General features: G+C 52.6%; 1 protein-coding gene across 2 annotated transcripts; it reads right to left on the reverse strand.

The window, feature by feature from the left end:
• Positions 1-799: 799 nt before the first annotated feature.
• Positions 800-46,889, reverse strand: ENTPD2 (ectonucleoside triphosphate diphosphohydrolase 2). Of its 2 annotated transcripts, none has more exons than XR_010593616.1 (9): positions 46,467-46,701; positions 19,347-19,464; positions 14,374-14,524; positions 12,787-12,946; positions 10,706-10,933; positions 9,375-9,644; positions 8,876-8,995; positions 6,158-6,483; positions 800-4,291 (listed from the first exon to the last, which is right to left on the reverse strand). XR_010593616.1 is itself a non-coding variant. In XM_005291435.5 (9 exons), the coding sequence occupies exons 1-9, from the start codon at positions 46,575-46,577 to the stop codon at positions 4,088-4,090; spliced, it is 1,497 nt and encodes a 498-aa protein (XP_005291492.2). In that variant the 5' UTR covers positions 46,578-46,889; the 3' UTR covers positions 800-4,087. The 2 variants fall into 2 exon arrangements, 1 of the variants encoding a protein (XP_005291492.2); XM_005291435.5 differs by having other exon boundaries at positions 6,349-6,483; positions 46,467-46,889.
• Between the last annotated feature and the right edge of the window lie 22,308 nt (positions 46,890-69,197).

Consider the following 69,197-nt stretch of genomic DNA (forward strand, 5'->3'; position numbering starts at 1 on the left):
TACCTGATGCTTCAGAGGAAGGCAAAAAATCCCCAGCATGTATCTGACCATTGTGCATGGGGAGGGCTGGGAGAGAAATTCCTTCCTGATCTCTGAAGGCAGCTGGTTGAAGACCTGAAGCATGAGATTGGGTTATAGTCATCATCTTAATCATAGAATATCAGGGTTGGGACCTCAGGAGGTCATCTAGTCCAACTCCCTGCTCAAAGCAGGACCAATACCCAGACAGATTTTTGCCCCAGATCCCTAAATGGCCCCTTCAAGGATTGAACTCACAACTCTAGGTTTAGCAGGCTAATGCTCAAACCACTGAGCTATCCTGCCAAGGGGCAAGTGTTCTGAGCATGGCGAGGGCAATGCAGAGCTTCCTGTTCTCTCCATGGCCAAGAAGGGAGGGTCCCATGCCCAAGTCCCACTCTGCCAGATGGGCAGCCACTTAGTTCTTCACAACTCCTCCCCCGCCCCTGGAGCTGCAAAGCCCTTTGTCCTCCCATGGCAAGGGCATCAGCCACCTCCATCCAATGCCCACTCTGTACCCCCTGGCTCACAGCTCCTTTCCCTGGCCCTGACGCACACGTCTGCCGTGGGCTCTCCAGGCGTTTGGTACCTTTGTGATGGATCATCTGTAACCCATGAAGACAATTTGCCCACGTCCTCTTAAGTAACAGTTAAGCACTTACCTGCCCCTCGTTGGCTCAGTGGCGCTTTCCAGAAGGAAGAGGATCTCTTGACAACTTTCTGGTCGACACTTGTTTGAAGGCAGCCCGGGTTTTAAAAAAAACAAACCAGACACACAACGTAACATTTCCATCTTGTTTTAATAAAGGTTTCATGAGCAAAAGGGTGGTAGAGGGCTTATTCCTTCACCCTCCCACTTCCCTGGTCCTTCTCGCGTGAACAGAGAGTGACAATACCCAAAGTCCAAAGGTGCAAACAATTTGATGTTTATTGGGGTGAACTTCCAGCAAGCTTAAATCCAAGTTCCTTTTTCCTTATTTTCAAATCCCAACTTACTTCCTCTTTGCTCCTAATTGATATAGTAATATTCTCAGCGATACGTGAGGATGTGACCGCACGCTTCCCAGCCTACGGCTGCCCCTGCTTCTTAGCCGAAGGCCTTAGCCTAAGAACAGGGCCTCAGACTGTCACAGTGAGAAAAGGCCCTTACGCAGGCAGACAATGATTTTGATTCTTTTATACCTTTATAACTAGCTAAGTGATAAACATATACCTACAGGCCTGAATATCTATATCCTAACAAAGGGAGGCGAACTGATGGAGTCAGGAAGGGGCAAGTAATCGCCCCACATTGGCTATCAGCCTCCCATTCTCCACTTCTCTTTGCTCAGCCAGCCCCGCTGTGTGGGTTTGTGCCGCAGAAGGGGGCCGTCTTCAAAGGAGGAGTAAAAGCACCCACAGCGTCCCCCCTCCTTTATAAAAGTAATCTACAGGAGTGAGCTGGACCAAGACTAAAACCCGCCAAGGAACACAGCCAGGCTGTCTGAGGAGCAGAGTCAAAGCTGGCTCTGTTCGTTAGGGGACAGTCATTGACGGGGACTCGCCCTCTCAACGGCTGGCCAGAGCCCCTGAGGAAAATGAACAGGTTTGTTAAAAAACACTCACTGTCCGTAAAAACAGGGTGTCCCTAGCAGGTATCCCATCGGGTCTGAACGGCACATTGGAAAAATCCACCCCGGGGTTTCAAGTAAAGAACTCTCTTGTCCTGAAGCTACGCCCAGAACAACGGCTGTCCAGTTGTCAAATCACAAGCCAGCTGCCTCCCTTCGTCTCACTGGATTGCTGAAAGGTGACAGCTAATGAGCTCACCGTTGGACAGCGCCATCTCCTCACCGGAAATGGGGCTGCGCCGGCGTGAGCCACAGAAGGACTCAAAATCAACCAGTGACTGAAAAGGTCTGAGGCAGAAAACTTGTTTCAGGAGTTCGCTGTAAAGTTGATTGAACTGGCCCTGGGCTGCCCAGCAGAATAAAGCTGTTTGAGAGCAAGCACCCACCTTTAGAGCAACCAAAGCCTAAATGCATCCTGGGATGTGGGTACCAAAAGGTGACGACTTCTTGGGCAAAAGATACAGAAGCGGAAAGTGAATTTTCGTAAAGCAGCAGGTGTCATTGCTTTAATCTGTGTGTAAACTAAAGCACCAGAGGAACTCGCAGGAATCCTGGCATTGGGCTGCAGTTTATCTCATTTTTGTTACATCTATTCGGGAATATTGGGAGAAACTTGAAATAACATTAAACGGTTTCACGCAGAGAGTGAGGTTCAGTGTGTGGTCTGAGCGTTCAGTATTCATAGATTTAGGGAGGAGATGGTTAGCTCTGGGTTATAAGTAGCCGGGAAGGCCATTTTGATTTAAATTGATTTTTGGTAACTAGGTGTCTAAACTTCCAACCAATAATAGCAGAATTATTGCTGGGTGTTTTGGAATATATCTTTCATTGTTGCTTAAATTGATTGGCATCTAACTGGACTGGCATCCCCACCATCTTAGTACTGAAATCACCTGCTTAGTGCACAGACTGAGGATATACACTTCTTAGTGGGATTATAGTTTGTGATAAATTCACCACTGTGTGATTATATTTAGTGTAAGTTCTTACTCTGCTGTGAGCGGCTCTTTCCATCCTGATAAATTTCAAGACGGTGACATTCTCTTCAAATTTTCAAATATTGACCTGGATTTTCTCAGCAGCAATTTCCTATTTTCTCTTCCAATTCTCTTTTTGATTGATAAAATAGATACCTTTCCAAAGAAGTCCCAGCTCTGGGCTTTGGCTGAGAACCCCGACGGAGGTGACACTGTCAGCTGAGCTCCCCAAAGGCACAACTATCAGTGTTCTACTGTCTCCACCCCACTACAGGTGTCTCGGGGTAGCTGCCCTTTAACAAAGTTTATTTCCCCTTTCATCTAAAATCCTCCCCTGGGTTTACATTGTTACGTTGTTTTTTGAGCATTAAAACACACAAATCCCTATTTGATCTTATCTGGAACTAAAGACAGACCCTCCCTGTCCCCAGGCTGATTAGGCTGGGGGTAGAAGGTTTGGGTCTCAACATGCCCTGGCCCGGTGTGTCTTAGCGGGCAGCTCAGAGAAGGTCTCAGGTCTCAGTGCTGTGCGAGGGAGCCCTGAGAATTTTCTCCATCACGCCAGGGGGCTGGTTTACGATGCTCCCTAAGGTACACAGGGGCCCCCTGTTGAATTACACACCTACTCAGGCTCTACCCCCACCCTTCATCTTGAAACTTCCCCCTGGGCAGGAAGGATTGGCTAGGAGCGGCGCCAATTGTAAACAAACAAAAGAGGCAAGGCAGAGTTGTGGTGCTAAGAGTGGAAGCCCCCCGGATTGTCAGAGCCTGTCGTGGGCAGCACTGCTCCGCAGAGATGGAGGGGCTTCCCAGGAGAGAGCCAAATACCACTGAGATCAATGGCCAAACTCCCAGAGACTTCCTGGAGGCTGTGATTTGGCCCTTGCTCAGGGAAGATAGTGCAGGTCCATGGATAACACCCAGGACCCCAAGTCACAAAATCCCTGGAAGGGACAGGACAGGGCTCCAGGCAGGGGGGCTGGAGGGAACAGCCTTCCACAGACGCTTAGGTAAGTAACCCTCTCCACCCTGAACCCCACCCCCTTGGATGTGAGTATAAAAACCTCCCTTCCTTTGCACTGAGCCAGTCGCCTGCTGGCTGCTGCTGTCCGTTTACTATGTGTCTGGTCTCCGTCCGGTGGCAGGCAAAGGAGGATGCCCCGGATCTGTCTGTCCAGGCTCTGATGCTGCTCCAGGGTGCACCAAAGGGGATGCACTAGGAAACCATTTACATTTGCTCCTCATGCAGCTCCCTGGGTGTCAGTTCTCCTCTTCTGTCCGCTTCTCCAGCTTCCAATCAGGGAGGAAAGAAAGGCAACAGGACTGGTTTCCCTCTGGGCTACAAACAGGCAGCGGGGAGGGACAGGGCCTCCAGGAAACGCTCACATCTGAAGTATGTTGGATGCTGGGCCGCCTGCCAGGATCAGTGGAGCTCACGTCAGCTCCAGGGAGCCACGTCGCTCGGCCTCTCCTGCCCCCGTCCTACATGGTGCGGTGCTGCTTGCCAGACCGGAGCAGGCAGAACGCTGTCCCCAGTGCCATCAGGATTACCGCCACGAAGAGGACGACGAGGACGACCCAGGAGCTGTAGTTCGCGCCCTTTTGGAAGCCCACTTCCTCAGCCGGGATCATGTTGGTGAGGTTCAGCATGTAGCCCAGGGCCCAGCCGATGGAAGTGTCCCCAGCCTGTGAAAACACCAAGACAAAGCAGCTCAGAGTCTTGTTAGTAACGATGCCTCATGAGGGTACGTCTACACTGCAGTCAGACACCTGCGGTGGGCCCCTGCCAGCTGACTCGGGGTAAGGGGCTCGGGCCAAGGGGTTGTTTCATTGAGGTGTAGACGTTCCGGCCTGAGCTCTGGGACCTTCCCACCTCGCTCCAGCCTGAGCCCAAACATCTACACCGCAGTTAGCTTCTTAGCCAGGGATCTGTGAGCCAGCTGGCACAGGCCAGCCGCGGGTGTCTAACTGTAGTGTGGACGTACCCTCAGAGGCTAGGAGTAGGAGCTGCAGTAGCAAAGGGAATCTCCCATTACCTTGTCTGTTTCCCCCGCTTCTACCGTGACCCTCTCCTGGTCTCTCTCATCATCATCATCATCAATTCTTAGCCCTCGCTCATCCTGAGATCTCGAAAGGCTTCACAACGGTGGGCAAAGACCAGCTGCGTTGTCAAGGTGGGGCAACGGGAGGCCCAGAGGAGCTGTGACTCCCAGCAAGCCAGTGAGATGACTAGAACCCAGGCGCCCCCGTCCTTTGCTCCATTCCCAGGACCCTGCTACCTTTAGGCAACAGAACGAAGCAGTTCTGGAGCCCAGTGCACAGCCCTGCACTCGGTTACTACCATCCTGGCAGTGCCTGAGGACTAACGGGAATGCGTGGAACAGAGCCGCTGGTGCTGCTCCTGGGCGGGGCTCCTCCTTGCGCCCTGCTCCCCATGCAGTGCTGCCGGTTTTCTTCGCCCCTGCGGTCTGTTTACAGAGGAACTGGGCTCAGCCAGATCCCGATCTTTTTTACACCAGCGTAAATCCAGTGTAACTCCACTGATCTCAGTAGAGCCACTCCTGATTTACACCAGAGTAACTGAGATCGGAATCTGGGCCGAGTTTACATTCTCCCTAGTCAGGAGTTATTTTCTCCCTGGGAAAGGGCTGCGTGAAGTTCAGCCCAATGTGGCCTGTTCCCCCCAAGGCTAAGGAGGTGTTTAAGAAGGTATGAATGGCCAGACTGGGTCAGACCATGGTCCATGTAGCCCAGTGTCCTGTCTCCAACAGTGGCCAGTCACCGAGCTTCAGGGGGAGTGAACAGAACAGAGCAGTTCTTGAGAGATCCACCCCTGTCACCTAGCCCCAGGTTCTGGCAGAGGTTAGGGTCACCCTAAGCATGGGGCTATATCCCTGACCATCCTGGATAACAGCCATTGATAGGCCTGTCCTCCGTGAACTGATCTAGTTCTTTTTGGAACCCAGTTATACTTTTGGCCATCACAACATTCCCTGGCAGTGAGTTCCACAGGTTAACTGTGTGTCGTGTGATAAAGTCCTTCCTCTTGTTCGTATTAAACCTGCTGCCTGTTAATTTCATCCGGCGACCCCTGGTTTTTGTATTGTGGGAAAGGGTAAATAACACTTCTCTAGTCATTTTCTCCTCACCATTCACGATTTTAAAGACCTCTATCATATCCCGCCTTAGTCATCTCTTCAAAAACGAACAGCCCTAATCCTTTTAATCTCTCCTCAGACGGAAGCTGTTCCACACCCCTGATTATCTTTGCTGCCCTTCTCTGAACCTTTTCCAATTCTCCTGTGTCCTTTCTGAGATGGGGCGATCAGAACCGCACACAGTATTCATGGATTTATGAGGTGGCGTGGTGATATTTACTGTCTTATTTTCTATCTCTTTCCTAACCACCACGAACATTCCATCAGCCTTTCTGCTGCTCGGAAGTTTTCCGAGAACCATCCACAATGGCCCATTGGCCGTTTCTCCTCCTCTGAGGCATCTTCTCCAGCTCACAGAGTGAGCAAAAGCAAAAACCAAAAGCAACCGTCTGACCTGGGCACCCGTCAGGATCCCTGTCCCTGCGAAAAGCCTTTAGTCGAGTTCATTTCCTGCCGGGATCCTGGCAAAACCCATCAGACTAGGGCGTCCCCATGTCCTATGTTGGCAAACAATGACAGACACGGACAGATGTTGCATGGCAGAGCCCGGCTAATGGCAGGACCCCATCTGGGCCGAATACCAACCTTTTTCTGGAAGGCGATGTTGGGGAAAGAGCTCTGATCGAAGCGATAGCCCTTGGTGATCAGCAGATAAACAAAGTTGGCAACCGCACAGTAATCTGGCAACCACTTCTCCTGCTCTGGGGCTTTTAGCCGCAGCTGGGCACCATGGGCAGGGAAGAAAGAGAGGACAGAAAGAAAAGAGATGAGTCCTCCCTGCTCTGGCCCATCAGAATCCGGTTATAGACCCTTCGCAGGGAGGGGGACGGGGAGGCGCAGGGAAGCTGCAATTACACCCTTCTCCCACCAGGGGGTGCTGCAGCCTCAGGGCAGCGGGCTCATGGGCAGGAGCAGACAGCCGGGGAGTGGGAGGGGGCAGAGGCTGCTCTCCTCACAGCACCCTGCCCATGGGGCCAGGTGAGGAGGCACAGGCAGGGCCGGTGCTACCATTAAGGCGAACTAGGCGGTTGCCTAGGGTGCCAAGATTTGGGGGCGCCAAAAAGCGGTGCCCCCAATTTCCCCCCTGCGGCAGCTCCCCACCCCCCCGGCCCGGGGAGCCACGCGGCAGCTCCCCACCCCACCTCACCTCTACTCCGCCTCCTCCCCGAGTATGCCGCCCCCGCTCTAATTCTCCTCCCCTCCCAGGCTTGCGGCGCCAAACAGCTGATTGGCACCGCAAGCCTGGGAGGCGGGAGAAGTGGAGCAGCAACGGCGTGCTTGGGGAGGGGGTGTAGCAGAGGTGAGCTGGGGTGGGGAGCTGCCGCACGTCTCCGTGGGCCGGGGGGGTGGGGAGCTGCCGGGGGAGGGGGTGCCTCAGGGTGGGTGCGGGGAGCTGCCGCGGGGGGGCGCCTCAGGGCAGGGGGGGAGCTGCCATGGGGGGGGCGCCTAAGGGCGGGGGGGGGCGGGGAGCTGCCGCAGGGCTGGGGGGGGGCGCAAGGTGGGTGCGAAACTTCCTTGCACCGGCTCTGGGCACAGGATATGTGGGGTGGGGCGGACGGACAGAGCGGGGCACACAGAGTGCTGGGGGGGGTCACACAGATGGGTTCAAAAGGGCTACTCGGGGGGGACAGACTGGGGCAGGGACACAGGAGCTAGTGGGTGACAATATTGAGCCAGGGGCTGCATGGGCGTGGGGGTGCAGGGTCACATGGGGACTAGGGTTGCCAACTCTAATCACACAAACCCAAACACCATTGTCCCGCCCCCTGCCCCACCTCTTCCCCACAGCCATGCCCCTGCCCCGCCTCTTCTCTGATGCCCCACCCCCCCACCTCCTCCTCTCCCTCCCTCCATCACTCACTCTCCCCCACCCTCACTCACTTTCACCGGGCTGGGGCAGGGGGTTGGAGTGCGGGAGTGGGTGCAGGCTCTGGGTTTGGGGTATGGGGCCGAGGGGTTCAGAGTGTGGGAGGGGGTTCCGGGCTGACCCTGGGGGAAGGGGTTGGGGTGCAGAAGGAGGTGTGGGCTCTGGGAGGGAGTTTGGGCGCGGGAGGGGGTGTGGGGTGTCGGCTCTGGGAGGGAGTTTGGGTGCTGGCTCTGGGCTGGGGCAGGGCGTTGGGGTGTGGGAGGGGGTGCGGGCTCTGGGCTGGGGCAGGGGATGGGGGTGAGGGGGTTGGCATTTACCTCAGGCAGCTCTCGAAAGCAACCAGCACATCTGTCTAGCAGTGGCTCCTAGGTGGTGGGGCCAGGGGTCTTCGTGCACTGCCCCAGCCCACAGGCACCGCCCCTGCAGCTTCCATTGGCTGCAGTTCCCTGGCCAATGAGAGCTGCGGAGTCAGCGCTCGAGGGAGCCTGCCTTCACCCTGCTGCACTGCCGGACTTTTAGCATCTAAAATCTCCCAGTTTGGCATCAGTCGCCTCCGGGAGATAGGGCCTGATTCCAGGAGACTCCTGGCAAAACTGGGAGGGTTGGCAACCCTAGTGGGGACAGGCGGTAGTGGGGGTGCAGGGACACATGGGGATGGGAGGAGTGGGGGAGGCTGAGTGTGGGTGCAGGGTCACATGGGGACATGAGGGGCGTGGGGGTGCATGGACACAAAGGGATGGGAGGAGTGGAGGGGTCTGAGTGGGAGTGAAAGGACACATGGGCTCCTCCCCCATCTGACCTGGGGCTGCCAGGTGAGGAGGAGGCACCGAGCCAGCCTGGCCACAATGCGGCAGGGGGAGGAGGTGGAGCAGCGCAATCTGGAACCGCTGCCTCTCTGCTCAGCCATCAGCCAGCTGCCCACGTCCACCCATGCCCGTGTGGTGCTGCTGCTGCTCCCTGGCCCGCCACTTCGGGTGAACCCCAACAGGCAGGGGATGGAGCTGGCCACCGGGGACCCAGTCTGTGGTGGGCCACACATTGAGCCACGGTGGGCACCAGGTTGGGATCTGGGGGAGGCAGGGGGGAGAGGGAGAGAGAGATGGAAGGGACTTGCCCCCAGAGGAATTCTGAGATCTGTCCCGTATTTTCGAAATTCCCACTATTGCAGTAGGGCTGCCAACATCGTGACATCCCAGCCCAGTCCTGGCAGCCATTAGACTAGCCCTCTGCTGCCAGGGCACTCACCTCGGGCCATTCGGCACTGCAGATGGCGTCAGCAGCAGTGTTAAGGTCAGCTGGCGAGGCCACACGTCTCTTCATCACTGTCTGGATAAAATCCACCGTGTAGAAAAAGGCAGAGAAGGCCTGATGCCGGGGAGAGAGGAGGTGAGAAAGCAGAAGCTCACTAGCACAGCCCTCAATTTCCCTGCTAGGACACAAAGGCAGGGCTTGTTGAGTCAATGTGGGAGCCGAGTTTGGGGTATATTTCATCTCACCCCCAGGGGGCAGCACTCTTGCTGCTAACCATTGCGCTGAGCATACCAAGGCCCCATTCCCATTCTAGCAACCTCCTTGCATCTAGAGCCTAATTCTCCAGCTGCAGGATAGAAGGGAATCCCATAGAATTCAGTAGGAGACTCGGGCTCCAGGGCTCTGGGCTGCCCCATGCACAATACCCTGGAGCCGGCACTAAACGTCAGAGGCTGCCGGCTGCCCACTAGACCTGGAACCTCGGGACACTTACAATGAAGTTTCCCGAAAGGCCGGGCTGGAAAACCCCGTCGAAGGAGCAGCGGGTGAAGCTGCAGCTGGTGAAGCTGAAGAGACTGTCCACGTGCAGGAGGCACTGGGCTGTGTCCCCGGATCCGCTCATGTTGATGGTACGTTGGGGATCGTAGCCGTCAGGCTTCTCAGCTGCCGTGCAGGGAGAGTCGTAGACCTCTTGGAGTTTCAAGTTCCTTTGGTAGCCTTTGGGCCAGCAGGGGTTGGACACGCTTGTTTTGTAGCCGTCAGCCTGTTGAGGAAGGAAAAGGCACCACACAAGCCTGTCTTAGTCTGCAGTTACCACAGCCATGAGGCGGTATAGGCCAGGCAGTGCAGTGTAGCGGGTGGAGTCAAGGACTGGCATTCAGAAACACCGCCCCTCAGATCTGCCCCAGACCCACCGTGCGTCATTGTGAACCAATCATGTCCCTGCTGCGTGCCTCAGTTTCCCCATCTGTCAAACACGGGGATCCCCCCACACAGGGGCTGCAAGGTTTCACTAGTGTCCACTGCTGTCTCCCCAGGCAGGGAGGTGGCAGCTCAGCCCAGGAAGATGAGTAGCTCGTAACTGGCACAGCCTGTGCTGGCAACAAAGAGCAGCGGGGAGGAGACCTGGCTTTCCTGAGGGGTCCGTTCAAAAGCACCAAAGGAGTTTAACTAACGTGCGTGATGTGAAACGTGCGCCAGGCTCTGCATCACCACCAATTGCATGGGGGAGGCTGCAGAGCACGTTTGAAATTCCCAGACTTTTGAAACCCCCAGGTTCAAACCCCGTGAAGGGAGCTCAGCCTCCATCCTTGGGAGGGCGATAACAGAGCCGCGGGCATTTCCTAGCGCTCGGGGAGGTGGAGCTCCTCCAGCGATGGGAAAAGCCCTTCTGGTCGCTGTCGTGTGCGTCTGCACTAGGGTGCCCGACCTATGCTGCTGCAGCGCCCGTAGGGTGCACCCAGCTGAGCCCGCCCTGCTCTGTCGGGAATTCTGGGCCCCTTAGCATGGGTTGTAACAGGCTGGGCTCACCCCGGTGCCCTTGACTCCCTGCTAACGAGCTGCCGTTCACTACAGCTGCTCCAGGTTGGGGACACGTGGGGATCAGGGGGGAGAGGATCAGAACGTGCTCCAGAGTGGGGCAACCACCCTCCCTGCTCTTTCCAAAGCACCTGGTGACCTGAACCTGGAGCCCTGTGTGTAGCAGCCTGGCTGGGAACGTGATGCGGGGGGCTGGTGGTTGAGGAGGGAGGGGGATGAATGCTGGGAGCTCGGCCCTGCAGGCCATCGAGGAGAGCCCGCTGGGGCAGAGCCAGGCCTCCGTACCTTCATGACCTTGGAGAGCACCCTCCTGAGGATCTGGTCCCTGCCGTAACACAGGAAGCTGTGGGTGTACACCTTGTACGTCTGCCCGTAGAGCCGCAGCATCACTCCGTTCTGGGGGTCCTCAATCGGGTCCTGGGTTTCAAAGGTGATCTGGGTAGAGGCTCCCCCCAAGTCCATGGCCCCCAACGTGGGTTTCTTTGGCCGGAACCACTGCCCGATCCAGCCGTACTGTGGGGAGGGGGAACAGAAGCAAAGTCAGAGAGACGGTTAATTGCGAGACACCCCCAGCCTTGGCTTAGTCCATGCAGAACGCCCGTCCGCTCTTGGCTGCCGTCAGAACAACATGCCAGGACTAGAGTAGCACAACGATCCACGCGGGGCCCGATCCTGCACCCGCTGGCAGCGCTCCCCCCCAGTGCTTCCAGCAGCAAACCAGCAGGGCACAGTCTAGTGAGGTGCGAGCTCTGTCCACTCTCACTGACCTCTCTCGTGGGGAGGGGTCTCAGCACCCTGCCGCCATGGGGCGCAATAGCTTGCTTTGGACACAAGAACCCCAAGAGGTCATTCTGCCTAAGGCTGGGGCCAGGCAACAGGATTGGCGAGGCATTCGGCGAGTCCCGTGCAGCTGGTACGTGTCACTGCAGGACACTCAGTCGCGCCCGTTCGGCTCCCGTTGAAGGCAGCAGGAGCTGCATGCATGCAGCAGGAGGACAGTTTGATCCCAGCAGGTTCCTACCCTCTACCTACACTGCACCTCCATGGCTGAGCCTACAGCGCGTGCTGGGTACTCCCCCTGCTCCCTAACTGCAGCTCCAGAGTGGACGGAGCAGTCTCCGGGCACGAAGCTGACCCCAGTTTTCCTTGCTGAACTGGCGAGGGAGCCCTCTGCATTTCCACCCAGGTCAAGACGGACGCTGCATGAACAGATCCACCATGGGCTTTGTTAAAAGCAGCCTCCAGATTCCCTTGGGCGCTGGAGAGAATCAGTCGCAGCTGGGGACTGAATGAGACCAATGCTGGGAAGGTGGAAGAAAAACACAGCTTTGCAAAGGGGCCTGTACCCGATTGAGATGAATGAGGCCCATCAACAGGGAGTAACAGACACCCCCCCACCTACACACCAGCCTTGTAAGAGCCATGCGCATGGCAGTTACTGCAAGAACCCTGCACCCCAGGGAACGGCTGAATCCCAGCTGGCCTGCTATTAAACTAAGCACAGGTGGGTGAAGAGCCAAGAACAATGCACCGAAACACAACGCTTCCTGCAGGTTTTAGATCTGCATGTCAATTCAAGAGACAAACCACCACCAAAGAACAGAAAAAACCCTCTGATTCCTTTCCCCGGTCTCCTGCCCTGACTGGCCGTCTCACTCGGTCTCGGTTTTCCCTTCCATCCAGCCCCTGTGTTCACTGCTAGGATCAGGTCCCACTGTTCTCCTTGAGGCTGGCTGGAGACCTGGGCTCTTTGCTACTTCTATACAGCAAACCCAGGCCATGCTCAACAGCATCCCTAGCTAGGTTTTTAGCCAGTTGCCCATGACCGCGGTATCTGACCGACACGTAGAGCCATTCAGCTCGCTTGGGTGTCTGAACAACAGCTGCTGTTGGCCAGTAACATTAATAACACCTGGCACTCTGAGAGGCTTCTAACACGCAGCTCTGCTCATGCGCTATGGAGAAGTGGCAGCATTAAAAAGGCTCCAGACCGCGAGCATGTGTCAGACCCTCTGCTTGAGACCACCTCAAAAGCTTGTGCTGTTGACAGGGCTTTGGCGTTCTCACCTCAGTGCAGTGAATGCGGGAGCAGGGGGTACGTTCACATCTCTGGCCCAGTGGTCTCCACAAAGCAGAAGTCTCTCAGCAGCACCCTGCCTATACAAGGGACGAGGTAGTTGCTTTTAAAGGGGAAAACCTAGGCCCTAGGTGATGAGGCAGCCATGGAGAAATGGGCTGTTTCTCTTCCCCGCTATGCCAGCTACCTGTGTGGGGTAGACAGGCTTGCAGGCCAATGATGGGGGGAGCCCATGTCGGGATGGCCATTGGAAAGTACCGTCCTAGGAAGCCAATCCTGCTGGACATACCTTGATGAAGTTCTCCAGGAGATAGTTAGCGGTGACCCAGCCAAACACCCCCTCGTCTTCACCCGACAGAATTTTTGCCCCCCGAAAGTCAAAGGGGTACGACTTCAGCGTCGAGGTCACTGCGCTGAGGACTCTGTCTGAGGCCTCGGCGTCAGTGAGGCTACGGGAGACACAAAGCAATGCTTCAATGCGAGAGAAAAGAGGCAAATGTCTGCACCCCGGGGATCAAACCATGAGCCACTCCCCAGAGCACCCAGCACAGTCAGGGCCGTGGAACGCGGGGCAAAGGGAGACAGCTCTGCCACCTCCCTCCCTCAGAGGGCAATGAAAGGCAATGGTTATTCTAACGCCTGGCACAGCTATGGCATACGAGGGACCGAGTAGGGCTGCTACTAATGCCAATGAGCGTCAGATAGGAAGGGAACTAAGTAAGCATCCTTTCAGCAATCCAGGAAAAAGGCTGCCCGAGCCCCCTCCGACATTGAAACTGGCCACTGCACGGGGCTTAGGTGGGACTTAAGTATCAGACCTGTAGCTGTCACTCTGCACCGGGCTGAACTAGTCACAGAACTGGAGGGTCTCTACGTTTCTACACAGGACCCAAGCCACAAAATCTCAGTTCAGTTTCTTCTCCCCAGTCCAGCACAGAAGGCTGAGTGAGACCCTCAGCTGGACTATTGCTTGCGGTGGTCATCAGTAGCCAGCAGTCCCTCCTGCCCACATCACAGACAGGCACCAGCCGGGGTCTTGTCATTGCTGGCAGGCGTTCTACATCTACCTCTGCTGTTGCTGCCTGGGCAGTGCCCTTGCTGCGTTTGAGAAGGGTGGGCAGAAGCATTGACTCATAAGCCTGCATTGGCCAGAGAAGGTTCATTCCTTCTTTCCTGTGAGCCATGCTTAGCTGGGCTTCTTGCTTGGGTGGGGACATGTGGTTCCCCAATCAGTGCAGGTCTAATGCAGGATATTTATCCTGCCTTGGACAAGGTGACCCAGGGCCCAGGTAGGGCTGGGGGACTCACGAGGAAAAGGAGCACTTGCTACTCCACCCAGCTTCCCCTTACAGGAAAGGGGAGGTGGAGGACTTTGGGCTGCTCTGGCCTATTCTCCACACCAGCCTTCCCAGCCAATAGAGCAACAGATCTAACCCCTCCGGGGTTCATTTGCAATAACGTAGAACGTGCACTTTGTAGGATTTTATGGAGGCGAAAACCCAGGGACATATTTGGATCAAAACATTTTTATAGGGGTGATAAACCCTCCTGCACCAGGGCAGGTCCAACCTGTAACTTCCCGGGTCAGGAAGAAACTTCTCCTATGGGCCAGTTATTCCATTAATGTCCACTGGGGGGCTCCCTGCCCCTTCTCAGGAAGTTGAGGGGCTTGGGCGGTTGGAGACAAGGCGCTGAGCCAGATGGACCCTGGGTGACAATTCACATGTTCCCGTGCTCAGCCGCGCCTCTGCGGGCAACAGGGCACAGGTGGAAGAGTTTAACCCAAGACCATCCCCTTTAAAGACCACAGCCCTGGCCTGGCTCTGGCCCTGGCAAGAGGGAGGGGGTTTGACAGCAGGTGACAGCAAAAGCTCACTTCAGCAGCCTCATGCCAGCGGTGGCCCCCAGGTAGAGGGGGGTGAGTGGATGCCTTTCCTTGGGGACGTCGCTCACAGCCTGGTCGAGACACTGCTTGAGGCTCTTGCCGGCGGCCGGGGGGTTCTCTGCGTAGCTGGAGATCCCACCACCTGCGGGCGAGATGAAAACGAGCGTCGGTCTCTGGCCGCTCGGTCCAGGGGCTGAGGAACCGGGGAGCCGTCCTGAGCACCAGCAAATGCCAGGTGGGGAAGGGAGTGCGGGGATGGAGAGCGACTGTGGCTGTAATCGGCCAGCTGCCCCAGAGGCACGCCCCACAAGGGACTCTCCACCCGCACGACAGCTCTGACCCAAACCCTCCTGTAGGGATGGTGTGGGGGAGCAAGAGGCGTCCCCCAGGGTGGGGAGCCCACCGTGGGCCTTATGCGAACACAGCGTGGGTGGTATTGGCTAGCGTACGCCAGCCAATCCCATTTGTTCTGTGTTTCTTAAGTAGGGGCAGCCAGGGAGTGTGTGTGTGTGTGGGGGTTGTGCCCTCTTCCCAAGCCTGTGCCAGCTCCTTTTAGGGAGGGGACCATGGGGCTTTCCTCACTGTAGGGCAGCTCCGTTCTCTCCAGGCCGGTCAAAGGGCCGGCGTGGTGGAGCCTTGGCTGGGTTTTTGCGGCTGTACACACACAGCTGAGAACGTGGGAAGGGAAAACACACCAGGCTTGTGGGTGACTTGGCACAGTCCTCTACTTGAATCGGGTTATTCTGTGCCCATCGTGTCACGCCCAGGCACACATAACAAGGGCTGGGATTAGCCGTTCCAATGTCCAAACAACATAACCAAATCCGCTCTCCACCCAACACAAAATCCTCCGCTAGCTGAAAGCCAGGCTGAACCACTGGGTCTTCCGAAAAGAAACCCCGACGCGGGCAGATGGCAAGGGGAGCCGCCCTCCCTCTCGTTCCCAGGGGTTCAACCCTAGGCCAGGCAGTCAGAGCTCACTGGCTTGTCCCACGTGGCATGACAGGATTCAGCCCCATGCTAGCTAGCAATGACGATGCTTAAAGGTGGCCATCACCCCGAGGATTCTGGGAGAGCGGAGCCATAGGATGAAATGCATCATATACAGCAGCATCCCTCCTACAGCTCCACCTATGTGGTAAGCAGAGAGGCAGCACCTGGAGCAATGCTCCCTGGGACATTCACAAGGGGAGCTGATGGGAGGGACCCATCCTTTGCCAAACACAGCTGAAAAGCCTGAAGTAGACAGAGCTACAGCAGCATGTTTGTAATGACACGACCCTGGGGGGGTTGTCGACAGTTGGGGAAATCGAACCTGGGACCTCAGGATCTAAAACCATGGCCCTCTACTGCCAGAGCTAAGAGACCCAGCTCTGCAACCCACCCCGCAGCAGGCTCGTGAATCTCTGTATGTGGCCCTGTCATTAGAGGGGACAGAGTGCCATGCTGTATCAAAGATTCCTCCGTCAGGAGTGCTCAGCCCACACCCTAGATCCTCACTCTCCAGAACGCCGCTCTCACCCCCCTTATGTCCAGGTGGGATAACAAATCAAATAGTTCCATAACAGCACATCTAGTACAATTCTGGGCCAGTTCTCTCCTGCCTTGCACCTTGTGTGGTCATTTGTGGCTGTCATTTTTGATCTGTTACCACTCTGCACTGTTATAAGCAATGGCACAAGGTAGTGGCCAAGTAAACTCTGCATCCAATTTGCTGGTGGCCCAAGTGGCGTAACCCCATTGAAATCAATGGCGCCCACATCTACTAAATCCAGAATTTGACCTTATATAGGTAGAAATGAAAACCCTGGCAGGACACAGACAGTTCAGTAAAACAGACTCAGTCCCACTCCCTGGGGGTGTCGGGTTATTCCACCCGCTCTAATTCTTCATCACGATAATCCTTTAGGGTTGCCAACTTCCTAATTGCAGAAAACCGAACACCCTTGTCCCGCCCCTGCCCCGAGGCCCCGCCCTCTGCTCACTCCATCCCCCCTCCCTCCATGGCTCGCTCTCCTCTACCCTCGGTCAATTGCTCTGCAAGGCCCAAGCAGGCACCAGGACAAGGCAGGAGCTGCCACAGTTTGAATGTGGGAGATGGAATGTGTGATTCAAACCCCTTCACCTCACCAGGGGGAGATTTTAAACACAATTATAAAATCAACTGACCCCCAAAAGACTCCCACTCGCTCGCAATGAGCAACACTAAAGGGACTTGCAGGAGCTTGATTTTTCTTGCCTTCACCCAACTGTCCTGGTGGGGGACCCAGTAGTGCTGCAGCCACTGACGGACTGAATCCCTACCTGGCAATGAACTGTATAGCGGGGGGGAAGTGACGCTGTTCCATGTTTAAACATATGCGTTTATAGACAATATACGCAATGTGGACAAATGAACGTTATGGGCGTCTTAATGTTAACACTTCCTGACACTTACGTTTCAATATATAACCGTAATATTGCACTGATGTTATTGTATGAATTCATTATAGCTCTTTAATGTTAAGGTGAAGTTGCATAAAATGTAATTCATGCTGCAGGAAACCGACCCCTCCTATTGTACCATCCTGCTAACCCAGAGATTTTCTAGTGCTCTTCGTTTCAAATTTTCCCCCCTGTCCTGTGTCCCAGATTTGTCCCAAAGCAGGTTGAGAGGAAGTATGTTAGAATGTCACACACAGCGTGACCCCCTGTCCTTTGGTGCCCAATGCTCCACATTACACATCAAATCAATACAGACTGTCTTGGTTACACCACTAATCATGCAAAGGATTGTACACTGTCGTACAAGGTGTTATTTGCATATGAGTGTGTCACAAAGTAAACATTGGGGAGGTGCCCTTCAAATAAACTTTCTCCTATCATTTCCAAGTTGTCCTTTATTTAAAACATAAAGGGTCTGTACATGGGCCTGAGGGAGATTACCATAGCCAGGACTAGCTCTTCTGTTTCCGGAACATCAGTGCTAGTGAAGCTCTGCGTTCCCTGTGGCCAGGCCCCTATTGTGCTGCCTGTGGTGTTGGCCATCAGACCATATGACCCGATTCCTTTTTGCAGACTCCGGTGGGCACCCACCAGTGCAAAGTGCCAGGCTTTGTGCACAGCCATGCCTGGCTGCTGGCTAGGCTCCTGATGTGCCCTGCTGACTGGGTGGGTTGCAGTGGCCACCCCAGTGGCGGAGGCCGGACCAGCCCCAGTGCACTGACCCTGGGTGCACTGACAGAGACACGCCCAAAACTACACTGACCTGCATGTACCTGCAGGGAGGGACTGGCCTCCACAGCCACCTAGGCTAGCAGCTGCTGGGAGGGGGAGGGGGCGGGGGTGTCTACACAGCATTTAAAGCTGGCTGCCCCATCCGCTGACTGGACTCGCTGTGGGGCTGTGTCTGGGCTAGCTGAACCCCAAGCTCTGAGACCCCCGATGGGGGAGGGACTCGGAGAGCCCACGTGTCTACACAGCAATGTCACAGCCCCAGTCCGCTGAGCCAGGCCAGCAGGGCGTTTAATTGCAGTGTAGACATACCCAGAGAGCTCAGGGGGGCTGAAGTGGGTATGTCTCCCGACCGGGGAAGGGAGCCGCAAATTTGGAGCATCTTTGCCTGACCCCTCCTCCCCGAGCAGCCGCCAGCTGCTTGTGGGGAGCAGGGCCACCTAGCTGGGGCGGCTGCTAGCAAGAGCAGGAGGGTGCTTGGGGCTAGAGGTATGGGAGGGGGTTAGGGGTGTGGGAGCAGGGAGCAGGGTGCAGGCTGGGGAACAGAGGGCTGGGGTGCGGGAGAGGGTAGGGCCTCTGGGCTGGGGGTGCGGGCTCCAGGTGGGGCTGAGGATGAAGGGTTTGGGGTACAGGAGGGGGCTCTGGGCTGGGGCCAAGGGGTTCAGAGTGTGGGAGGGGGCTAGTGGCTGGGGCAGGGGGTTGGGGTGCGGGAGGCAGTGAGGGCTCCAGCTGGGGGGTGCGGGCTCTGGGGTGGGGCCAGGGGTACAGGGTGCAGGAGGGGGCTCAAGGCTGTGGGTGAGGCGTGGGAGGGGGTGTGCTCTTCTGGAGGGAGTTTGGGTGCGGGAGTGGGTTCCAAGCTGGTGCAAGGGGGTGGGGTGCAGGAGGGAGTTGGGGGTGCGGGCTCCGGGCAGCTCTGGCTGCTGTGGTTTGCAGGGGCTCCGGGAGGTGCTGACCTCAGGTGGTCCCTTAAATAGCAGCCACACCAGTGCTGCCCCCGCATTTCCTGGGGACAGAGGAAGTCTGCATGGCTCCTGGGAAGCAGTGGCATGTCCGGCTCCTAGGTGGAGGGGCGGCCAGGGGGGCTGTGTGTGCTGCCCCCGCCCGCAGGGGCAGCCCCAATCACTGGCTCTCCAGCTCCCATTGGCCACGGCGTTCCTGGTCAATGGGCGCTGCAGAGCCGGCGCTCAGAGCGGCACCTGTGGGTGGGGGTAGTGCATGGAGCCTTCTTGGCCACCCCTCCACCTAGGAGCCGGACATGCCGGCCGCTTCCTGGGAGCCACACGGAGCCGGGTATGGAGCCTGCCTTAACCCCGCTGTGGCCAACCGGACTTTTAGTGGCCCGGTCAGATGTGCTGAGAGCTGCTAGGGCCTCTTTTCAACCGGGCGTTCTGGTTGAAAACCAGACACCTGGCAACCCTACTAACCCTATGGTTGGGCAGGGAAGGCCCTGTGCATTGCAAGGCTTGTAAAAGTCACTGGCCTGATTCTTCTCTCACAATGGGGTAAAATTCGGAGTAACTGCACTGACGTCAATGGAGTGACACTGATGTAAGCAAGACGAGAAGCAGGCCCAGCCCGGGCCCATCTGGATACAGACACATTTCTGTAGATAGCGAATCATCCTGTGAATTAATCTTGATACCAAAATAGCCCTGCTCTGATTTACTGCTTGTCTGAAGTCGCCAACAGTACCCAGACAGCACCCACTCCAGAGCCAGGTGACACAGCACAAGCCATTAATTCACTCCTACCTTGCACGTCGCACATGCTGTGCTGGCTGACGATCCCCGTGTCATTCTCTTTGTCCGCAGGCCACTTGTAGATGAACATGGCAGTGTGGGAGGAGCCGGCGTCCAGAACGATTCCATACTGCGGCACAGGGAGAGAGAGGGAAAGGCTCAGGCTGGCACAGAGACAGGCGTGCAGCAGCAGCAAGTGAATTCTGCTACCGTCAAGTCCAACAAGATACTCCCAAAGGGCCTGAGGTGCAGCCATTTAGAGGGAAATTTGGAAGACTAGAAGCCCTGCTTTGCGTTTCCTGTGGGCCAGAAATTGCAGGGCCATTTCCCTTCCAAGAATCACTCCGGGTATGAAACGCAAAGAGCATCTTCCGGCAGAAAGACAAGCTGAGCCCAGTGGGGCCAGAGGCAGAAGAGCTCTGCACCCACCGTGCTCTGACATGGGCTCTTCTGACATCCTGGACGAGGGACCCTGCTCATTGCCTAACCGCAGCCGATTGGCTGGAGACTCGGCTTCAGGCAGCATGGTCCAGATGGAGCGTATGGGCCTGGAGTTCCGGACTCTGCCGCTGACCGACCCTGGGGAGGTCGGGGCATAGAGCCAGGCAGTGCTTCGACTGGGAAGGTTCATTGACAGGGTGATGACGACACAGGAAGCTGCCAGAGCCGTGCCTACATTAGGGCTCCCAGTGGTGCTAACCCCGGTGCATCGGCAGCAGAGGGAGCACGGATGGGAAGTACGATTCCCTAGAATGAAGTCCCAGTGAGACCCCAGGATAAGGGAAGAGGCAAGTATCTGGATTTTGATCATTGGTTTGGTCCCTCCTAGTCCCAGCTAGACAGTAGCCCCGTCCTTCCCTAACTCCTGTATAGTTCTCAGCATTAACCTTCTTTTTGAGTTTTTTCCCTTTACTTTTCTCTCCCTACCACTGAGGCAGACACCCCCTGTTTGACGTCCTTCCTAGCAGGGAATTACAGGGAAGTGGAACTCTGCCTGGTTAATCCCCTTGGTGTTACCATTCATTACTCATTACAAAGGGCTCCCTCCCTCCTCTAGGCCAGGCCCGCTGCTGGCTGCCTGTCTGCAAGGATCAAGAGAGACCTGGGTGGGGACTGCAGCTCTGGCTCCAAAGAAGGACAGAGAGTTCACTAATTAATTCTTTGCCCATGAATGGATTTGCCATTCTTCTTCTAGAAATAGATCCACCTCTCTCCTCTCAGACAGGATTTCCACAGCACCCAAGAAAGAAACAAGGGCAGATTCAGCTTTCCATCGTTCCGGGGCAACCCCAGTGCACTGCTCTGCTCACCCACCTCCGCGGAATGGGGCCGAATTTCATCTCTGTCAAATTTATGCTTTGGGCTTTTCTTCCGGTTCGAAAATCCTGCCATCAAACCACCAGACCCTGTGCAAAACCAAACTGCTTTGGGTTTGTCTACACCGGAAAGTTGCACTGCTTGAATTGTGATTTTTAATGACTGCAGAAGGCTGTGTGGACACCCCGATTTTGGTTTAAACCAGGCTTCTTGTGGTTTAGGCCCAGTCGATTAGGAATTAGCTTTCGAGAGGGGAACCGTGTTTCATTTTCTGACCCTGATCAAGCAAGTGACTTTATTCTGAGCATATTTACTGTTAAAATGCCAGGGGTGGAATTTACCCCATGCATCAGGCCAATAAGAGGCCTAAACATTGTTTAAGGCCATTGGTTTAAACATGGGTTTTGTCTACATGGGGACACCCAGAAAAATTATTCCAAATTAACTAAAGTGTGAATTTAAAGTGGATTGGTTAAACTGCATCAAGCCCCCATGTGGATGCTCTGATTCAGAATTAAAGCTGACAATTCAGTTGATCTTAATTCACTTCCAAAGTTGAATTAAAGCCACTTTAATTCTGAATCAGAGCGTCCACACAGGCACTTAATGCAGTTTAACCAATCCATTTTAAATTCACACTTTTAGTGAAGTTGGATTAATTTTTCTGAGTTGCCCATGTAGACAAGCCCTAAATTGGGTATTTGCCATCCTTTCTAGCAGGTAATTAAAGGCTTTCATGTGGGGAAGTGGCCTCAGGCTAGCCCGCTGTGCAGGGGTAAATGTCACCCTGTCGCCTATTTCCTCCTCTAGGTGGTGCTGAGCAGCAGAGAGGGGGTCCTGGGCTGAGGAGGGGAAGTCACACCGGGAGGGTGTTTGTCAGGGGAAGGACAGGCCCCACCTAGGTCTCTATGGGAGACGAGAATCTTTGTTCTGTTTCTCCGTTGATGTGTGCTCTCCTGCGCGGGCACAGTCCCCTGCACTGGGCACCCAGGCTCCAGCTATAGTTAGTTTCTCCAGCTTTATGTTCTCCCCCCATTCCCTGGCTGATTCTTCCCACCTCCCCCTCCTCCTGCTGCAGTCTGAGCACGGTGCCCACCTATTACATCCATCACCAGGGCGTCTAGGCACCAAGGTGGAGTCTCCTTCCTTGGAGGTTTTTAAGGCCCGGCTTGACAAAGCCCTGGCTGGGATGATTTAGTTGGGGATTGGTCCTGCTTTGAGCAGGGGGTTGGACTAGATGACCTCTTGAGGTCCCTCATATGATTCTATGACACACGCGAAGCCCCAGCTGCTCTTCCGTCACACATGGACAAAGCAAGCAGCCGCGAGGGAGAGACACGGCCCTGTCTGTTCCTCTCCCTCTGGCCAGGGCAGGAGGGAGAAAAGACTAGTGGGGCAGCACTGAAGGGCCTGGGCCCGGGATTGCGTCTCCAGCTCAGATGCTAACGGCCTCCCCATGCTGAGTTTGTGGCAGGCTTTGACGCGCTTTCCTGGATGGGCCCGAGCTTGGCTTTTAGAAACAGCCGCGGTGCTGGGCCCTGTCTGTGCGGGTGGGGCCGGGAGAGATCCCAGGCCTGGAGGAGACAGACGCGGTGAATGACGGCAGGAAGAACTGAGCTGCAGGGACCTTTGGAGGAAAGGGGAGATGGGGAAGCAGCTTAATGACCTTTACATCCACCACTATCCTTGGGGGGAGGGGATGTGACCCTGATCTCCCCCCCCCATTCCATAGGGAAGTCCCACACCCACACCTGGGAACCCTCGTTACCCCCCCACACACACACACACACACAGATGGGTCCTCGCACAGGCTCTGCCAAGGGCATCCCTGCCTTTATCCCCTCCCCCATGAGGCAGGTGTCCCCACAGGCCAGAGGGAACCCCGCTCCTGGGCAAGGCCCTAGACTAGAAAACACTGGCTAAGACAGAGAGGTGGCTGGGCCGGGCTGCACAGCACGTGCTGGGAGGAACCATGGCCGAGCAACCTTCTGGCTAACGCAATGTCCCCTATGCCAGGACGGGGCCCGAACTTATACCAACACTCCCCCTTCCTCCATTCTCCTAGGGGAAGGGCCCCATTCTAGTACCCAGCTCTTGGACAACGTTTTTCACCAGTAGATCTTAAAGCTCCTATACACAGGAGGGCAGTGTCATTATTCCCAGTTTACAGAGAGGAAACTGAGGCACGGGATAGGTGACGTGACCTGCCCAATGTCATCCCGCTGGCCAATAAAAGAGACAGGAACAGAACCCATGTCTGAAGTCCCAGCTGGTGCTCCAACCATGAGGTAACCCTAGCTCCCAGCTCTTTCCTAACCTCTCCTGTATAATATACCCTTGGCCAGAGCATGTAATCCCAGAGCCGATGGCTAGACATGAAGATGGCCTAACCCCCGGCCAGCGCAGGCTTGTTCCCTGGAACGTATTGCAGTGCTGGGTTCTGTAAAACATGCTGTGGGACTGCCATCACTTCCCCATCCACCCCTGCTGACGGGAAAGGCTAGAGGTCTCCGCCTCCCGTGGATCACGCTAACCGAGTGGCCAGGGTTGGGGTCACCCAAGAAGCTGTTGTGCAAGGTGCCAAAATATAAGGAGCCCAAAATCTGTTCCTCGCTGTCATGGACTCCTGGGTTCTATTCCCGGCACTGCCAGCCACTCGCTTTGCTGTGGCCCTGAGCCACCCTGTGCCCCACCTGCCCTGTCGGCACAATGGGAATGGCCCTCCTGAACTCCTTCCCAGGGGCTGTTTGCAAAGTGGCATGAGATAACACCATCCCCTTGCCCTTCAAAGCCTGACTTTACTCCGGGTTCATTTGCTCACATTGATTCCAGGTCAAGTCGGATCAGTTTATAAATTGCAAGGTGCGTGTTTTCTATCGAAACGCCTGCAAAATGCGCCTGCGCTGGAGACTCGGGCTGGGTTCTTCCGGGCTCGTGCACTAGCAACGATAAAGATCTGCGTCCAGAGCCTCATTCTCTACAGCAAAAATGCCATGGCTCGGCCCCACCGGGCGCTGGAGCCAGTGACTGCACAAGGCAGAGGGCAATGCAGAACCCAGGCCTCAGAACGTAGAGAAATTCTGCTGATGCCAGGACAGACTCCAGCTCATTCTCCCCTCGTCGTGTTGGCTCCCCAGGCTGACAGAAGTAAACAGCAATCAGAGCTTGGTTCAGTCAGTAAAATCACCAGACAGGACATGCGTTTTGTTGCCCTTTTCTGTACCGTTTCCAATTCCAATATAGCTTTTTTGAGATGGGGAGACCACATCTGGTACTCCCACATCTTGAATCCTGCGTGCAGATTTGGTCGTCCTGCCTCAAAAAAGATCTATTGGAATTGAAAAAGGTTCAGAAAAAGGCAACAAAAATGATTGGGGTATGGAATGGCTGCCATATGAAGAGTGATTAATAAGACTAGGACTTTTCAGCTTGGAAAAGAGACAACTAAGGGGGGATTTGATAGAAGTCTATAAAATCACGACTGGTGTGGAGAAAGTAATAAGGGAGTGTTATTTGCTCCCTTATTTACTTATAAGAACTAGGGGTCACCAAATGAAATGAATAGGCAGCAGGTTTAAAACGAACAAAAGGAAGTATTTCTTCACACAACGCATAGTCAACCTGTGGAACTCATTGCCAGAGGATGTTGTGAAGGCCAAGACTATAACAGGGTTCAAAAAAGAACTAGATAAGTTCATGGCAGATAGGTCCATCAATGGCTATTAGCCAGGATGGGTAGGGATGGTGTCCCTAGCCTCTATTTGCCAGAAGCTGGCAAAGGGCGACAGGGGATGGATCATTTGATGATTACCTGTTCTGTTCATTCCCTCTGGGGCACCTGGCATTGGCCACTGTCCGAAGACAGGGTACTAGGCTAGATGGACCATTGGTCTGACCCAGTACGGCCATTCTTATGTTCATCAAATATGCCCAGGGAGCCAATCTGCTGAGCGCTGGGGAAAAGGACATTGTTATTCAGAGATGAACTACACTGCAACGTAACAAATGCCGGAGAAATTCAGAGTGAATTGGGCGTTCATAGTCTAAGATACCGTGTCAGATTGTTTCATCACAGTGGCGCTACTTTGTAATCTTTTTCTTGAATTAACATGTTCTAAATATGTTGAAATATAATGTTATGACGCAAAGAAGGAACTACCCCCAGCTGTGCTAGAGGGAATGTTTATAGCCCATCATGACCAGTATTGTCTCATTATTTCTTTGTACTCCCCCTTTTGTCTGTATCCATCCGTTGTCTCTTGTCTTATACTTAGATTGGAAGCTCCTTGGGACTGGGACTGTCTTTTGGTTCTGTCTGTACAGTGCCCAGCACAATGGGGTCCTGTTCCATGGCTGGGGCTGATAGGTCACTACAGTAACACAAAGAATAAACACATGGGAACAGCAACCCACAAGCACAAACCTGTCAGCAGAACCTCCCCGCTCCCGGAGATAAACAGCCTGAATACGTTACATAGAAAACACACGTGCTAGACCAGCGGCTCTCAACCTTGCCAGACTATTGCACCCCTTTCAGGAGTCTGGTTTGGTTTGCGGACCCCCAAGTTTCACCTCAGTTAAAAAACTCCTTGTTTACAAACTCAGAAATAAAAATACAAAAGTATCACAGCCACACTGTTCCTGAAAAACTGCTCACGTTTACCATATAACTATAAAATAAATCAACTGGAATATAAATATTGTACTTACCTTTCAGTGAATAGTATATAGCGCAATATAAACAAGTCAGCGTCTGTATGAAATTTTAGTTTGTACTGACTTGGCTAGTGCTTTTTCTGTAGCCTGTTGTAAAACTAGGCAAATCTATAGAGGAGTTGCTGTACCCCCGGAAGACCTCCGAGTACCCCCAGGGTTGAGAACCACTGTGCTAGACTATCTTGAACGAAGCTCTCTCGCATTCCAAAGCAAACTGCCCTGAATCCGTTTGCTTCCCTGCACAGTAACTGGAAAGGAAACTGGGCTCTATCGGTGACATGTTATCCCGGCCCTGTGTGCTGCACTGCAGGGATTTCCCACAATCTGCAGTTAGCCAGACTTTGGGCGGTTTTGAAGCACTAAGAAGAACAGGAGGACTTGTGGCACCTTAGAGACTAACAAATTTATTAGAGCATAAGCTTTCGTGGACTACAGCCCACTTCTTCGGATGCATATAGAATGGAACATATATTGAGGAGATATATATACACACACATACAGAGAGCATAAACAGGTGGGAGTTGTCTTACCAACTCTGAGAAGCCAATTAATTTGAAGCACTGTTACTGCCCATTTTATGAAGCAGACACTCACATCCCAAGAAAAATACCCAGCCGCTGTCTTTCCTAGATCCCTTGCAATGAGAACGGGGCAGGGAATTCGGCAGTCCTGCCAAATTAGAGAGCAGGGTTACCCCGTCCCACCCAGCCTGGGTTGTTCCTGGGCATCACCACTGCGAGATACAGGGCTACAAACCCCTGTCATGGAAGGGGTTGTGTAGGCTGCCAAGCTACAGTTGTTTCCACGCAAGTTACTGCCTGAATCTGCCAATGGGTCCCGCTGTGGAAAATCCTCTGCCTGGGAGGCGCATGCTAGACATGTAATTAACAGGTGATAAACCCGGCTGCCAAAGTCCTTTGACAATCAGCAGCAGCCGCCCTTCTCCACTACCTGCCATCTGAGCTCCAACCCCTTTACAAACATTCATTGTATTTCACAGCTCCCCAGTGAGGGAGGTAAGTGACACTACCCCCATTTTACAGATGGGAAAACTGAAGCACAATGATGCAATGACTTCCCCGTGATCACAGGGTAACTCAGCATCAGAGCCAGGAATAGCTCTCAGGTCTCACAAACCCAGGCCCATTGCTTCACCGTGAGGCCATTTTTACCTCCACTGACACAGGAAGCTGAGCAGGAAGTCTCCCCCTTACGACATCAACTCGCACAGCTAAAGGTTCATTTAACTAAGAGCTAGGCTGGGTGGTGAGGGGAGAGCATGGCAGGTCTGTATGGGTGTGGGCTCCACGCAGAGTATGGGGAATGCCCTGCCTTGGATCAACCCCACCAGCCCTGCTCCCTTGGAACTATGGGAACCGTGCGTTACAAGTGCTGGGAACTCGGACTCCGAGGTTGCTGAATGACTGGAGTGAGCCATCTGTGACCACTTGATGGGCACTCTTGGTGTTTACATCTGGGCCACTCCAGACAATGAGGCAGTGTTCTGCATTGCCAAAATTACTCTCAGTTGAGAAACTGATTTCAAAATATATATGTCCAAATCATCTGGTTCCTCCCACCCCCACAGGCCATTGGCTTCACAGGAGACCCGTTGTGAGTCTGTGATGCGTGAGGCCCACATGCCCAGCAATGCCCCGGGACAGGACTTTTTCGTGTAAGGAGCAGGGCTGGCCAGGTCTGCTTCACTGCTGTGTTGATGCAAGAACCACCTCAGGGTTGTCAGGTTTTTTTCCGTGTCTCCTATTTGTGTGGCCACAAAGTGCCACCAGGTCACGGCGCGGCATTGGCCCATCGCTGTGCAACACCACGACTGCACATAGGGAGGTTTTGTGCTCTTATCCCACCCTGGGATATTCTGAGGGCCGAAAGCGATTGTGGGCCTGGGACCTGCAAGCATCTCACAAGCACTAGGAGGTGCCACTGGGACAATCCAGGTGGACTCATGAAGAGTGTCAACCCCGCCTGTGACATAAACCATTTAAAACAAGGTGGTCCAGTGGAACTTCCAGCCACTGGACCATCTTGGATCTGGACTCACTACAAACGCTTCCCTGGGAGCAGCCGCTCAGCGGCTGGGCTACCACTTTTACAAGGCATATGGAGGGAGACATAAGGGCAGGGTGCTTCTGACCTGAGAGACTTCCCCTGTTGTTCCCTTAAGGGCTGGTACACCCTGTAGCAGACCCAAACCTGCATGGGGGTGAGGTACATTCACAAATGTACACTGGGTGCTCGTTCGCTCCTTGGCTAAAAGGTGCTAAAGAAGGATACAACGTTATTGTGGCTTTAAGTAGCGATTCAGGAAGTTGTACACATGCACACACACTAAGTAGGATGGGGGTGAGAGGATTAGTCAGCGGACTCCCAACTGCCCTTCTCCTAAATCAAAGATTCTGCAGTCATAACACAGATCATTATTTAACGATGTGTGAGCTAGCAGAATCCAGCTCCCTGCTATGCTCCCCTCCGTGGGAAAACAGGAGCAAAATGCAGCGGAAACTTACTTTAGCCAGCAAAGTCCCCGGATCTAGCTCTGAATATACAGGGGGAGTAAGTCAATTGAGTGAATAGGAGCAATCTTTACCTAGAGCCAAATTCCATGGTCCTTAATCATGCAAATCTCTCCTTTAAATCTACAGAAGATTTGCTCCACTAAAGACTAGAGAATTTAGGCCAGAGTAGAACTGCCAGGTCAGGATGTCTGATTGGTGAGACCTCAACTACAGGGTGGCAGTCGCTGGTTTGATGCCTCATCAAAGCCACTGTGAGATTAGACAGTCTTTGCAGGTCTGTCCTAGACAGGTGCCAGTTTCCATTCAGATAAATGTGAGGCACTTCACAGAATAGGTTTCCTTGGTCCCAACGCCCTTTCCCACTAGCGCCCTGTTTGTATCTCTCCACCTGGGGCTTTGATGTTTTACAAGCAAACCTGAAATGGGGTTATTTTACAAGAACAATGCTCAGTGCTTCTGAGACAGCTACAGAGAAAACCGCAAACAGACAGGCGATGAGTCAGAAGGGCATGTGTAGAGATGGGGGTGGGACGGGCTAGAGAAGGCTGTCAATCAGGAGAGCTGGGTGAAATTTTTCAGCCAAAACCTTTTTTTCAGTGGGAAAAAAAAAAAAAAAAAATGCAGTTTCCACTATATTGACACTCCCAAGAATTCGTGTCAGTTTCGCCAAATTCCTTCAGTAAAAAACACAACCCTAAAAAGACTGGAAAAAAATCAAAATGTTTCATTTTTCCATGTTCAAAACATTTTGCTTTTTTTAAATATTTCCTTCTGTTTTATTTCTAAAAATGTTTAAAATGCTCACACTCGCAATGAAACGTTCACACTGTGGGAGGATGAAGAGCTTTGTTCAACAAGAAATAACTAACTAACTAAATGTATATATACATCTCTACCCCAATATAACGCTGTCCTCGGGAGCCAAAAAGTCTGACCGCGTTATAGGTGAAACCGCGTTATATCGAACTTGCTTTGATCCGCCGGAGCGCGCAGCCACTCCCCCCCCCCCCCCCGCCCCCCCCCCGGAGCACTGCTTTACTGCGTTATATCAGAATTCGTGTTATATTGGGTCGCATTATATCGGGGTAGAGGTGTATTAGCAATTTTTCAGAATTACCAGCAAACTGAAAACTCCAGTATTTACCTGGTTCTCTTGATTGCTTTCGTCATGCAACATACGAACCTGCACCAGCACTAGTGTCAGAGCACTCACGGGGCTGGCATGGGCCCGGCCACGCCATCAGGCAGAGCAGTGTGAGGGTGGCGGGGACCGGAGGGGAGAGAGAAGCAAAGCTGTGGGAAAAGCTGGTGAAGCAGCCAGAAGATGGGCCGTGGGGACGGGAAAGTCTGAGGAGCAGCACCTGGGGTGAAGAAAGAAGTGAGGGCAGCAGAGAATGCAGAGAGCGCGGGGAGTGGAGGTGGGAGAGAAATGAGGACCGGTTAGCGAGAGCCACAGCACAGGTCGGGAAAGATGTGTGTGAGTCCTCGGGGTGCAGTAGCCAGGGGTGCCCCGGGTCTGTGCTGGGATGCACTGACAAGTGTGCAGGGAATGCCTGCACTATCTCCACCCCCAGCCAGTGCAAGACCACCCCTCGCAGAACTCTGAGGACTAAGATAAAACCCACAGCGCAGGGATCAAAGAGCACGGCCGTCGGCCCAGCTGAGGTGAGTCAGAGCTGGGGTAAAGTACACCCTGTGTGAGCTACTCAAAGGGGCTTTACCGCCTTAGCCTCCCCTCCCAACCTGCCCCAGGACCGAGCCTCGACTGGAGACATGCACAAGAACGAACCACAATGCCAGCACAGCTGATATTAATAGATGAAATCCCAACCTCTGCTTCCCTGGAGCTACAGAGCAGACGCATAGCCCAGTCCTGCTGTAAACAGTGCCCCAAGGATCTCTCCATCTCCCAGCCATTCCCTCTGTAGAGCTCACATCAGCCAGCAGCCCAGAACCTGCCTCTCCACTCATCGCACAGGGCAGGGGAGGAGAATGGTGCTTAGCGTGTGAAGATGTGGAAGGAGCGCTCCTCTCTCCCTTCAGACGGCCACCCAGTCTTAAAACACAGATCAACGCCACCTGCCTAGGGTCTCCATCCTGAGGAACCGGCCTTCATGCTGGATGGAGGAGGATGGGTAGCATGACCTGCTCGGTATCTGACACATTGTGACACTTCACGGCAGGGACTCATCACTGGCCTATGGGCCGAAGCGTCTAGCTGAGCAGGGTGTGGGAAGTACAACAGGATGAAGGTAGCATGAGGGGGGAGGGGAAGGTATAGAAGGAGCAATGCAGAATATTATACATGGGCTAGGCACAATAAGGCCACTTGTGAGATTATTTAAGCAACAATATGCTCAAGAACGTATAAACCAGTCCCACTCCCAGGGAGTTTATAATTCAGCAGACTCTAGCTCTACTGAAATGAATAGGCAGCAGGTTTAAAACAAACAAAAGGAAGTATTTCTTCACACAACGCACAGTCAACCTGTGGAACTCATTGCCAGAGGATGTTGTGAAGGCCAAGACTATAACAGGGCTCAAAAAAGAACTAGATAAGTTCATGGAGGATAGGTCCATCCATGGCTATTAGCCAGGATGGGCAGGATGACGCCAGAAGATGGAAATGGGCGACAGGGGATGGATCATTTGATGATTACCTGTTCTGTTCATTCCCTCTGGGGCACCTCATTGGCCACTGTCGGAAGACTGGATACTGGGCTAGACGGACCTTTGGTCTGACCCAGTATGGCCATTATTATATACTGAAAGTTTTCTGACCAGCTGTCACCAGCACCACACCTGGGTCTCTAATGGCCATGAGCCAGACCCTCAGCTGGTGCAGCTTGGCATGGAATGGCTCTGTCGGTGGAGCTATTCCAAGTTCTGCTAGCCAAGGCGCTGTCCCCATGTCTGCTTTGTAAAATACACCATGCAGAACATAGTTTGCATCCAGGCAAACTGGCAAGATCAAACTGGGATTATAATGCAGCAGGAGAGGACATCAAGAGCAACATGGCGCCCACATAGCACATCTGCAATGGAGATGGGACAGTAGGACAGGACCGACGTAACCAGGAGCGTTCCCCTTAACTCTTGTGCCACTAGGATTCAGGCCGGTAATCACTGAATGTCAGGCAGTTACAGCCACGCTGCCTTCTGTGCAAGGCGAGCTGTGTTCCCCAAACTGCCATCTTGGCATACCAACAATGCCCGGCACCCGCCACTGGTCCCACTGCAAGGCCTGGGCCTTGATTGTCAGCTCCCTTGGTAGAGCAGGACCCAGCCACACCCGATAGCACCACTCCTATCTATGACCCTCTGAGACAGCTGCATCCTCCGGGGTGCAGAGTTTTGGGTGATGCTCACGAGAATCAAAGGTGGGATGCTTTCAGGTGAAAGTGCCCAGCTGTAGAATGAGCTAAGCTGAGGCTTAAACCCACCTATTTGCTTCCAGCCATAACCCACCCCAGGGATGGAGATGGTAACCCTAACGGAGATGGGCATGTACTGCGGGGGATGGGCGTAGTAAAGATAAACACACAGATCCACACACAGCTGCCAGGTTTGGGGTCCAGCTACAGAAAGAGCCCTCTGGAGAGGGAAACAAACCAAATAGGTACAGATCTCTGTCCCTGCTGACAAACTCTACCCAACTGGATTGATGAATAGGGCCCCTGCCGGGCAGTTAGAGGGGTGCAGTGGGTTAGTGCATTAGGCTTTCTGCTCTGGAGACGTGGTGAGGTCATGAGTGAGACCTAGTTAGGATGCCCCATTCTAAGACACTAACTATTGGCCCAAGAGTTTCCTCTCAGAGACCTAGAACCAGACTGTCAGGGTGTCACAGCAAGAGCGAGAGGCCAAGGCAAAGCCGTGGGGAGGGGTTTAATAATGAGGTCTGACTTGCCTGCATGCATTGCTGGAGTCCTTTATCGAGCTATGGGGCACTATGAACATTAACCTGCCCAGTGCCTCTCTGAAGCAGGCATGTGTTGTCCCCATGTTCCAAGGGGGGAAACTGAGGCACGGAGAAGGGAAATGACTTGCGAGTTTTGGCAGAGCCAGGTCTAGTCCCCAGGTTTCCTGACGCTCCGTCCCGTGCACAGGGCTCCCTCCCATTCACTCGGGATTGATTCTTTGCGGGAGCTGGGGTGGTGGCAAGAAACAATCATAGAATCATAGAATATCAGAGTTGGAAGGGACCTCAAGAGGTCATCTAGTCCAACCCCCTGCTCAAAGCAGGACCAATTCCCAGCTAAATCATCCCAGCCAGGGCTTTGTCAAGCTGGGCCTTAAAAACCTCCAAGGAAGGAGACTCCACCACCTCCCTAGGTAACACATTCCAGTGTTTCACCACCCTCCTAGTGAAATAGTTTTTCCTGATATCCAACCTGGACCTCCCCCACTGCAACTTGAGACCATTAATGACAAGGCTGAAGGAGGAAGACATCCAGGCTGGGATTCCTGCTTCCCAACGTCCTGCCAGCAGCACGTCCCAGTCATAGGGAATGGAGCCTGCAGGGCAGATTCACACACAAACCCAACAAGGCTGGGCCTAATACTGAGGACTCTATAGGACTCCTAGACCAGGCATCCTTCAGCCCAATTCCTGGGTCTCAGAAGGACCACAAGGGAGTCTGTCCTGAGAGTGAAGGTCAGGATCCCAGCCAGGAGACGGCTTTGCGGAATTACACTGCACGCTCTGAAGCGTGTCACCGATGAGCAAACAATCAGAGGTTACTCGACTGTTGCAGAGAGAGAGAGGAAATGAAAGCAACTGACAGATCCAGCAGAGCTAAATTTAACCTTCGTCAAAACCAGGGCCAGTGTCTTGGTTTTCCACTCAGCAACTTCCATATTGGGGCATTCAAAGGTGCTTCCGGTAGCTGGGGTTCTGTTAACTCTTTGCTGGCCTATGCTGAGTCATTCCTCTCCCACGAAGTGGCTGGGTTTACAAGAACCCAGCATCACAAAGGACACCTTTGCCTGGGGAGAGACAGTTAATAAAGGACAGATACCCACTGGGGCTCTGAGCTCGCCAAACTCAACTTGTGACCTAAGCGGGATTTGAACCCGTCACCTTGGCACTCAAGAGGAGCACACTAGTCACATTCATCTACGTCCATCCCCAGTGAGGCCAACTGCTGATCTTATAGGATGGAGCCTTCGCTGTTGAGCCACTGGGTACAGCAGGAAAGAGCTTTATGGAGCCCCATTTGCCAGTGCTTGGTGATGGCCTTTCCCATCAGACGTTGGCAGAACAGGCACCACCAGGTAGATGGGATGGCATCCCAACACCGTCTGCTGCCCCCGGGCCAGCCCCCCAGCCTCTCACAGTTGCACAGATGTGTTTTAAGCTGGAGTTCTGCTCCCCCAATTGTGTACCTGTCGGGGGCACACAGACCATCTAATGGCTGCCCCCATCTCCGCCTGCCCTGGAGATCAGAGCAGATTAAGTGCCTAGATACCCAGTGTGGGTCACTTAGAGAGAAATCAGGCACCTGTCTCTCAGCCCATGCAGACCCAAATGTGGGGTGCAGCGTGAGACCCCAAATGGGGGATGCACAAACATTATTTGGGCAGAAAACTTAAAAATGCCGCGGGATTCCTTCCAGCAGGGTAACCAGCCCTCTGTGACCTCCCTGGCAGGACTAAAGTCAAGCAAACTGGCATGGAGAGCCAGACTTTTAAACAGGAATGGTAATTAACCATGCAACATGGGACATTCTCCTTGAAATGAAGCCTGACCGTCTAGCTCAGAGTTACACTGCTGTTCGGGTCAATGCGGGTGTCACGGGGCGACAGTCTGGGCCCTGGAGGTTTCGTAGGTGTCCCATCTGGCCTTACGAATGATGAATTCCTCACTTCTGACGTGAACAATGGTCAATAACTGATGAGAAGGGGCACCAAACTGATGCAGGACACTGGGAATTTGGGGATTAAACGTGAGTGATGTCCCTAGACAAGAGGGACATTTGAGCGACAGGCTTGCATCCCTAACCCCACATATCCACACTCCCGAGCTGACCCCCACCAGGCTATGGGGGGCTGCCATGGGTGGCAGGTTGACACTTGAGGTTCTTCAGAACGGAGCTGTCTAAGCACTTATACTGTGATCACCACCAGAGCACCTCAGCACCGAATAAAACCATCACCACCAGCCAGCGGTGCTGGAACAATTTGTACAGTGGGGGTGCTGAGAGCCATCGAACCAAACTGTAAACCCTGCGTATGATGGAAACCAATTCAAGCCAGGGGGTGCGGCAGCACCCCTAGTTCCAGCACCTATACCACCGCCACTGAGAGGCTCACACGTAATCTAGTTTCCTCTCTCCACCCTGAAGTCTGTCCCCTCCACCTTCACCGTCCTCCCCGTCAGCAGGGTCTTTGCTGCAGCTCAGCTGAAGACAGGAGATTTCCTCTTCCCTCTGGAAGGGGCAAAAGCTCTGATCAGTCTCAGCTCCAACAGAAGGGAGCTCTGAGGAAGCTCTGGTCAGATCCTCACCCCTCACCAGGCCTTTGTGTCACTCCGGGGCACGGTGACAATGGGAGGCCTTTCAGTTTGACGTTTAATGTTTCAGACACTAAGACCCAGGGCATTGTTTAACTCTGGACAAGCTCCACGTCTCGGTCCAGGCCCAAGGTTGGACGCGGGCCCATACCACACAGCAAACTCACAGCTGAGGGGCATGGAGAATGAACTGGCATGGAGGAGACATGCATTGCTGCTGTCCACACTTCACCTGCTCTGCACCTCCTGGGGTGCTGCGCCTTTCCCAGGGCTAAGTCCACACGTACACAAGCTCTTCTACCAGTTTGCCCTGAATGCTCCGTCAGCTGGCGGGAGAAAGTGTTATGCCTCCAGTGGAAATACGAAGACAGAATTCAAATCAAGTTAAGCCCTGACCTAGTTTTTCTTTAATAAGCCGCTTTCTGCTGCAACATTGTCCCTTTGATTCCCTGTGTGTGTCAGCGGGCCCAGCTCTGAGGCCAGTTCACAAACACATCAGCTGAAAGATTTCCCTCCCCCACCTTCCTCTCTTGCACCACGGTTTAACCATGCCTACGCTGATGCTGAGGTCCCATAGAACAGGACCACGATGCACCCACACACCTTTCCAGGGTAGCTTGCTTGGAGTTGGGGGCTGGGTACTTTTCAATAGCCTAGCAACGCTCGTGACTTCCCGACCACATTGGGGTGAGACCATCGTAGGGGGCCCAGCCCACCAAGATCTCACTGCGGGTGGTGCAGACACCTTGGGTGGCTGTTGTGCGTACACAGGGCCTTAATGTGCTGACGCTCTGCTTCCAGCGATGCTGCGCCGAGTCCCCAGTAGGGCATCGAGCAGGAGACGGCAGCGCAAGGCCAACAGGAGGGGATGGGTGGAGAGTCGCTCTCAGGAGGTGTCTGCAGGGGGCCAAGGAGCCAGCGACAACAAAGGCCAGCCAGGGTACTGTTCTACCAGGGCTTGAACTGTCCAATGCCTGCATTCGAGGTCACTCGCAAAGGGGAAATGGGGTGAGGAAGAGCGGGAGTCAGGGTGAAACGTGAGCGGGGGGAGAACGCTGGGCATGGGGCCGGGTCAGCCCCTGACACAATCCCTGAGCTCTGCCCAACTCGCACCCGGATGACAATGGCCCCCGTAGGCCTCACACCACTGGGGAATAGGTGGGGCAGGGGAATGCCTTGGCCATGCCCTCTCCTGCCCCCTGCACCAGGGGGACTCCAAGAGCAGTGTTCTCAGTCCCGACTAGGTTGCCAACTGTCTAACCACACAAACCCAAACACCATTTATCACTTAGGAGCCCTCGTCACAGCCCAGGACCCCACCGTGCTGGGTGCTGTACATATATATTGGGAGTCCATCGCTGACGATAGTGTCGCAATTCTCATGTACGGCTACGTGTAGGACTCCACAGTCCGCACCCTGAAGCACAGGGTCGGCCGCACCGAGGGCGCGGGAAGTTTGTACCTATCATGTTTGATGATGCAGCTCTGTGGCGCCTTTCACGGGCAGCCTGGACACGATTTCATCGATCCCCTCAAACTTGTCACACGCTGATCTCGTCAGACAGCCAGCGAGTCCTGTTCTGAGCCATTTGTTCTGGTTCTTTAGGATTGACGCCAGCCTTCTGGAGACTCCTCTTCAGATGATCTTCGAAGCGCTTACACAGATGACTCTTCTTTCCTTTGTCCTGACTCAGCTCCCCATACAAGATCTGTTTTGGGAGACGGCGTCTTCCATTCTGAGGACATGCCTGGTCCACCTAAGTTGTGCTCTCAGTAACATTGGTTGTGTTTGCGCTCTCAAGGACCTTAATATCGGTCACTCTGTCCTGCCAGCGAATGCTCATTATTGAGGGGAGGGAGCGCAGGTGAAATTGCTCACTCTGTTTAATGGGACGTCAATAAAGAGTCCACATCTCAGATCCATACAGGAGAGATGTTAGAACCACTGCACTGTAGATCTTCAGTTTGGTGGAGAGACGGATGTTGTGTTGGTTAAGAACTTTTGTTTGAAGTTGGCCAAGGACCTGGCTGTCTTTACGAATTCTGGAGATTTCCCGATCAAGGGAACCATCACTTGAGATGGTGCTGCCCAAATACTTGAACCAAATACTTGAATGATACACATTTTTCAGCTGTGTGCCTTGGATGAAGATGACTGGCGCTGTGGCATTGGAATGAGGTGCTGGTTGGAACAAGACCTCGGGCTTCCCGCGGCCGATGGTGAAGTCAAAGAGCTGGGAGGCTTCAGAAAATCTATCAGCGATGACCTGAAGGTCGTCTTGTCTATGGGTCATCACGGCACAGTCATCTGCAAAAAGTGCCTCAACAAGAAGCCTCTCCAGTGTCTTGGTCTGAGCGCTGAGTCTTTGAAGATCAAAGAGGGAGCAAGGCAGTCCCTGCTCCAAAGAGCTGACAGTCATTCCAATGCAGATTCATGCTTTGCCCTGCCCTGCCAGTCTTATTAAGGACTCACTTGAGCCAGACACTAGTTCTTTTTCATTGAAATTCACCAGATGTTTTTTGTGAAGGACTCTGCTTTGGGGCTCACTCCCCCTTTGGTCTGCCAGGACCTGGGGCTGTTAACCGCCCAGGGACCCATCTGTTCTCATGGAGATGTGAGGACCAGGAAGAGTGATGGGGTGGGGATATGGTAGGTATGTGGATAGGCTATTGTGACTGATGGGTTCTGGCTGTGGGAGGGATCAGTTCTATTGTTCAAGGGAAGTTTCGTAATGGCCAGGTGTTTAGAGGAGCACAAAGCCCCCCCCACAGCTGAGATCAGATTTCCAAAAGAGCTCAGAGCGCTTGGTGCAGGTTGGGTGCTGCTGAGCCCTGGGAAATCCCTCCCTAAGGCTGTGTCCACACTTGCAGAGTTTTGGGGCTGTCTGTTTCACCAGTGATAGTGAACCGGTGAAAAAAAAAGCACTGGTTTGTGTTCTCACTTACTTCCACAGGCATCAGAGACTGTTCACGTGTGCAGCACTTCCATCCCCGATGAGAGCAGCGCACGGAGGGCAGCTATCCCACAGTGCAGCTCTCTCCATTTTGACGATAGGTCTTGTGGGAAGGGGGTGGGTGATCACGGGGCATCCTGGGTCCCTGCACAGCCCCCTCTCCCCAAACACTGATCAGCTCCCGTGGCTCAGCATTGCTCCAAGCAGGGGATCGTTTGCTCCCTGGAGCAGGTATTGTCACCTGGCCAGATGATAAGTGAGCACTTGCCAAGAAAACAGGAAGGGGAGTTTCAAAGTTCCCGGGGCTTTGCAGGGGAGGGGTGGGCGCCTGTTTACCTGGCTGCTGGCCAGAGTGGTCACTGTGGGATATCCTGCGGAGGCTAAACACTCTGTAAACAGGAAGAACGTGTCTTCACTTGCACATCACTGCAAAAGCATCACCGGTAAGAGCTGTACGTCTCTCGGGGGAGTGGTTTTCTGAGTTTCTGAGTTTCACCGCAAAAAGTCATTGGCAAGTGTCGACGCTTCCACGGTTTTTGCGCAAAAAAGGGACTTTTTCCGCTTGAAATGGCAAGTGTAGGCATGCCCGAAGTCCGTCCTGGCTTTTTCATTTTGTCTGAGCTACTGTTCGTTTGAATTAGCATAAAGCAACTGGATCTGGGATGACTGCTTACCACTGCCATTAATTAGGAATGTCTAATTACAGCGCGCCTTCAAAAGAGTGCAGAAAGTTTAACTTGCCATTTGCAACAGTGCAGGATTAAGAGTGAGCCTTGTGGAAAAGAAACTCTATTCGAACGCCTACATGGCTACTGAGGGTGCGTCTACACTGCAATTAGACAGCCGCGGCTGGCCTGTGCCCGCTGACTGGGGCTAAGAGGGTTAATTGCAGCCTAGACGTTTGAGTCCAGGAACCAGCCTGAGCCTGAACTTCTACACTGCAATTAAACAGCCCCTTAGCCTGGCCCCTTAGCCTGAGTCAGCCGGCACGGGCCAGCTGCAGGCTTTTAATTGCAAGTGTAGACATACCCTGATTCTCAGCATGGCTCCCTTGTGTTATTCCACCAGATGTTTCTGTGGTTGCCCCCAAAAGCATGGAAAATTATAACTGGAACTTACTGGCCACCCCGATCTCCGGGATTGTATGTTATAGCCCTGCCTGCCTCCTTTCCTCTGATTGTGTCTTCTTAGATTGTAAACTGTTTGGGGCAGGAGCCGTGTGTATGTACAGCACCTAGCACAATGGCACCCTGATTCTGATCAGCATCTGTGGTATTACCATAACAACAATAGCTTTCCATGATGTCAAAGAGCAGAGATCTGTCTAGCCACTGAACACCAGCCTCAGTTGTTCTTTAGCAATGACAGGATGGGACACTCCTTTTCTGACTCGTCCCTTAATTTATTGCTGCCTTACTCTGCACATGCACATACCCAGCACAGGTGCAGGGGTAGCATCTGCTACTCGGACTGTCAAGCAGCCCTGTGCTGCAAATGCATCACTGACAATCTCCCACACACGCCTTTCACTTTGTATCAAGGTTGCCTGACTGCAAGGCAAGTCATAAAAGGCAAGGAGATAAGCAGCTCCCCCCATTTGATACCCAATCTATGCTCCAATCGTCAGTTCCCCTTTCACAACCTCAGCTATCTCCCTCCTGCCATTTGCAGCCCACATACCTCCACCCCCACCCTAAGCAACCCACAGTCCGGCCTCTGCCCTGCTGCCAGCCCCTTGTAAATGACAATGTTACAATGCCCTCCATCGACAACACTCTGCCAGATGAAGGTGCTACATAAGGACAATCTCAAAGCACTCTCACAGAGCACCAGTACCTCCACTACACTGTGGGAAACTGAGGCACAGAGTGGGGCAGTGTCTTTATTCAAAGCCACATGCTGGCAGCATAGGGGCATCCTGCCTCCCAGTGCTGTATTCTAACCACTAGACCACACTCCCACCCACAAATGTAAGCTGTAGACTGAGGGTATGGCTGTGTCTACCCTTAAAACACTATGATGGCACAGGAGGGGTTCGGCCGTCAGCACAGGAATCCACCTCCCGGAGGGGCAGTAGCTAGCTCGATAGGAGAATTCTCCCATCGACCAAGCGCTGTGTACATGGGGAGTTCGGTCAGTTGAACTGCATCGCTCAAGGGTGTGAAAAATGCACCTCTCGGAGCGACGTCGCTGTGCCAATGTAGGATCCCAGTATAGACCAGCCCTGGGGCTATGCACACACAGCACTGGATACTCAACCACAGCAAGGTTTCTGCATGACACACGGGACATTTCAGAGCTTCTTCTCCTGTGTCACTTAGCAGCCTCCTGGACTAGCCCAGCTCAGCTGTCCCAGTGGAGACATCAGCCTTCGCCAACTGGCTGCCAGCTTCCCTTCCCCTCCCCAAAGGGCAGGTAGAAGGCACCAGGCAGCAGCTGGAGGGTGCAGACAGGAACAGATTTCCTTGGAGGAAGGGGCTCAACCCTTGCTTCTCCCCATCACTGACCCAGTGCCGCATTTGGGCACAGCTCTCCTTAGCACCACGCCAGCGCGTCACGGAGCAGCAGTGAGGAAAACCCGGAGAGCGGCAGGGCCTGTTGTTGCAGCTTCTCTCACTAACCGCTCTGGAGAGGTGGCAGATGCTGCGCTAACATGGGCACGGAAGGAACCACAATTTCTGTGGGCAGGACCCAAGCACCGCTCCTGGGAAAGGGCAGCAGGGGTTCAGAGCGCTGAGGTTTGGGGAGCACGGCCGATTCCCACTGCAGTGTGGTGATGGGGGAGGCTGAGGGACACAGCCCCCGAGGCGTGGTCAAGGAGCTGAAGAAGCTAGTGGACGCACTGCAGCCTCTGAAGCAGCCGGTAACATGCAGGGTGAACTCTCAAGGCAAAGGGAAAACGCTGCTTGACGCAGAGGCCAGGAAACGGAGGCCAGCGTCCGCGCGGATGGCTTGATATTGTCACTGCAGACACAGGACCCAGAGAACAGCACGTTTCCCAGCGCCAGCCAGGCCTGGCTGCTCGAAAAGGAACAGATGTGGAGGATTTCAACAGGTTAGGCTGAGTTTCCCGGCATTCTCGCTATCTCTTAGTGCTTCCCTGGCCGGCAGCCAGAGCATTGGCTGAGCAAGGTAAGCTGAACATTGGCACTGCCTGCCGGATTGCCGCAAAGTTCAGCTCTGGGCTCCCTGCCACATGCAGCTCTCTTCCCCACCCCACCCCCCAACGTTGCCCAAAGTGGAGTTGGGATGATGAGACACATGGGCCCTCGTGCCAAATGCTGGGCCCAATCCTGCACCTTCGCCTCCCAGGGGCGCAGGATCCAGCCAGGCAGCGAGAGCAAGGGCAGAGCCGTTTCCCCAGGCTGATCCTCTCTCGGGCTCTTCCACTTCTCGGCATAACTCAGCCCTAGCACAGGGAGCCACCCTCCCATCCCAGAGCGTGGCTCCCACGCCTCCTCACCTCCACTGATGGAGACCCTGCCTCTTGGCCAGCAAGAGCCGCCCCCCCACCCTGCTAGAGTCCCCTCTGGAAATCCATGCATGCCCCTCCCTGCTCCTTGATCACGGGGTCACTCCACGAGCGAAGAGAGAACTAGCTAGACTGGTTTTGTATAAGGCTGCTTGGAGAGACCTACAGAATTCTAGTGGAGAAAAAATTTAAAAAGGAGATGGCCTGGGGCAATTAGACCTCAGTTCTTCTAGGTAACGGGCAGCCATCACCCACCCAAGAGAATCCAGGATCCTCATTGGATCAGGCCCTTGGATAGGGAAATAAACCCACTTTGGGGTATTTTTAGGGTTACTATTTGTAGCAGCTGAATTCCAAGCAAAATTTCAGGCTGGAAGGCAACAGAACTGCACGTTTATGTAATTCCCGTTGGACCTGCACTTTAATCCCATAACTGCTGAGAACTCTCCCAATCTGCTGGTAAATTCAACTGGGCCGACACTAACAAGGGCCCAGCAGTAACGGGCAAAGGCAGCGACACACAGAACGTCCGGCCTGGAGACTGGAGCCAGGCTGATGGCTCAGGTTCACCATTTGCCAACTGCTTCTGCCCGGCAGCTTTAAAGGTTTCAAAAGCCGCCTCGAGGGGGCAGGCTAGAGAGGAGAATCTGCTGGGAAATCACAGTACGCTAGTGTGAGTCAGGCAGTCTCTGGCAGAGAGCCCTGGCCCTGCAGCCACGGAGCTGAGTTGGGGCAGGATTGGTGCTGGTGCGATTCCAGCGAGGATGCTCTTTATCCAGAGGACGGTGCCATGGACTCACTGCGCCCGTCCTGCCCAGGGAGGCAACCGCCAGGTTTTGCAATACGGTTCTCACAGCAAATTATCCCTCTCTGCACCGGTCAGGGAAACTGCTTGATGCCAACTGGCAACAGAGCCCGGGCCTGATGTAGCACTCCTGCCTGAATTCAGCGGGGCAGAGCTCCAGTTTAGAAGGTAGGTTCAGACCCATGCGTGTGGCCTCGTGGAGAAAAGCCTCGACTCACAGTAGCCTCCCCTGCGATAAAAACCCAGTCTCAGCGCCCGGTCAGCCACTCAGGCCTGGGCTGGAGTCTGGGCTCCTTGATGTGGGGGGAATCTCAGATCCCAGGCACCAGCCCAAGCCTGAACATCTACAGTGCAACTTTACAGCTGAGAGCCCCCGTCAGCTGACCTGGGCCAGCCCTGGCTGCAGTGGGTCTTCTATTGCAGTGTAAACGTACCCTTAAGGACTCCACTCTGGTGTCACTCATGCACATGAAACTCCCCTCACAGTCAATGGGAGCTACACCTGAGTAAAGGAGGGTGCAGCTGGGCCTTACTTAGTTAATGCAGCCTGCTACTGTGGCCTCCGGGAGGCAGGGCTCATGCCTTGTAAAACAGGGCGAGCACGTCAGCAGGAATATCCCAGGAGTTACCGCCCACTTTAACAGGCTGGATAATTGCAGGGCTCCAGTTCCCGTATTTACCGTCTTTCCTCTTTGCAGCAGGCCGGCAAGGAGCACTAAGAAACATTTCTTATAGGAACATAATTTTGTTCCATGCGCCTCTGTGTCCACCTGCTGAAGAGAGCCTCCGGCTGGGGGTAGGGGGAGTGGGCAGGTTCTCTTCCAACGTTTCTTCTCCTCTCTAGGGCAGGGAGAACGGGACCATGCTTGTTCACTCCCCTTCCCCCCCACCTTTCCTAGGAAGGGGAGATTAGCGACTGGAAGCGAAGGACAGACCTGGCGGTCAGCATTTGCTGAATGTCACACTTTAAGGCTTCCCTGAGGTGGTGCAAGCCAGGTCAGCTGGGCCCAATTCCCCCCTCGGACCTATCTAACTTCAGTCCTTTCCAACTTACACGGGGGTAAGTGAGATCAGAATCAGGCCCGTTGACTTTGTTAAAGCTCCCAGAATATCCCATACACAGTTTTTATTGCCCAGCTGATTAGCCCTCACAGAAGACTTTGGGAAGGTTTTATCTAGCAGTGAGTCTGATTCAGGGAGTTTCTTCATTTCTTTTCCATCTCCCTAGCCGTGTGTACTTACCTACTACCCTCCTGAGGGCAGGGCTCTCCAGCCGTGGCATCACTCAGCGCTTCTTGTGGGAAAGTAGCAAACACCAGGGGCCCGATCCTGCATTATCTGTGCACTCTGAACTGCTGCCAACTTCACTGAGAGCCGAGTGTGCAAGAAACGCAGGGTCAGGCCCCAAGTAACTGGGGCACTGGGAGGGGAGGGGAATCGTAATCACGACTGCCTTGGGGGAGAGGTGGGAGAAAGCGGGGGGTTAAAACCAACCAATGAATAGTTACGCTCTCTCTGTAACACGCTCCCGTTAGGATACCAGATGGAGACATGAGTTCCAGTCCCCTGCTCTGCGGCACTCTCTGTGGGGATGTCCACACTGCAGCTGGAGGTGGGATTTCCAGCTCAGGTAGACGTACGCGCACTAGCGTGCTAAAAATAGCAGCGCATCTGTGGTTCCGCGAGCTGCAGGCAGGGCGGCCGCCCTGAGCACACAGTGAGGGTCTTGGCTGGGAGTGCACTTGGGGTAGCTAGCCTCTCCTGCTGCCGTGACCGCACTGCTCTGATCGGGTCTACCTGAGCTGGGAATCACATCTCCAGCTGCAGTGTAGACAGAACCTGGCAAAAGTCACGTAGTCGCTCTGGGCCTCAGGTGCCCACCAGTAAAATGGGGGTAAGAGCACTGCCCAGCCACCCCAAGCTGCTCTGAGCATGAAAGCACTGAAGAGCGAGAGCTGCTCAGATAAGTCAGGTAAGTACCTTGGCTAGACACACACTAAGTGCTGGGCACAGTATAAAACCCCAGGCAGATTAGATTTGACGGGTGCCAAGTGGCATGTCTGAGTGATGAGGGGCATCTGCACAAAGGGCGCCACAGAAGCGCTCTGGTTTCCCGGGTGGGCGCCCCATTGCTCTCCGAAAGCGCTGGAGATCCCCCACTGCCCTCTGGAAGAAGACTCAGAGCTGCTGAAAAGATCCATTTCCCCACAGACCAGGCCCAGCGAGCGCAGCACCGTGCCATCTCCCCTGCCAACGTGCATCAACCCCGACCTGGGAGGGCCAGCGCTAGGGGCAGGAGAGAGGATGGCTCGTGCTGATTCAGGAAGTGGCTGCTCCCCAGGGCCAGTTGCAATGGGGGTGTTTGGGACATGGAGACGTGCTCTGAGGAACTGGACTGGGGCCATCAACTCACTTCACCCAGGGGCCTTCAAACCACTGTGGGATCCTTAAGTGTCCAGCAGCCACGCCTAGATTTCAGCCAGGGACCTAGGCCCCAGCCACGCTCCAGCCATAAGCAAGCGGGGGATCCAGTGACAGCACTTCAAAGCCGTAGCAAAGAGGGGACGTTCCAGCGAGGCCCCATCTACACTACGGCTTTGAACAGTGTTGTAGCTGGGTTCTCTGACTCAACTCTGGTTGTGGAGTAATGTTTTCAGAAGCACCCAAGTGACTTAGGAGCCATTTTCAAAAGTAATTTTGGGCCAGATTTTCAAAGCTATTTAGGCACCTCACGACACCGAGAGGAGCTTCTGCAACTCCCACTAGGCACCTATCTGCATCTTTAGGCTCCTGAATTGCTTTGAAAATCTGACCCTTAAGAGTTGACATCTCCCTGAAAGTCAGTGGGAGTTCGGTGTCTGTCTAAGTATCTTTGAGGATAGGACCCTAAGTGCCTAGGTCACTTTTACCAATGAGACGCAGGAGCCTAAGGACTTAGGCTACATCTCTGCTATGAGCTGGGGTGCGATCCCCTGCTCGTGTGCACATGCCCGTGCTAGTGTGCGGAGAGCTAGCGGGAGTATAACTAGCATGGGAGCACACTAGCGGCAGCAGAGGCATGGCATGGCTTAGCCGTGCCCGGTACAAACCTGCCTCAAACCGGGGGGCATGCACGGTGCCAGCAACAGCAGCTACCCTGCTTCTACTCAAGCTCGTGTGAGGATGTGTACACCAGCAGGGAATCAACCCCCAGCTCACAGCCTGGACAGAGCTTGTACAGTCTTGTGGATGAAGGTGAAATGCTCTGTATCCCAGTAACATAGCCCCAGAAACCAAACACCCCTACACGCTTCATCCTTTGGGCAGAGCACCCTGCCTGCTAGGCACAACTGGAGGAGAAAAGAAAGGGGGGCCGGCAGGTATCATAACGCAACAGAGGAACAAAGAGAGTTTATCATCTGTGCCTCCTACTGCCAGTGGATCCTGAATGCGCTTGTTCCATCCAGGGACAGCACAAAGCCTTGACTCTCCGTTTTGTTTTTCTAAAGCCCTGCTTTAATCAGCCTGCCCCAAGGAAAGTGGAGCCCTTCGGAGAACAAGCAAGACCCGGCATAGACCGGATCCTGCATTCCCTGGGCAGGACCAAATTCCCTTTGGCTTTGGGAGGTGCACAAGGAAAGTAGGAGCAGGTCTGAGAAGCAAATACGTGTTCCCCCAGTGACACCAAAACCACAGCAGTGCTCACCCGGAAACTCAAAAGCCACTAACAGTGGGGAAACCTCGGGAACAGTTCCCCAAAGCCCCAGCTACAAAATAAAATATTGATCACTATTAAATCAGTTTGGTAAAGAGCAACGGCCCAGTGAGGAATCAACTGCAGGAAACACAAGTCATTCAAAACTGCATCAAGTACAGTGAATATGGGCCAGGCATAAATCAGCATCTCTTCATTTCGGTGGCATTAGCATGATTTACAGCAGCTGAGAATCTGGCCCATTATGTTTGCACATGTCTGATGGGAGGCTGGAGCGGTAAACACAACCACAATGTTGTCAAAGGGGTAATAATTACTAGGAAATTACTAGTCCTAAAATACACGGCTGGCAATATGCTACCCTTGCCTCTATGGAAGGACTGATCTTACTGATCTCTAACAAATCTTCAGAAAAGGCAACGTATCCGTGAAATCAGTCTTGGGCGGGTCGAAAGTTTTCCAAGAAACCTGCTTTTTGATGGAAAATTGGGGTTTCGACTAATAAACGTTTTCCACAAAAAGGATCTGCTTTCTGTGGAAAATTTAGATTTTTCATTGAAAAACTCAAATACCCCCAAACTCAAAAGATTTTGGCCAAAAAACCAGATGATTTGGGGAGTGGATCAAATTTGGGGAGGGGTCTCAGCTGAAAATGTGCAGGTTTTGAATTTTTGCAGGGAAAACAAAAATCAAATGTTTCTGCAAGAAAAAAAAACCCAGCCCGTTTTTCTTTCAGACGGGGCTGGCTCTGCCCAGGTGCTGGCGACGTCCACAGTTCGCACTGACTTCAGCACAAGAGTGGGCGCCCAACTCGGGAGAAATCAAACTCCTGGAGCGGGGAACTGCGGCTAAACCCGCTGCGGGTTTCTAGTCGTGTATTTTTTGAATGGGAAAATCAAACCATTCGCACGGAAGGGGGCTCGCAGCGACCGCCCCAGGAGCGCCCAGCTCAGCGTCTGCCAGGGAGTTCACTTGGCTGGGGGGACAGGGCAGCTCCTCTGCACCGGGCATCCCTGAGCCAGCAGGTCTGGAGCTGCGGGCGCCCCCGGCTCTGCCCCGGCGGCTCTGTCCCGGCTCCCGGCGCGCCCCGTGTTCTCCGCACTCTGGGTGGCCGGTGGCCCCCGCTCACCTTGAAGCCCGGCGGCTCCCGCAGGTCCTTGGTTTTCAGGCACAGCAGCAGGACGCCCACGATGCCGAGGAAGCAAATCAACAGCAGCACCGCGATCACCTTCCTGGCCATGGTGCTCGGTCCCCGCAGGACTGGAGCCCGCCGGCCTGGGGCTGGAGCTGGGGCCGCGGCATTAGCAGGCGGGGCTTCCCTCCTCCTTCCTGGCGCGCTGCCCGGGGGCTGAGACGGGCCACGAGCCCGGACGCTGCGGGAGGGGGCGCAGGTGATCGGCCCACGGCTCCTCCTCCGGCTCCGGCTGGGACGGGGCGGCTGCGCCGGGCTGTGCGCGCTGCGCCCCGGGGCTGGGGCTGGGGCTTGGCCAGGTGGCGCCCGGGCGCTCCCCGTGATCTCCCCGCGACCCGCTGGGCTTTGCAGGCGGTGCTGGCGCTGCGCTTGGCCCCGGGGCAGCCGGGCTTGGCCTGCAGCTGCTCGCCCCAGTCACAGGCCCCCTGGCTGTGCCTTCGCTGCTACTGGAACCTGCCTTAAGAACAACACCCCTTTGGGGGGAGGCCCACACAGCGCAGGAGCGAGCCCCCAGCCTAGGTGGAGTGATGTGGGGCAGGGGGCTTGTTAGTGCACACAAGTGGCTGTGTAGACAGTGCTTTGAGCTCGGTTTGTGAAACCCAATCGTCCCCCCCATCCTAGCCGCAGCTTCGGAGCGCTGTCTACACAGCTCTTTTCGCTAGCGCAAGCCCCACTCGCCCAGCCTGGACTGGGAGGCTCGCTCCAAAATGCTGTGTAGACAGCCCTTGTTGACAGTGTAGACACAGGGTGGTCACTGACACGTTCCCTGAATACCAGCCATTCCAGTGCTGCCAGGAACGCCGTGGGCCCACCCCTGCCAGCGCGACGTGAGCGCCAAGTCACGGGGGGAGAGCAGCGTGCTCTTTAAAATGGCGTACCCCCATCTGATACCGGACAAAATCACGCCCGGTTTTGTCCCAGTACTGGACGGGGGACGAGCCTCTCAAAAAGACTGCTCAGTTTAATAGCAGATAAGTGGCTTCCCTACAGCGCCACACCCTGTGTGCTTCCTGCCGGAGTTGGCACGCCGTGCGCTGCGTTCTGCCAGGGTACCTCTACACTGGAGCTGGAGGTGTCATTTCCAGCTCAGGTACACGTCCCCATGCTGGTTCTGACCCAGCTAGTTCACTAAAAATAGACACGTAGCCACCGCAGCCAACTGGAGAGGCTAGTAGCCCCCTGAGTACGTGCCTAGGGCCTTGGAGGGGTGCGTACTCGGATGGCGCTGGGACTGCTACACCGCTATATTCAGTGCACTAGCTCGATCAAAGCTAGCGCGTGTATGTCCCCCAAGCTGGGAATGACGTCTCTAGCTCCGGTGACTACTCACCGTCTGATAAATGTGGGGGTGGGGTGAGCCCTGCTGCACCCACTTGATTTAACCGCTTGAGAAGGGATTCTACACCGTCCTGCAGTAATGGACTGGAGTGGGCGACCGTGCCTGCCCAGGGGGCAGCAGGACCACCCCATTCTGAGCATGAGGTCGGTTTCCAGAGGGGTAGGACTGCAGGGATGGGTGGAGCCTTGCTTCAAACTTGACGCTGGGAGAGGAAGACGGGGTGAATCTCTCCAACTGCCTTGTTCTATACACTCCCCCTGAAGCTCTGGGACCGGCTGCTTTCGGAGACAGGACACTGGGCTAGGTGGACCATTGGTCTGACCCAATATGTCTGTGCTTATGTTCTTGAACTGAAACGCTGACGGGCTCAGTGACTCCCACCCCCTTCTTTCACCCCCTGTCCATTTCCTGGGTTCCACTCGCTGCTAAACAGCCCTAGCACTTTAGGTTTTAGAGTAGAGCTGGTCAGTCAATGCACCTGTGCATCTGCTGGGAACCTTCTGGGAGGGGTCCACTGCCTGGCACCAGCTTTGGAACCCCCTTTCAGGCAGTTGAAAGCAGCTATCAAATCCCCCCTCATTCTCTTCTGCAGACTAAATAATCCCAGTTCCCTCAGCCTCTCCTCATAAGTCATGTGCTCCAGACCCCTAATCATTTTTGTTGCCCTCAGCTGGACATCCTTCTTGTAGTGTGTGGCCCAAAACTGGACACAGTACTCCAGATGAGGCCTCACCAATGCCAAATAGAGGGGAACGATCACGTCCCTCGATCTGCTGGCAATGCTCCTACTTATATAGCCCAAAATGCCGTTAGCCTTCTTGGCAACAAGGGTACACATATCCAGCTTCTTGTCCACTGTAACCCTTAGGTCCTTTTCTGCAGAACTGCTGCCTAGCCACTCAGTCCCTAGTCTGTAGCAGTGCATGGGATTCTTCTGTCCTAAGTGCAGACTCTGCACTTGTCCTTGTTGAATCTCATCAGATTTCTTTTGGCCCAATCCTCTAATTTGTCTAGGTCTAATTTTGTATCCTACCCCTACCCTCCAGCGTATCTACCACTCCTCCCAGTTTAGTGTCATCTGCAAACTTGCTGAGGGTGCAATCCACGCCATGCTCCAGCTCGTTAATGAAGATATTGAACAAAACCAATCCCAGGACCGACCCCTGGGGCACTCCGCTTGATACCGCCTGGCAACTAGACATGGAGCCATTGATCACTACCCGTTGAGCCCGACGATCTAGCCAGCTTTCTATCCACCTTATAGTCCATTCATCCAGCCCATACTTCTTTAACTGCTGGCAAGAATACTGTGGGAGACCGTATCAAAAGCTTTGCTAAAGTCAAGAAATAACATGTCCACTGCTTTCCCCTCATCCACAGAGCCAGTTATCTCATCATAGAAGGCAATTAGGTTAGTCAGGCATGGCTAGCCCTTGGTGAATCCATGCTGACTGTTCCTGATCACTTTCCTCTCCTCTAAGTGCTTCAAAATTGATTCCTTGAGGACCTGCTCCATGATTTTTCGAGGGACTGAGGTGAGGCTGACTGGCCTGTAGTTCCCCGGATCCTCCTTCCCTTTTTTAAAGATGGGCACTACATTAGCCTTTTTCCAGTCATCTGGGACCTCCCCCGATCACCATGAGTTTTCAAAGATAATGGCCAATGGCTCTGCAATCACATCCGCCAATTCCTTTAGCACCCTCGGATGCAGCGCATCCGGCCCCAGGGACTTGTGCTCGTCCAGCTTTTCTAAATAGACCTGAACCGCTTCTGTCTCCACAGAGGGCTGGTCACCTCCTCCCCATACTGTGCTGCCCCGTGCAGCAGTCTGGGAGCTGACCTTGTTCGTGAAGACAGAGGCAAAAAAAGCATTGAGTACATTAGCTTTTTCCACATCCTCGGTCACTAGGTTGCCTCCCTCATTCAGTAAGGGGCCCACACTTTCCCTGACCTTCTTCTTGTTGCTAACATACCTGAAGAAATCCTTCTTGTTACTCTTAACATCTCTTGCTAGCTGCAACTCCAAGTGTGATTTGGCCTTCCTGATTTCACTCCTGCATGCCTGAACAATATTCCTCCCTGGTCATTTGTCCGATCTTCCATTTCTTGTAAGCTTCTTTTTTGCGTTTAAGATCAGCAAGGATTTCACTGTTAAGCCAAGCTGGTTGCCTGCCATATTTACTGTTCTTTTTACACATTGGGATGGTTTGTTCCTGCAACCTCAAAATACAGCCAGCTCTCCTGGACTCCTTTCCCCCTCATGTTATTCTCCCAGGGGATCCTGCCCATCTGTTCCCTGAGGAAGTCAAAGTCTGCTTTTCTGAAGTCCAGAGTCCGTATTCTGCTGCTCTTCTTTCTTCCTTGTGTCAGGATCCTGAACTCGACCATCTCATGGTCACTGCCTCCCAGGTTCCCATCCACTTTTGCTTTCCCTACTAATTCTTCCCAGTTTGTGAGCAGCAGGTCTAGAAGAGCTCTGCCCCTAGTTGGTTCCTCCAGCACTTGCACCAGGAAATTGTCCCCTACACTTTCCAAAAACTTCCTGGATTGTCTGTGCACTGCTGTATTGCTCTCCCAGCAGATATCAGGGTGATTAAAGTCCCCCATGAAAACCAGGGCCTGCGATCTAGTAACTTCTGCTAGTTGCCAGAAGAAAGCCTCGTCCACCTCATCCCCCTGGTCTGGTGGTCTATAGCAGACTCCCACCACGACATCCCCCTTGTTGCTCACACTTCTCAACTTTATCCAGAGACTCTCAGGTTTTTCTGCAGTTTCATACTGGAGCTCTGAGCAGTCATACTGCTCTCTTACATACAATGCAACTCCCCCACCTTTTCTGCCCTGCCTCCTTCCTGAACAGTTTATATCCATCCATAACAGTGCTCCAGTCATGTGAGTTATCCCACCAAGTCTCTGTTATTCCAATCACATCATAGTTCCCTGACTGTGCCAGGACTTCCAGTTCTCCCTGCTTGTTTCCCAGGCTTCTTGCATTTGTGCATAGGCACTTGAGATAACTCATAGATTGTTCCGCTTTCTCAGTATGAAGCTGGAGTCCTCCCCTCTTGGGCTCTCCTGCTCGTGCTTCCTCCTGGGATCCCACTTCCCCACTTACCTCAGGGCTTTGGTCTCCTTCCCCCGGTGAACCTAGTTTAAAGCCCTCCTCACTAGGTTAGCCAGCCTGCTTGCGAAGATGCTCTTCCCTCTCTTCATTAGGTGAAGCCCGTCTCTGCCTAGCACTCCTCCTTCTTGGAACACCATCCCATGGTCGAAGAATCCAAAGGCTTCTCTCCGACACCACCTGCGTAGCCATTCGTTGACTTCCACGATTCAATGGTCTCTACCTGGGCCTTTTCCTTCCAGAGGGAGGATGGACGAGAACACCACTTGCGGAGTGAGGGTGCAGTGTACTGAGCCCTGGGGAGGGTCAGAGGAGGAGACAGAAATGCCAGGCTTGGGAGACACCTAGAAAGAGGTGAGTTAAGGAAGGGGTTATAAGAACCTAAGAACGGCCATCCTGGGTCAGACTAAAGGTCCATCTAGCCAGTATCCTGTCTTCCAGCAGTGGCCAATGCCAGGTGCCTCAGAGGGAATGAACAGAACAGGGAATCAAAAAGTGATCCATCCCTCGTCGCCCATTCCCAGCGTCTGGCAAACAGCGGCTAAGAACACCATCCCTGCCCATCCTGGCTACTAACCATTGATGGACCTGTCCACCATGAATTTACCTAGTTCTTTTTTGAACCCTGTTATAGTCTTGGCCTTCACAACATCTGTACATCTAGGTCCAGGCTGGATGGGATCGGGGGTCCACAGGGCCATAGGGTTTTGATCCGTGTGTCAGGTCTGAGGCCTTTCTCTGCAGCCACATTAGGACAGCAGCTGCCATGAGCAGAAAATCACATCCTCACGTTCCCTCTAAATTATACCAAAATAATGACATATCGAGCTGTTCAGAAGGCTCCTGTCCTAATAGTGCCCACCATCACCACATAAAGAAACAGAGCTTAAGATGTTTAAAGAACATTTTGTTTGATAAGCCCCAGATGACCTGATCCTGACTGGCCACCAGGAAATGTTTGTCTGCCTTATTGGGAGTGCTCAGCATTGTATGCTTAGGGTGAGAATTCTGTTTTTGGTAACTGTTAATAAATAGAGGTTAAGAATATTACTGTGTAAGGCTCTTTCACTGGTAAAAGGCCCTGCAAATGTGCAGACGATTATGCCCTGAGCCCTAGAAATCGGGTGTGGGTGGCCCTGAGCCCTAGGAATGGGGTAAGGGTAGGTGCCTTTCGCCCGGAGCACTAGGAACTGGGAAAGGGTCGGGGATGCCTAAATTAACCAGATTACGCCATGAGCCCACGGAAGGGTAAGGGTAGGTGCCCTAGAGTGTGCAGATAACACATGGGTAAGGGGGCCTGTGTCAAGGACTGCCAAAATCTGCTACAGGGAAGGAGGAAACAGAAGATATAAGCCACAATCGAGGACAAAGGCCGTACTGGTTAAAAACCAACCTGGTCTAGTGGGGAAGTGAAAGCAGCTAAAGGCGGCTATGGAAAATTAAAAAAAAAAAAAAAGACAACAAATAGAAGAAAGGAGAAGTGGATAGTAACTGATATAAATCAGAAGCTCGGAAAAAAAGTTGTAGTTATATTACATGATGATGATGATGACACTCCATTCTAATAATAACATTGGAGGATGTTAAAAAGCAGCTGCTAAAGTCAGATATTTTAAAATCAGCAAGTCTGGATAACTTGCACCCAAGAGTTTTAAAAGAGCTGGCTCAGGACCTCAGTGGAGCGTTAATGTTGATCTCTAATAAGTCTTAGAACACTGGGGAGGTTCCAGATGATTGGAAGAAAGCTAATGTTGTGCCAATATTTAAAAAGGGTAAACTGGAGGTCATGGGTCATTACAGGCCTGTCAATCTGACATCAACCCCAGGCAAGATAATGGAGTGGCTGATAAGGGACTTGATTAATAAAGAATTAAAGGAGCATAATGTAATTTATACTAATCAACATGCGTTTATGGAAAATAGATCCTGTCAAACCAACTTGATACCTTTGAGATGACAAGTTTGGTGCTAAAGGTAATAGTGCTGATGTAATGTACTTAGAATCCTGTGAAGCGTTTGACTTGATATGGTTGAGCCCTACTGAGTCTTTCTCTTCTCAGGCAAAAGTGCTCCTTTGCGGGTTCGACCTGCTACCCGCCTGGTCTGAAATATCCAATTCCGGAGTCTTGGGTAAGTATTTAAACAATAGCTTTTATTAGCTTAACAAAGAGAAGGTTAAGGGGTTGCTTGATCACAATCCAGTGGCTGGAAGTTGAAGCTGGACAAATTCTGACTGGAAATAAGGTGTAAATTTAAACATTGAGGGTAATTAACCACTGGGACAGTTTACTAAGGGTTGGGGTGGATTCTCCATCACTGGCAACTTTTAAATCAAGACTGGATGTTTTTCTAAAAGCTCTTCTCTAGGAATTATTGTGGGGCAGGTCTCTGGCCTGTGTGGTACAGGAGGTCAGACTAGATGATCACAGTGGTCCCTTCTGGCCTTGGAATCTGGGAATTTACCGACACAAATGGCAGGAAACTATCAGTGCCATGAGCACTTTTGCATGGGGTGGATTGGTTTGGGGCCCCATTCACCTACCGCTGACTCTAGAGAGATGGGTTTGGAGGGGCAGCAAAGCAGGCGTGTCATGAGCGACCAATAAACCACCTACACGAGGAAAAGTAGATTAAATGTGTTTTTTAAAAGTTACATTTTTAATATTGCCAAAGGGGGTTGTAACACAGCTGAAGACAACTGTTTATAAATATTATTTATTTCTGGATAGTGTCCTTCTACTATTCCTTAATATAGCCAAAGGGAGTAGGAGGTCGATTTCAATAGAGGCATTCTCTATATATTTTGACTATTTTTATTAAGTTCACAAGGGAATAATCTTATGTGTTTTCACTAAGCACATTACAAGCAAAGACAAAGATTACGTCACCTGGCTCCAAATCAGGCCATTTTAAAAGCTTACATGTGTAGAAAGAAGAACTAGAACAAAATAATAGGAAAAGGATGAGAAAGAAGAGCGCTTCCCAACCCAGTTCTCTCTTCACTTTCAATAATGAAGGCCCAAGCAGTATCCAAGAACTTGCAGAATGGATTGTTTTTTAGGCCATGCTAAAACTTCCCATATTTTGCTAGGCTATCTGCCCTATGCATTTGTATCTCTGCCAAGGTTCCTGCCATGTCCATCATTGTGCCATCTGTGCATTTGGGTTCCAGTCCAGCAAAGCACTTCAGCATCTACTTGTACATACTGATGTACTTAAGTGTCCCTGTTCTATTTTATACAGGTTCTTACAGAGTTGTGCAAATAACATATATATATATATATATATATATATATATATATATATATATTGGTTCTCTGACAATTCCAAAAAATTGAAAACAAATTGTTCCACGTTGAACCGAAAACAAAATTTTTAAAACTTTTCAACAAATCGAAAAGGAAAAAATTCATTTGGGGCTGAAAGAAAAAAATTGTTTGACCCAACATTAAATGTTTAATTTATATTCGGAGTGCTTTTTAAATAATAAAATTGAAGGCAAATTTTGAAGTCGTTTCAAACTGAAAAATTTAAATGGTTTTGAAAATTCATAGATTCATAGATTCTAGGACTGGAAGGGACCTCGAGAGGTCATCGAGTCCAGTCCCCTGCCCGCATGGCAGGACCAAATGCTGTCTAGACCATCCCTGATAGACATTTATCTAACCTACTCTTAAATACCTCCAGAGATGGGGATTCCACAACCTCCCTAGGCAATTTATTCCAATGTCAGAATCTTTTTTTTCCAACACAGACAATTCAGTGAAACTGACAGAAATTTGCCAAAGGGTTCAGTGTCCCCAAATTTGTGTTTTTCACCAAAATATTTGTTGCCCAGCTCTAGTTATTATACCATGCCCATCATCAGAGCATCTGAGCACCCTGCTGAATCCTGGCCCTAGTGCCTCCGACATGGCTGTTCTATTGCTAAAGAAATGTATCCCGGTCAATTGAAAACCCAGCTTCACCCTGCAAGACAGCGGTTCTTTCCTTGCCTTAGTAGATCTTCCACGTGGCAACACCATGCCGAGTACCCAGCACCCTATTTAACCATAAATTCCTTCCACATGGCTTCCATCACTGCCTGCAAACTGTTTGTAAACGAGGGCATTTCTCTTCCACGGACCCATTTGCTCCCACAGCAAAGTCAGTGGGCTGAGCAAGTGGTGTTCAGATTCCAGGGTGATGGGCGCAGCATAAGGACCTCTGTGCCCGCAAAGGGGGCCGTGATACCGGCGAAAGAATGACACTCGGTGCCTGAGAGTAAAAAGCAAGGCTTTACTGAAGGAAGAACTTACACTCCAAGCAGCGCGGGGAGTCCCTGAGGCGCGCGGAGGGGCTGCGGGGGATTCTGACCGTCCGGGACAGCTGGCCAGGCAGGACTCCACTGAAGGGAGTCCGCTGCCATGCTATATCCCCCCACGCTTATCTCAGGGTTACATGGGGTCAACAGCTGGCTACATTCATTTCATTCATAAATCGTACTCATTATATACTCTAACTTGTTTACTGACAAAAACATGCTGAACTATACTAAACTACATTTTGTCAGGGTCTGCTGAACAAAGTTCATTGCATGGCCTTCAACTACACAGCCTGCATCTTCCGCTCGCATTCAGTCACATACTCAGTCCGCCACTTAGCTCCTCGCCAAGGTTCCGCAACCTGTCCCCTACACCCTCAGTCTCAATCTCAAAGCAAGGGACTGATGTTGCATGCATAGAGTTGGGAGTGCATTTCATGACCACGTTGAAGGCGGCTGAATGTGGTGGGAGAAGGAGCCCATCTTTCAACAAAGCAACCTTCAGCTCTGTACGCGGGGTGAAGGATAACGCCACTGTTTTCTATCTCAGTCCTCCCCTCTGCAGAGGAGCCAGCATAAGACCTAGGCACCATATAGACTCCCAAGGCCCAGTCACCCCTTAAGTGCATAGGCATTGTGCTGTACCTCTGCATCCGAAAAACACCATCGGAGTCCCTGACTGGAACCTGCGCAGCGAGAGAACAGGAACAATAACAGGTTTGCCTTCATTTCTGAACTGCACAGAGAGAGATTGGTGAACTCTGCACCCAGCTGGGAAATTGACAGGGAGTATCCTTGCATGGAGCTGAAAGCCGGACCCTGGGCAAATGCTGTTTTTCATGGATTCATCGATTCCAAGACCAGAAGGGACCACTGTGATCAGTCTGACCTCCTGCATAGCCAGACCATAGAACTGCCCCAAAATAACTCCTAGAGCAGATCTGTTAGAAAAACCTCTAATCTTGATTTTAAAATGGTCAGTGATGGAAAATTGGTCAGTTGTTCCAATGGTTAATTACTCGCACTGTTTAAAATGTATGCCTTATTTCAGATCTGAATTTGTCAGGCTTCAGCTTCAACTGGATCATGTTAGAGCTTTCTCTGCTAGGTTGAAGAGCCCGTTATTAAATATTTATTACCCAGGTAGGTAATAGGTAGTTACCCCTTCACCTTCCCTTTGTTAAACTAAATAGATTGAGCTCCTTGTGTCTATCACTATGAGGCAAGTTTTTAGTCCTTTAATCATTCTCATGGCTCTCCTCTGGACCTTCTCCAATTTATCTACATCACTCTTGAATAGTGGACATCAGAACTGGACATAGGATTCCAGCAGTGGTTGCACCAGTGCCAAATACAGAGGTAAAATTACCTCTCTACTCCTACTTGAGATTCCCCTGTTTTTGCATCCAATGATCCCATTAGCCACAGCATTGCATTGGGAGATCATGTTCAGCTGACTATCCACCATGACCTCCAGACCTTTTTCAAACTCACTGCTTCCCAAGATAGACAGCTCTTTCAAAACTCTTGGAGGCAAGATATCCAGACCTGCTGTTTTAAAAATGTTTGACTTTAGTAGCTGCTATTTAACATCCTCCTGAATTAGGATTGGAATGGAAAGAGTATCAGCATCAGCATCAAGCACTTGTTCCCGCCCCCCACCCCAAATACAGAACAGAAATATTTATTGAACACTTCTGCTTTTTCTGCATTACTATTGATAATTCTACCACTTCTATCTACTAATGGACCAATACAATTGACAGGATTCTTTTTGTTCCTAATATATTTTAAAAATCTCCTTCTTATTGTCCTTAACTCTGTGGGCCATAGATTTCTTCTTGTGTCCCTTTGCTTCTCTTATCAAGTTTCTACAACTCCTAACTTCTGATTTATATTTATTATTATCAACTTCCCCTTTCTTCCATTTATTATACAGTATATCATTTTTTAAATTTTGCATACCTGCCTTCACTTGCCCTCTAAACCATGTCATGGTTTTTTTTAACCAATAAAATCTTTTTTCCTCAGCTGTGAGATTGTGGCTTTTTGGGTATCTAGTAAAGTGTTCTTGAACAATGCCCAATTATCCTTCACATTTGTCTGATTCAATTCTTCCTCACAGCTGATTTGGCTAATAATTGCTTTCAGCTTTGTGAAACCGGCCCTTTTAAAGTATCTATTATTTATATCACTGGTTGCAACTTACAACAATGCATCCAGAAGCTGATTCTAGCCCCAGTGACATCAATGGGCTTTGGCTCAGGCCCCCAGACTGCTGGAATTTGATACCGGTCTTGAATTCTACAACTAGACCCATTTATTTTCTGAGGCCCAATGCCCCTGAAATTCAGTCCGAGAACATGAACATCCACTGAACCTCGGGAGGAAAATCAGGTGTAATTAGAATCATAGATTCATAGAATCTCAGGGCTGGAAGGGACTTCAGGAGGTCCAACCCCCTGCTCAAATTATACACTATATGATGCAATAATGAAATTGTATATAATTAGAGTGCAGAAAAAAATTAAAAACAGAGAAATGTGGACAATATGAACCAGGAGGATCTCGGAGAAGAGAGGGGAAGTGAGCACAGAAGAAAAAGAACAAAGGGAACTTCCATGTATGTTGTGGAGGGAACTAATATAATGACAGGAGAGAAATGGAGAACATTAAAACTCTGCGATATCACTGCTCTACAGCCAAAATGCTTCTGAAATAAATGTAGTCAAACTTCACTAATTCTGGGTCACTGAGAACGAAAATGATGCTTAAAATGGTTGATCGGCTCTAGTTTTCAAGATATGCTATTGGGTCAGTATATACGACCCTTGACTTGGGAATGGCAGAGGATAAGTGAGTTATAAAGGGAAGGGATCTCAATTTAAACCAGAAATGACTAAAATACATCTTTGACTGGATCTATGAATAAATCTATGACTGGGTTTGGACAGTACTTGCTTTTTAGGCAAAACAATGAATGATGCAACCTGAAGCTGGTATTGCGTCATACATGATATGAATTGCATCATGTTATTCCTAGAAGTCATGGATGATGCAATCACAACGAAGCTTACATCACTCTGCTGAACAAATTGCCCTATATCAGCTCTAGAAATCCTACAGTGTCGTGCTCTCTTCTTTGTCAGTGTTTGATTTTGCAAAGGGACACGTTTCTGTTTAGCCAAAGTGAGCAGAGATGCCTCGTACTTGTGTGAGCAGGGCAGATAACTTCTGCTATGTTTGTGGTGAAGTGACTTTTGCATCACAAAAGCGCAGTATAACCACTATGGTTAAGAAAGGCTATCACCTTTATTTTGGCTGCAAAATTGGAGATCAGGACAAGAGGTGGGCCCCCCACATATGCTGCAACACTTGTGCAACAAATCTTCACCAGTGGTTGAACAGGAAAAGGAAATCTATGCCTTTTGCAGTGCCAATGATTTGGAGAGAGCCAACGGATCATACCAGCAATTGTTACTTCTGCATGGTGCCTCCAGTTGGGAAAGGTGTGTCAAAGAAGAAAAAGTGGACTGTGCATTATCCAAACATTCCATCAGCTATAGGCCCAGTACCCCACGGAGAAGGACTGCCGGTTCCTGATGCACCAGAATCCTTCTCACTTGAGTCAGACGAGGAAGAGGAAGAGGATGAAACTTCTGGTCCTGAACCATCAATGTCACAGGACCCACATTTTCTCCCATCCTCCTCCTCTGAACCACACCTCATAACACAAGGTGAACTGAATGACCTTGTCAGGGATTTGGAACTACCCAAGAGTAAGGCAGAGCTGTTGGGCTCCAGACTACAGCAGTGGAATCTCCTGGCAGGTGATGTTAGGGTTTCCATGTTCCGTGACCGTCAAAAGGATCTTGTCCCATTCTTCTTCATGGAAGGTGATCTTGTAGCCTGCAACAACATCGATGGTGTGATGGCAGCCCTCAACATCGTTCACGATCCAGATGAGTGGAGACTGTTCATTGATTCATCGAAGACGAGTCTTAAAGCAGTTTTACTGCATAATGGCAATGTTTTGCCATCAATTCCAGCTGGTCATGCAGTCCATATGAAGGAAACCTATGACAACATGAAACAACTTTTGAGGTGCATAAACTATGACCAACATCAGTGGCAGCTTTGTGGTGATTTGAAGGTTGTTGCTCTCTTGCTTGGTCTGCAGACTGGATACACAAAGTACTGCTGTTTTCTCTGCAAATGGGATAGTCGTGCAAGAGATTCCCACTACATCAAGAAAGATCGGCCACTCCGACAGTCATTGGAGCCTGGGAGGAAAAGTGTTCAGCATCCACCACTTGTTGAATCAAGGAAGATTTTGTTTCCACCCTTACACATCAAGCTGGGTCTGATGAAGAACTTTGTCAAGGCCATTGACAAAACACAAGCAGCTTTCAAGTACCTCCGTGGAAAATTTCCAAGGTTAAGTGAAGCTAAGATAAAGGAAGGTGTCTTTGTTGGTCCTCAGATTCGTGAACTTCTTCGAGATGATGCATTTGACCAGGCACTGCGTGGCAAGGAAAAGACGGCATGGAAAGCCTTCCAGTTAGTGGCAATAAATTTTCTCGGAAACAACAAGGCAGACAACTACAGGTTGTTGGTGGAAAACCTCCTCAAGGCATACAAAAGCCTTGGTTGCAACATGTCACTAAAGATACATTTTTTGCACTCTCATCTAGATTTTTTTCCACCAAACTGCAGAGCAGTGAGCGATGAGCACGGCGAGCGATTTCACCAGGACATTGCAACAATGGAGAAACACTATCAGGGCAAATGGAGCCCATCAATGCTTGCAGACTATTGCTGGACAGTGACAAGATATGCTCCATTTAATGAATACAAGAGACAAGTCATGAAGCGCCGAGTAGACACAGAATAGGACTAAACTGTGTACATAATAGTTTTTGCCTTTTGTTTCATAATAAATTTTATTTATATAACCCTTTTGCTGATTTTTAAAGTGTTACATAAACAGGACAGGTGAAATATTATCATGTAAAACAACCATAAACACATGAAAAGACCTAGGTTTACAATTTATGATTAAAACTCTACGATCTACACAATATACATAGACATAAAATGTAAAAACTTAAATATCTTAGAAACAGTAGCCAATCAGTTGTTTTAATTGTCATATTTGAATTCAGCACATCAAAATACATAATACATAGCACATTTTATCTCTGAAGCAGACGACTTCTCAAAAATTGTAGACCAGTGTAATCAACAAAGTAAAGAGGGTTAAGGCAGAAATCCTATCCCTGCTGAGAAAACACCCTTGTCCGTGCGACTAGTAATACAGCTGGAAATCATTGTGACAGAGTTTTCATGTTGACTGCTGATGATCTTTTTTTATTTCATTCAGTTTGGAGCATGAAGCTAGACCCGTCGACTTCACATCCCGGGCTGGGATTTCCAAAACAGTCCAAGGGGTTTAGGCACCAAACTCCCAGTGAATTTCAGTGAGATCTGGGCACCCAAACCCCTTAGGCTCTTTTGAAAATCCCAGTCCTATCTCTTGTGCACTAGCATAAGAACATAAGAATGGCCGTACTGGGCCAGACCAACGGTCCATCTAGCCCCGTATCCTATCTTCTGACATGTCTGACTGCCAGGTGCTTCAGAGGGAAAGAACAGAATAGGTGATATCAAGCACAACACTCTCGTGGTTGGCTTTCCCACACTGCAAGGCAATTCTTCTTTCTTAAAGAGTTTTTGCCCAGCTTTAAAAAAAATAAAAATAAAATAAAATGTCTTTTCATATTATTGCTTTAGTTATACAGCCAGATCTGCATGGTCAGACTCTTAAATGGGTGTGACTCTGATTGCAAGATTGTGTACTGAGGTTTTAAAAACATCCTCCAGCCTATATATACAGACACTGTGATGGGGTATACCACCTCCACTCTGGGCTGGAAAGGGTTAAATGACAGTACGAGCCCTGCGGAGCATGTACCAGTTGGAGACAAGGCTGAACAGGGAGCAGCCCAGCTCAGAAGGGAGAGGCTGGAAAGGGACAGACCTGTCCTGAAAGCTCCTGACAAGGGGAATGGAGAAGCCTCCTTGAGGGAATCAGGCTATATCCTAAGCCCATTTGGGGCTGATGGTTTGGTGTCTTTTTCTTTTGTCGTATCTGGACCAGAAGCTGAGAAAGGAAAGCAGTGGTAGGAAGTGACCTAGGGCGGATAACTCAGAGGGCCCCCTCGGAGGCTACGCACTGCTGATCCTCCTAGGACCCGGGGTCAGAGCGCAGTGGAGAGGCCAGGCCGAGATTCCCCTACCACTGCCCCCACTACTGGGTGGGCACTAACCACTAGGCCACCCAGCCCAACAAGGACCCTATTACACACACACATGCCCTTGTTTTTTAAGAAACAAGAACTGACTTGGGCTGGCTAAACTATCTGATAGAGTCAGCCCAAGCCAGCTGACAAACACGGCGGAGTGTCGATGAATTACAGGCTCCCCCCAGCGACTGTACTGAACCCAGATACTTGAGGGGAGGGTGACACTCCTTTTATTTTATTTGTCCTCTGAGGGGAAATGAGACTCCAGGATCAATGTCAGAAGCAGTCAGACAGAGGATCCACTGGAGGTAAATTGAGCTGCTCCTGATTCTGCTAGGATCCATGCACGTTTTTCTCCCCATAGACCAGGGTAAATTTCATGCTCTGGTCTCTCTCCACCGCAGAACTGTAAACTGAAAAACCATTGTGGAGTTCAAACAGATGGCAAATAAACATGAACGTCACTTGCCAGTTTCTTTCTGCCGTCACAAGGGCTAGAATCTTATTTTGTTTTAAATGATTGTTCAGACTCCCATGTAATCACATGTGGGGGAGATGGGGGAGAAAGGAAGGGAAAGGGGGAGGGGCTCTAGACTGCCCCCCCCCCCGCCCCAAGCACACCTGTCCCCAGGGAGTGGGCACACCAGGTGTCCTGCTGTATCAGTTGGGTAGGAGATTCTCCTATTTGGCTCCATCGTAGGAAGGCCAGTCTCTCCGTCGTGTCTCTGACAGGGTCCTCAGCTCCACTAGCAGCGTCTGGCAGAGGCCATTGCCTCGTGGTCAGTAGGCTGTCGTCCTTAGCTTGTGCCTGCCAGACGGAGAGCACAGTTCCTTGAACACCTGTACTTGCAGGGCAACCCATAAGCACCTTGGTGGGGTAGCTGTAGGGCTGGACAAAGTAGCACCAGATGGCTACTGCGTTTCTTCTGGCCGTGATCGCCTTGAGGGGCACAGTGACCAAGTATTTGGTGTAGTGATCCACTGTGGTCATGACGTAAGATGCATCACTCTGGCTTGGTTCCACCTTCAAGTGGCCCAACGCTACCAAGTCCAAGGCACTCTGGTCTCTATCTGCTGGAATGGGGCCCTGTCTTCTGCCTCAGGTTTCTTTCTTCAGGTGCAGACTGAGCAGATGTTGCACCACTCCTGCACGGCTATGGGCATCCCTCCTGCGAATGTTCATCGCAGTCTTTCTGGAGCCAAAGTGGCCCAAAGCATCCTAGCAGGCTTGGAACACCATCTCAGCTGCCGTCTGGGGGAGCCCCCTCTGGGTGATCTCTATTGTCCCAGGGTCCTGGGTCTGGTAACTAGTCCTGTTACTTCAGGAGCCAGGCACTTCCAGGGGCAGACGGCCCCACTCAATGGCAGAGAGCGCGGCACCTTGTTGGATGATCTCTAGCACTCTCTCTACACCCTCGTGAGTGTCAGGGGTGATGCCAGCTGCCTTGGAGCCAGGGTCGGCTCTAGGTTTTTTGCCGCCCCAAGCAAAAAAATTTTTGGCTGCCCCCCACCCCAGCCCTGGGCTCTCACCCCCCCCACCACCAGTGCCCTCCCCCACCCGCACCCCCTGCCGCCCCAGCCCTGGGCTCCCCCCCACCAGTGCTGACTCCGCCCGCTCCCCCCTTGCCTCCAGCCAGTCTGGCGCTGGCAGGGTCGGGGTAAGCAGTGGGGCTCTCGGGCCACGCCTCAGCCCAGGGTCCCTCCAGCCGGGGCTCCCGCCTCCAGGACCGGCCGGACCCGGGAGGGAAGAGCTGGGGGACTGCCCCGGCAGGGGGCTGAGGAGCCGGGACAGGGCAGCCCCAGAGGGAGTGGAGCCCCGGAGAGCGGGATGTGGGCCCCGCATGGCAGCACCCCGCCCTCTATGGCCCCGCTGCTGCTTCTGCTTCTGGGTGCCCTGCTGCAGTCCCTGGGCAGCTCGGGCTGTTTCGCCCAGCCCCGGCTGCGGCACTGGGGGGCGGCCGCCCTGCGGTACCTGCAGGTGGCTCCCTGTGCCCCGCAGGGCGGCCCCCAGCACGAGTATCTCCTGCTTGGCCCAGCCACAAGGTACGGGCGCTGCTCCCCCACAGCGTGAACCGTAGCAGCCGCAGGGCGCCCTGCGCGCACCACGCACTGCTGCTGCCAGGGCCGGCTCTAGGCTTTTGCCGCCTGAAGCAACAAAAAACAAAACCAAAAAAAGATGGCCGGAATGCCGCCCCTGAAAATGTGTCATCCCAAGCACATGCTTGGTTTGCTGGTGCCTAGAGCTGGCCCTGCTTGGAACACACCTGTACCACTTCAGTGGGGACTGCCGCTAACGGTAACTTCCCCAAGTCCTGGCAGGCGTCTGGTGCTTCCGGTTCCGGCACCGTAGGCAGCTTGACTGGGGCATCAGCACTGGCATTGCTCCAGCCGCACTGGAATTCCTTCGAGCCTTAGAATTGACCAGTCTCGATGCCCAGTGTTGTTCCAGTGCCCTCAGCTTGACAGAGCCAATATGCGCCAGGGACTGTTGTCCGTTTATAGGGCAAAGGGGATGGCTGCCAGGGAGCCGTTAAGTTTTTGGGTGAGGATCCCGACCAGGGCCGGGAATTTTAGTTTGAAGGAGCTGTAGTGTTTGTTGTTCTCGTCTGACTGTTTCAATTCTTGGCTGGCGCTAGGAGAGCATGGCTCCCATCCCCTGGTTGCTGGCATCTATATCTGTAGGAGAGGCAAGGTGTAGCCTGGATAGACCAGTATTGATGCTTTCGCAGGGAAGACTTCAAGCATTCGAAAGCCCTCTGGCAGCCAGCATCCCTGTTCAGAGGACCCTTCTGTGCAGCCTGCCCATGTAGAGCCCTTGTAGCGGGCACGTAGGGGCACAGCCAGCTTGGCAAAGTCATCTATGAAACATCTACAGTACCCAGCAAACCGCAGGTGCCTCTGGACATCTCATGCTGTGGTGGGTGTCGGCCATGTCTCAATCATAGAATATCAGGGTTGGAAGGGACCTCAGGAGGTCATCTAGTCCAACCCCCTACTCAAAGCAGGACCAGTCCCCAACTAAATCATCCCAGCCAAGGCTTTGTCAAGTCTGACCTTAAAAACCTCTGAGGATGGAGATTCCACCACCTCCCTAGGTAACCCATTCCACTGCTTCACCACCCTCCTAGTGAAAACATTTTTCCTAATATCCAACCTAGACCTCCCCCACTGCAACTTGAGACCATTACTCCTTGTTCTGTCATCTGCTACCACTGAGAACAGTCTAGATCCATCCTCTTCGGGAACCCCCTTTCAGGTAGTTGAAAGCAGCTATTAAATCCCCCCTCATTCTCTTCTGCAGACTAAATAATCCCAATTCCCTCAGCCTCTCCTCATAAGTCATGTGCTCCAGACCCCTAATCATTTTTGTTGCCCTTCGCTGGACTCTTTCCAATTTTTCACATCCTTCTTGTAGTGTGGAGCCCAAAACTGGACACAATACTCCAGATGAGGCCTCACCAATGCCGAATAGAGAGGAATGATCACGTCCCTCTATCTGCTGGCAATGCCCCTACTTATACAGCCCAAAATGCCATTAGCCTTCTTGGCAACAAGGGCACACTGTTGACTCATATCCAGCTTCTTGTCCACTGTAACCCCTAGGTCCTTTTCTGCAGAACTGCTTCCTAGCCATTCGGTCCCTAGTCTGTAGCAGTGCATGGGATTCTTTCATCCTAAGTGCAGGACTCTGCACTTGTCCTTGCTGAACCTCATCAAATTTCTTTTGGCCCAATCCTCTAATTTGTCTAGGTCCCTCTGTATCCTATCCCTACCATCCAGCGTATCTACCACTCCTCCCAGTTTGGTGTCATCTGCAAACTTGCTGAGGGTGCAGTCCACGCCATCCTCCAGATCATTTATGAAGATATTGAACAAAACCACCCCAGGACCGACCCCTGGGGCACTCCGCTTGATACCGGCTGCCAAATAGTCATGGAGCCATTAATCACTACCCCTTGAGCCTGACAATCTAGCCAGCTTTCTAGCCACCTTATAGTCCATTCATCCACCCCATACTTCTTTAACTTGCTGTTAAGAATACTGTGGGAGATCGTATCAAAAGCTTTGCTAAAGTCAAGGAATAACATGTCCACTGTTATCTCGTCATAGAAGGCAATTAGGTTAGTCAGGCATGACTTGCCCTTGTTGAATCCATGCTGACTGTTCCTGATCACTTTCCTCTCCTCTAAGTGCTTCAGAATTGATTCCTTGAGGACCTGCTCCATGATTTTTCCAGGGACTGAGGTGAGGCTGACTGGCCTGTAGTTCCTGGATCCTCCTCCTTCCCTTTTTTAAAGATGGGCACTACATTAGCCTTTTTCCAGTCATCCGGGACCTCCCCCGATCACCATGAGTTTTCAAAGATAATGGCCAATGGCTCTGCAATCATATCCGCCAACTCCTTTAGCACCCTCGGATGCAGCGCATCCGGCCCCATGGACTTGTGCTCGTCCAGCTTTTCTAAATAGACCTGAACCACTTCTTTCTCCAAAAAGCATTGAGTGCATTAGGTTTTTCCACATCCTCGGTCACTAGGTTGCCTCCCTCATTCAGTAAGGGGCCCACACTTTACTTGATCTTCTTCTTGTTGCTAACATACCTGAAGAAACCCTTCTTGTTACTCTTAACATCCTTTGCTAGCTGCAACTCCAAGTGTGTGATTTGGCCTTCCTGATTTCACTCCTGCATGCCTGAGCAATATTTTTATACTCCTCCCTGGTCATTTGTCCAATCTTCCACTTCCTGTAAGCCTCTTTTTTGTGTTTAAGATCAACAAGGATTTCACTGTTAAGCCAAGCTGGTCGCCTGCCATATTTACTATTCTTTCTACACATCGGGATGGTTTGTTCCTGCAACCTCAATAAGGATTCTTTAAAATACAGTCAGCTCTCCTGGACTCCTTTCCCCTTCCTGTTATTCTCCCAGGGGATCCTGCCCATCTGTTCCCTGAGGGAGTCAAAGTCTGCTTTTCTGAAGTCCAGGGTCTGTATTCTGCTGCTCTCCTTTCTTCCTTGTGTCAGGATCGTGAACTTGACCATCTCATGGTCACTGCCTCCCAGCTTCCCATCCACTTTTGCTTCCCTTACTAATTCTTCCCTGTTTGTGAGCAGCAGGTCAAGAAAAGCTCTGCCCCTAGTTGGTTCCTCCAGCACTTGCACCAGGAAATTATCCCCTACACTTTCCAAAAACTTCCTGGATTGTCTGTGCACCGCTGTATTGCTCTCCCAGTAGATATCAGGGTGATTAAAGTCCCCCATGAAAACCAGGGCCTGCGATCTAGCAACTTCTGTTAATGGCCAGAAGAAAGCCTCGTCCACCTCATCCCCCTGGTCTGGTGGTCTATAGCAGACTCCAACCACGACATTCCCCTTGTTGCTCACACTTCTCAACTTAATCCAGAGACTCTCAGGTTTTTCTGCAGTTTCATACTGGAGCTCTGAGCAGTCATACTCCTCTCTTACATACAATGCAACTCCCCCACTTTTCTGTCCTGTCCTTCCTGAACAGTTTATATCCATCCATGACAGTGCTCCAGTCATGTGAGTTATTCACCAAGTCTCTGTTATTCCAATCACATCATAGTTCCTTGACTGTGCCAGGACTTCCAGTTCTCCCTGCTTGTTTCCCAGGCTTCCTGCATTTGTGTATAGGCACTTAAGATAACTCGCTGATTGTCCCATTTTCTCAGTATGAAGCTGGAGTCCTCCCCTCTTGGGCTCTCCTGCTCGTGCTTCCTCCCAGTATCCCATTTCCCCACTTACCTCAGGGCTTTGGTCTCCTTCTCCGGGTGAAGGGGAAGTTTAAAGCCCTCCTCACTAGGTTAGCCAGCCTGCTTGCGAAGACGTGCTTCCCTCTGTTTGTTAGGTGCTGCCTGCAGAGGGAGGAGGCGCACATGTGATGGCAGCCCCCCCCCCCCCCCCCCGACCAGACCCGGCACCCACCACAGGGGAGGCGAGGGGCCTTCCTGGACCTGAGAACAGCCCTAGGAGCACGTGCAGTGACAGTGATGTGGGGTGAATGCTGCCGGCTGGGGGAGTCCTCCTCTCTAGCCCCAGCCCCAGGGCAGCCTGCCTGCACCCCAAACTCCTCACCCTGGCCCCACCCCACCCCAGAACCCCCACCCCCTGCCAGAGCCCTCACCCCTCTGCAGCACAACCCTCTACCCCAGCCCTGAGCCCCTCCCACACCCCAAACCCCTCATCTGCAGCTCCACCCCAGAGCCCTCACCCCCCTGCACCCCAACCCTCTGCCCCAGCCCTGAGCCCCTCCCACACCCCAAACCCCTCATCTGCAGCCCCACCCCAGAGCCCTCAGCCCCCTGCACCCCAACCCTCTGCCCCAGCCCTGAGCCCCTCTCATACCCCAAACTCCTCATCCACAGCCCCACCCCAGAGCCCTCATCCCCCTGCACCCCAACCCTCTGCCCCAGCCCTGAGCCCCTCCCACACCCCAAATCCCTCATCCGCAGCCCCACCCCAGAGCCCTCACCCCCTGCACCCCAACCCTCTGCCCCAGCCCTGAGCCCCTCTCATACCCCAAACTCCTCATCTGCAGCCCCACCCCAGAGCCCTCACCCCCCTGCACCCCAACCCTCTGCCCAAGCCCTGAGCCCCTCTCATACCCCAAACTCCTCATCTGCAGCCCCACCCCAGAGCCCTCACCCCCTGCACCCCAACCCTCTGCCCCAGCCCTGAGCCCCTCTCACATCCCAAACCCCTCATGCACAGCCCCACCCCAGAGCCCTCCCCCTCTGCACCCCAACCCTCTACCCCAGCCCTGAGCCCCTCTCACATCCCAAACCCCTCATCTGCAGCCCCACCCCAGAGCCCTCAGCCCCCTGCACCCCAACCCTCTGCCCCAGCCCTGAGCCCCTCCCACACCCCAAACCCCTCATGCACAGCCCCACCCCAGAGCCCTCACCCCCCTGCACCCCAACCCTCTGCCCCAGCCCTGAGCCCCTCTCACACCCCAAACACCTCATCCACAGCCCCACCCCAGAGCCCTCAGCCCCCTGCACCCCAACCCTCTGCCCCAGCCCTGAGCCCCTCCCACACCCCAAACACCTCTCCTGGGTTGGACCTGTTCTGGGCACCACGAAAAATTGCACAAACCTGCCGCCCCTGGCCTGAGCCACTGTCCCCAGGGCTCTTTGCCTAAATTCCACAAATCCTGTTTGTCAGGCCACTTGTCTCATGGGGGGCTCCCACAGTCTGGAGAGGGGGCCAGGGGGCCCAGCCACGCACCTCTGCAGAAACACCCACCCTCCCTTCTAGAGCTCAGGGTTAGCCCCTGGAACAAGCACCACACTTAGCAACAGAACAACACTTTTCTCTAGCTCTGGCACTGCCCTGAGCAGACCCAGGGGAGGAGCTCGGGCCGGGGTTATGCAGACCCCCTTGCCCAGGCCTGGCACAGGGTACAGCACACAGCCCTCCTCCCCACCCCAGCTAGACACAGACTGTGAGCGCAGAATGGTGGGTCTGGCTGTGCGGTTTCTGCTGTCCTGTCTGCTCCAGGCCATGCTGGGTCTCCTTCAAGCAGCTCCTACTTCAGATTCTGCACATGACTCCTGGATCTGGGGCTTGAAGACAAACACCAA

This window comes from Chrysemys picta, chromosome 18, assembly GCF_011386835.1.
Source record: "Chrysemys picta bellii isolate R12L10 chromosome 18, ASM1138683v2, whole genome shotgun sequence".
NCBI classification, from domain to species: Eukaryota; Metazoa; Chordata; order Testudines; family Emydidae; genus Chrysemys; species Chrysemys picta.

What these genes read in the sequence shown, in the direction of transcription:
- ENTPD2 (XM_005291435.5), bottom strand. Translation starts at nt 46,577, where the DNA reads ATGGCCAGGAAGGTGATCGCGGTGCTGCTGTTGATTTGCTTCCTCGGC. An exon ending in GGGAGCCGCCGGGCTTCAAG is followed by an intron (nt 19,465 to 46,466) that starts GTGAGCGGGGGC and finishes CCTGTGCCGCAG; the next exon opens with TATGGAATCGTTCTGGACGC. An exon ending in GCTGGCATGAGGCTGCTGAA is followed by an intron (nt 12,947 to 14,373) that starts GTGAGCTTTTGC and finishes TGTCTCCCGTAG; the next exon opens with CCTCACTGACGCCGAGGCCT.